Below are 72,089 nucleotides of genomic sequence, written 5' to 3' on the forward strand. Positions count from 1 at the left end.
TCTCCCGCTCTGTCTTCCTCTCCTCTTTCCATTTCTCTCTGAACTATCCAACAACGACAGTATCAACAACAACAATAATAACTGTAACAATAAAACAACAAGGGCAACAAAAGGGAATAAAGAAATAAAAATTTAAAAAACTCAAAAAATGGTTAAATAATTAAAAAAATATTTGTAAGTGAAATCCAGCAGGCTAGTTTGCCTGGATAATATGTATGCCCTCTTTACCATACACGTAATTCAAGACAGGCCTGGTCCCCCCTCTCCACCCCTGGAAGAAAGCTTTGCAGATGCTGTGTTGGTCTCTCTCCTCCTCTTTATATCTCTATGTCTGTTTTTTTCTATCTGAAGAAGTCATCCCAGAGCATTTAATCCTCAATGAAAACACAAACTGTATTTCTACATTAGAACTATTAGAATATCTCACTGTATTTGTAGGCATAACAAAAGGATCCAACATAATACATGCTTTAACAAAGAGACATTTACTTCAGAAATCATCAAAATAAAAGATGAGACATGTAAACCAGGCAGATATGAACCAAAAGCCAAATGGAATTTGAAAATGTCAAAATTGTGATAAACAGATTTTTTCAGGGTTTTTACCTAGGAAAAAAAAACGCACCCAGCTCCATCTCAGCTCCCTCCTTCCTCACAGGAGGAGATGAATGCCTTCCAGCACTGCTTACCATCAGTCCTCCCTTCTCTGCAGTGGGAAAGAAACATTTGCAGACACCTCCTTATCCCAGAGTCCTGGCACCCATGAGACTTTTCATTAATGATCCGTGCTTAATTTTCCTCATGAAAGGCCTTCAAACGATTCTGTTTTTCCCTTGAAAAATGAAATCATGCAGTGGAGTGCAAGACTTTGACATGCCTTCTGTGGGAAGAAGGGAAGAAAAAGATACCCTCTCTCCTTTTCTTTTCTAAATTTTATTTATAAAAAGGAAACTGACAAAAAAACATAGGATAAGAGGGATACAACTCCACACAATTCTCACCACCAGAACTCCATACCCATCCCCTCCCTTGACAGCTTCCTTATTCTTTATCCCTCTGGGAGCATGGACCCAGGGTCATTATAGGATGCAGAAGGTGGAAGGTCTGGCTTCTGGAATGGCTCTCCTGCTGAACACGGGTGTTGACAGGTCGATCCATACTCCCGGTCTGCCTCTCTCTCTCTTTCCCCCATGGGGCAGAGCTCCCAGGAAGCGGGGCTCCAGGACACATTGGTGGGGTCGTCTGCCCAGAGGAGTCTGATTGGCATCACGATAACATCTGGAACCTGATGGGTGAAAAAAGAGGTAACATATAAAGCCAAACAAATTGTTGACTAATTATGATCCTAAAGGCTAGAATATTGCAGATGAAGATTTGGGGGTCTCCTTTTTGTAGATAGTAGGCCTATTTTAGGCATAACTCTATACCTCTATACTAGGGTTTTTTGTTTTTTTTTTTTATCTGAGCCTGACATCTGATATGCAGATGGACCCAGGTTATTGTCTGAGGAGATGATGTCATGGCTGGAAAAAGGGCTAGAAAGCCAGATGAGGGAAGAGAGTAGCTCCCAAATATGGGAAAAGTGTATTAATATTGTTGACTTTAAGTCCCATCAATTGGATCTGTGGCCCATATTTAGCACAGGAGCCTAGGTAACCTCTACATCCTTGTATGTCCAAGCTTGCATTCTGTGGTAATGAGTAGGAATGCTGTAAGTTGCCCCTTTTGCCTTAGCTTGTGTCACCTGGTAATGCTGTAAAATTCAGCTGACAAATGGTGTTCCCTAAGGTAGTGACCACTGAGGAGTACAACATCTACAAGGATACACTAAGGGTCAGAGGAGATATATGTTTATTGTCTATGAATTGGTTAAAAAAAGTTGGTGCTTTGAAAGGATTTTTAGAATCTAGGTGAGATTGTCTCGTGAAGGGGGAGGAACAAAGAGAAGAAAATGGCAGGAGAAAAAGAGAGAGGGAGAGAGAGAGATAAACAGAGAGAGAGAGAGACAACTTAGTAGAAACATTTGATATGATTTCCCCTGAATACTGGAAACAAGAAGAGCATGTTCATATATATTCTGTCATCCTGATGTAGAATGTGGCTAGTGCTAAAGGGGAAGAAAACTGCCTAGGAAATCAGGAGTGCAGAAGAGAGTGTTTGACTTGTGGCAGGATATGCTGTCAGTAGGTAAGCAGTACATTCAGCAGTACTTAGACAGATTTCTAGTTTTAAAAAGGCATATTGTACCATCAGTCACTGAAGTAGTACATGATATAATGAACTATGCCCATTTATAAAATAAATAGTAACTAAAATATCGAAGCAGTACTTTAACAAGGAACCTATATGCCATCAGTGGATTCTATCTTGAAACTCAAGTAAAGTAAAAGGAAGATTAAAGAACTAATTTGAGAGCGAAATAACTTACTTTGTTTGGCTGAGCACTGCTTTTGAGGTGTGTAAGACGTAGATTTGAGCTCCACCCCCACTTCACTGAAGGAAACTGGAGTGGCAAAGCCCCAGTGATGAAAAAAAAGTAACATGGATGAGATAGCAAACTTGTGAATGGCACAAAATCTTCTAAAGTTATTACATCTACAAATGATATTATTCTCAAATTACCCAATTCAGTAAAATTCCAAATTGTTTTCATTAGAGTTTTTGAAGAACTTGAAATTATATGTAAATAGGATAAAATATGATAAAGCTGAATCTGTAATGAGAAAGAAGAGTAAGGAAAATGAGGTTGTTTTCGTAGTACTCACACGTGGTTCAAAGCTGCATTAGTAAAATCACTGAGATTTCTGGTATAAGAACCTATATGTAGGTTGATGGGAGAAGAGAATCCAGAAGCATATGTAAGATGCACAATATACATACTTACAATAACTATGGAAAGAGGCCAGGTGGCGGTGTACCTGGTTGAGCAAGCACAGTACAGTGTGCAAAGACCTGGGTTCAAACCCCCGGTCCCCACCTGCAGGGGGAAAACTTCACAATGATGAAGTAGTGCTGTAGGTGTCTGTCTGTTACCCTCACTACATCCCCTTTCCTCTCAGTTTCTGGCTGTCTCAATCCAAGAAATAAAGAGAATAAAATATATAAAAATAAGTATGGAAACATGAGTCAGTGGTGAAAAGCATATTATCTGATCAATGCAATGGGGGAAGTGACTCAGTAGTAGGGTATATAAGTGTGTGAGCATATCAGTGTAGAGTGCTTGCCATCTGTCCATTCCATCTACCCACCTTTGCAGTCAAGATCTACTCCTTACGTTTTACAGCATCTGGCTACCAATACCCACCCATTCCTCTTCAGTCTAACCTATCCATTTATGTGTTTTTCTGTCTATCTGAATGTCTCTGTTGATTTGTTGAACACACACTCACATACACATATGATTATACTCCTCACTTTAGAGTCCAAAGACTTCTCACACGTGCTAAAGGGCTGTATGTAGGGACAGAACTTTCACACGGTCTTGCTCACACCAATTAACTTGCACTCAGCCAACTCTTTCCATCTGAGTGCCAAGCAGTGAGTAGTGGTAGGTCCATGTTCCACAAATTCCAATGTAGTCCTTAAAATTTACAGAGACAGAAATAATAATGTGGGGACACAGGGAAAATGGGGTATCGTAAAAGTACTTTACTGAATATGAAAACTAAGAAAAAGAGAATAAAATTATTCATTAATTGTCAAAATGTACTCAGACACATGCAGCAAGGTAACACACATTGTGCAGATTACACCAAACTGAGACTTCCAGACATAGCAAATAAAAGTACAGGGTGCTGAGTTAAATTTGAATTTCAGATAGACTGTGAAGATTTTTTTGTATAAGTGTGTGCCAAACATTCAGGATAAGTATGCTCTACACAATATTTGAGCTGCGATGGTTCTGCAAAGATTTCATTGTTCTTCTGAAATCCACACCCAGCTGGTAGATCTCTGCCAAACACATAACAAGGGCACATCACACAAAGACTTCGGGGTGGTTGCCCTTTGAGGGTAGGGAGAAGGAATGAGGGCCGATAAACTACTACAGACCAACAGGTAAAGGTGAGTAGACTTAGACCAGTGATAATTAAAAGCCATGCTGTGAGTAAAATTAGCAAACTTCTTTTAAGAGTTAAGAGTGTTGTGAAAGACAGAGTAATTCTGGTAGAAAAAGGACTCTCCATCAGAATGGATGGGAGCAGAATTACTAAGGTATGGAGATGGTGCTGTGAAACTCATGTGGGTGAGAATCTCTAGTGAGTTAATGTCTTTGCTTTGGGGCTATTGATCATTATCTTCAGCTAAAAAATAAAAGTCTTCATTCTTTCTGAAATGTTTATCTTTAGTAAGTAAACGTGTTTCCTGTACATTCAGTACATTAAAATGGCAAGCTCAGGGTTGTCTTTTGGCAAAAACAGTTTTTAACAAACAAGGGTAAAACATATATACAAAAATTATTTGGGCAACAAGGTACAGGAGATCCTTACAGGGTTTAGACTCCTGCAGTTATGACCTTGAGAAGCTGCCCCCACCCATGATAAACAAAACTCCAGAATCCTAAAGCCTTTAACCCTCATAAACCTGTGTGTTTTAGCACTCATGCCACCCCTTTTATTGCACCTTTGCATATCTGAAACAGTGCAAATCACAATGTTGGGTTAATAAACTCTTAGCAGCAGCAAATCCAAACAAGTGAATTCAGTCCTGGGCTCTCCAGGTGAGCAAATTGCAGAATCCCCTGCTGAAGGCTGCTTCTGTAATTAAAACAGTTTCTCAGTGTGGAAATTCTCTGCTCATTTACGACCGCTCGAGATGTTGGCATCAGTTAGAAATGAAGAAAAAAAAAGTCCTAAACTTAAAATCCCAGTTCCAATAGCTTACTTTCTGTGGTTATTGGTTTTCCCTCCCTTTCCTGATTAATTGTCCTTCACTCCCATCTCTTCACCCACAGAAGTTAGATTATCCCAGGCTGCTCCTCTCTGCCTTCTTGGTAGGCTGTGGTTCCATGGGATGCTCAGGGCTTCTCTGTATCCCCAACTCCCTCGTCCCAGATACCTGTAGCTTGAATCTTTTCTTGTGTTTGATTCCTGAATATATCAAAGAGGAGCTTGGTTAAGCATTTGACGCAAACCAGCAATGTTTTTCTGAAAACATAGAACTATGAATCAACTTCATATTTTCACGACAATTAAAATAACCTTTAGGATTTGTCTTTCATCATTTACTTCTTAAATTTTTTAAAAATCATGTTTATTTATGGATAGAGACAGCCAGAAATCAAGAGGGAAGGGGTGATAGGGAGAGAGCCAGAGAGACACTGAAGCTCTACTTTGCCATTCCTGAAGTTCTTGAACTTTGTAACATATGCACTCAACCAGGTGCACCACCAGGCGACACCTCTCATTCACTTCTTAGAGATTTGTAAACTTGGCAGGGAACCTGAAATTAGGACACCAGATGATTTGAAAGCTAAATTCTGGTCACCAATGAAATTTATTAATAAGTTCTGGTCACCAGGAAGGGGCCTGGAATTAGGATACCAGGTGCTTTGGAATCTCAGTTGTAACTAGAGTAAATCAATTTATCTGTTGTTGTTTTTCTTTAAATGTACACCCTTTACCTCATAATTCAAAGAAAGGAAAGGTCATTTCCATGTCTTTGCTGACTGTCTTGTTAACATTCTGTAGAGAAAGTAGCAGAGAAGTAAACTCATTGCTAGCAAAAGAAAATATTTGAGGTGTCCTGGATTGGGCAGATTATCCCTATATGTCTGAATAGACACATTAATCTCTGCAACTCTGCCTATCTGCTTATGCTATATGAATACTTAAAATTAAACAAATGTTTCTATTTGTAATGTATCACATCAGTGAACTAGATGACTTCTTAGGGCTTCTAGAGTGGGGAGACAGGAAACAGTGAACGGTACCAGCATCAATACCACCAGTGGGTATAGTATGAGTCATGGCAGATAACACAGCTCTAATATCTGCATGTTGTGGTACAGCTCATGCCTTCAACTTGGATCAACAACAGTAGACAATGTCCCAGCCTCCGAAGGGACGATGGGGACAGCACACTCTATGCTCCACCTGAGGAAGATGCATCCTGATATTGGGGCAGCTTGGAACATTCCTACTCATGACCACAGAGTGTGAGCTCAGATCTACAGGGATGCAGAGGTCACACAGGCTTCTAAGCTGAATATGGGCCCCAGATCACATCAGATCATGGGGTTTACAGTCAGCAATATTTATACACTTTTCCTAATTTTGAGAGCTACTCTCTTCCCTGATCCAGCTTTCTGGTCCTTTTTCCAGCCATGACATCAGTTCTCCAGATAATAACTTGGATCCACGTGCATAGCAGATGTTAGGCTCAGGAAAAAAAAAATTGGACAGTCACAGGCCCTTTGGAATATAACTAAAACATACCTACTAGCTATCTACAAAACGGAGACACCCCCCCCCCCAACTCATCATCTGCAGTACTCCAGCCTTTAGGTTCATGATTAGTCAACAATTTGTTTGGTTTTATATGTTAACACTCTTTTCAGCTACCAGGTTCCAGATGCTAGCATGATGCCAACCAGACTTCCCTGGACAGACAACCCCACCAATGTGTCCTGGAGCCCTACTTCCCCAGAACCCTGCCTCACTAGGGAAAGAGAGAGGCAGGCTGGGAGTATGGATCCACCTTCAATGCCCATGTTCAGTGGGGAAGCAATTACAGAAGCCAGACCTTCCACCTTCTGCACCCCACAATGACCCTGGGTCCATACTCTCAGGGTTAAAGAAGAGGGAGGCTATCAAGGGATAGCATGGGATACAGAGTTCTGGTGGTGGGAATTGTGTGGAGTTGTAACCCTCTTATATGGTTTTGTCAATGTTTCCTTTTTATAAATAAAATAATAAGTGACAGAAAATAAATGTATCAGGGCCCATAGTTCATAAAGTCTCTGCCATAACTGCTCAGCTGTGCTGAAACAGCACCAAGCAACCACTCTAAGCAAATAAACATGTCCATTTACATTTTTTTTATTGTATTTTACTAGTGATTTAATAATGATCAACAAGATTGGGGGATAAGAGCAGTACAATTGTACACAGTTCCTACCACCAGAGTTCCATATCCCACCCTGTCATTAGAAGCTTACCTATTATTTATATCTCTGGGAGTATTGACCAAAGATTTTTATGGTGTTAAGAAGGTGGAAGGTCTGACTTCTGTAATTGCTTCTCTGCTGCCCATGGGTGTTGGCAGGCCGACCCGTATTCCTGGCCTGCTTCGATTTTTCCCAAGTGGGTTAGAGCTCTGGGGAGGTGCGGTTCCAGGACACATTGGTGAGACCATTGCCCAGGGAAGTCAGGATGTTGTCATGGTAGCATCTACTGAAAAGCATTAAGATACAAAGCAGAACAAATTGTTTAAAATCAGGAACCTAAAAGTAAGAGTATAGCAGATGAGATTTGGGCTTCTTCTTGTTGGAAGTAGCTAGGAAGTCTAGTTTAGGTATATTCCAAGGGGCCCAGGATTTTACTCATTTTACCATGGGCCCCACAGATAACATGCAGGTGGGCTAAAAATATAGTATGGGAAGAAAGTGTCTGAGTTGAGAATAGGACAAGAAATATGGATCAGGGCAGAGAGTAGCTCCCAAGTATGGGGAAATTATGTGACTACCATTAACTACCAGAGCACCCATCAGCCAAGGTCCTAGTCAGGGAATCCTGGGATTCCACACAGACATGATGAGCCTAGACCTTTAACATATCCCTCTCTCCACTGTCACTGCTCATCTCCATTGTTCTGACCTAGTGCCCATTCTGTTCATATTCAGCACTGGAACCTGTGTAACCTCTGCATCCTGGTGGGTCTGAGCTCGCTTTCCATGGTCACAGCTGGGAACATTGTAAGATGAACTCATTTCAGGGCCTGTCTTCCTCAAATGGCAGCGTATATTGACCCAGGCTCCCTCTGGAACTCGGGGTAGTTTCTACCACTGTGAGTCTACCTGAAGGGAAAGGTCCTGTAGAGGCCCACAAGATGGTTTGTGATGTTGTTCCTAATGGAGATGACTAGTCTTTGAAAATCCCATGGTTAGGATTTACTGTACCGTACAAGACCTTACCATGACTTTTGTCATTTAATGCTGTTTACAAATGATTGTATCTTATAGGCTGACAACCACTTAAAATATGGGGAGTGTTTTATAGTCAGCAGCCATACAAGACAGGTGTCAGGCTTGGCTTGACCCCTAACCTCCATGTTCTAGACCAGCTCCTTCCACTTTTGTATGTGCACAGATTACTTGAAAACTTGTTAAAATGCAGATTTAATTTAGGAGATCTGGAATGATCCCTCCTCGCTGGCTCACTGATCTTCTGTGGGGAAGAAATAGAAACATTTGTGAACATAGAGATTAAGTCTACAAAGAGGCAGAGTACAGTGTGACAGTGTGTCTCTTGAGGGAAATAATACAGTGGAGGTATTGACAAAACCTACACTAGTTTCTCTTTATTTCAAAGATACATTTGTTCTTTTTCATGTATAAGGAGAACCAGGGCATCACCCAGTCCTAGGGATTGAATTTGGGAATCCATGCCTGGAAGTCCAGTGCTGTAGCCACTGCATAGTCTCCCTGGTAGTAGTTAATTGTTCCTTTTAATTTCTACTATTCTTGATGTTTTGATACTTAAAATTTACTTTTTAGATCATTTTTAAGGAATTGTTCTGTTCAGACAAAAAAAAAAAGCATGGCAGAGTGATAGGATAGAATTATAGGTTCTATCAAATTTACACTTTCTGTATATCTGATATGAAAAATTTTTGCAATTTAATATTAGTAGGAAAAGGTTCAGAATGTGTACACACACACACACACACACACACACACACACACACACACACACACACACGTGCACACATACCTTCTAGCGAGAAACACCATACAGTATTGCCTGTGATCATATAGACAGTAGGCTAAAAGTGGTATTTTTTTTCTTTGTACTTTATCTAATTTGAAAATTTCCATGGTTAAAATATAATTTTAAAATCAGAAAATTGAGGCCATTTCCATAGAATATGAAGAAACAAAAGTACAATCACATTAAAAGTGTAAGAATTCTTTACTCTCATACTGGCAAATTTAAATTTTCATTTGGTCAGTAAATGTTCCTTAAGCACAGATAAATGCCCCGATGTGATGCCCACAAGAGACAAGTAGTCTTCAGATCTAGAAAGGTTCAGTCCATGTACTCCACATGCTGAAGTGGAAGGATGCTGGTTGCTGGATATATATATATTCTATGATTCTATAACTACCCAAAGAGAGGGCTGGCTTTTCTTCATGGAAAAAACAGAAATGCTGCCTATTTTTATTCTATCTGAAACAGAGACAAGGCACAATGTCTTTGTAAAGAAAGCCTTAACAAAGAAATCATAAAACTTTTGGGCAGAAGTCACTATATCCTTAGGTAGCCCAGACTTTGTCTTGACAACATTTGCTCTCTCAAAGTTGTTAGCTGGTGCTCATATCAGATCACCCTCTCCTGATGTTGTCTGCCTTTGGGACAAAACTGCAGTAGTGGACAGTGACGGACAGTGAGATGCTAGCATGCTTTCTGTGTGGGAAATCTTGATGATTTGATCTTGATCTTTAAAGTACTGTACTTTTGATCTTATACATCTCAAAACCTGAGCACCCTTTCTTTTCCCTCTCATTCTTTCTTCCTTTTCCCTCTCTTTTATCCATCCATCCATCCATCCATCTTTCCTCCCTCCCTCCCTCCCTCCCTTCCTTCCTTCCTTTCTTCCTTCCTTTCTTCCTTCCTTTCTTTCTCCCCATGCTATAGGGTCTGGTCAGAGTCTCTTACTCTGTGACTCAAGAGTGGTCTATAGACAAGACATGCATCACACAGAAGGTCAGATTTGCCAGAGACATTGAACCCTGATTTGGCCTGGTTCTCCTGTTAAGCTCCCTGTATATTTTGTAGATAAACACAGAGCCAGATGTCAGATAGCTAGATTTGTTTGGACATTTCACTTTGTTTCAAGTTTAAGTTTTCTGTAGTATTTTGGATCATACATCAAATCCAGTCTTAGTGAAGCAGTAACTGAAGTAAACCACTGGCACAGTTATCACTGATGTCATGTGTCAAAATACCACTTGGGACTGCGTATTTGAATAATCATTCCAGGATTTTTTGTAACAAAGAATAAATATATACATGCATTCCTGAGCACAATGCTTCCTGAATCTGCCAGTTGAGTTTTGTGATTTTTTTTGATTGCTCTGATTACTATTCTGAGCTTAGCTTTTGATCTTCTGAGATAAATGCTTTTTAAAAATGAAATTGCTGTTGAAGGTGCTACTGTATTTTAGCTTTGATATGTTACATTATTCATATATTTTTTTGCTTTCCTTTCTATATATTAATACGTCAGGATTTTTGAAAATCTACCTTTTCATTTGCAAAATTCCAATTAAAGATTTTTAATAACAAGGGGGTGTGGTCATACTTATTTGTTACTGTGAATTAGGTACAAATCCATTAGTAAATTATCTGATATTACTTCTTTCACAATGAGGAAAATTTATAAATCAAGAAACCTAAGGTTACCATAGCAATCCTTGGCATCTAAAAATTGGAAACAGTATACTATGTTCTACTTTCTGGAAAACACTTCATTAGAGGAAAGATGCATACTGCCTCTTCAGGGTAGAATGTAACATTAAAGGTAGCTCATCATTTAACAGAAAGACTTGGCACCCACTCCCCCCAGTGTGAGGCACTTTGGAATGCTGTTTTTTATCGATAATATGTAAAAGCTTCTTTCTTTGACATTGTTTGGTATTGATTCAGTAACAGAAATGGGGAGGATTGTGTACTTTGCCAACTAGCTTTATGGAAAATGTCCTAACTAGCAAAAATGTTATATGGAGAACTGGGGAAAAATGAGTTTGGACAAAGTAAGGTGTCTGTTTGAAAAGGAAGAAGGGAATCAAAATGGAGCAAAGTCAAACTAGACATAGACTTTTGCTAGGAATAAACACAAAGTGTGTGTGTGTGTGTGTGTGTGTGTGTATGTGTGTGTGTGTGTGTTTGCATGGTGTTTGGTCTTTGGCTCCTCACGCATATGCCAAGCAGACCTGCTGTAATGGACATCTGTTGTTTGTGCCTGCCCAGCATCCATTCCCCCCTTTTGGTAACAGCATTTCAATTTTTCCTTAGAAAAACTACACTGTGCCCAATAGCCATCATCTTTGTGTGATGCTCGTTCAAGGCATCTTGTTCTTTTCTGGCCAGAGGGCCGGCACCATCCCCATTGTGCCATCCAGCCTCTTCCCTGGGAGTGTGTGGCTCTGCCCTTGATGATCTGTGGGCAGGGTGTGGTTGGCCACTAGCCACCTTCTCCAGAGCACTGGGAAGAGCTCACCCTTTGCTTCTTGCACTTTCCATGCTCCAAGTCTCTCAGTTACCATCTTTGCAAAGACCTTACAGATCATGTTTTCCTTGTATTCAGATATTTGAATGGCTTTTGTTAAACAGGTTGAGTTGTTGTCACTTATAAGCAAAAAAGAGAAGGCAGTTCATGTGGTTCCATTGTATGCTTTAATCTTTCTTTTTCCCCACCCTTTTCCCTTTCTTCTTCTTCTTCTTCTTCCTCCTCCTCCTCCTCCTCCTCCCCCTCCTCCTCCTCCTCCTCCTCCTCCTCCTCCTCCTCCTCCTCCTCTTCTTCTTCTTCTTCTTCTTCTTCTTCTTCTTCTTCTTCTTCTTCTTCTTCTTCTTCTTCCTCCTCTTTCTCACCATCTTCCTCTTCCTCTTGTTTCTCCTCCTTATCTTATCCCTTCTCTTCCACTACCGCCACTGAACATTATTTTGGAAGCACAATAAATTGAAGTCTTTACTCTGGCAACAGCCAGAGTTCTAGCTTCCCTATTTGGGGTTAGGGATATATGGGAAAAGGAAAAGGCATTGTGGACAGTGTTGTAGTGTGTCCCCAGAAGGTGGTGGCCCGGATCAGGGTCTTGAACCCAGATTTTCATGCTTGATAATCATGTAACACACTATTCTGTGTGCTGCTGCCCCCCTCTCCCTAAGGTCTTTTTCTAAATAGATAAAAGCCTTTACCATTTATTCTCTTCCCCACATCCTGTCCCTAGTCTTATCCTCTTTCTCAATGGGGTGGAGTCAAGTGTGTGCACTCATGCTTTCTCACTGTTCAGTTAGGTGTCTGGAAGTAGGATTGCTAGATTACAGGGTATATCTAGCTTTGACTTCTTGTGGAAGCTCCACTGTTCTCCAAAATGCTGAGCAGTATGCTCTAGCAGTAGACTGACTCTCCAGAATGTGAAGAAGTCTAGATGAGGAGAAAAGCCACTCAGTCACCCTATTCCTCTTTACACACATGAACACTCACTAACAGTCATTCAAGCATAGAAATAAATTATTAGTCGTTTTGAAAGACATTAGGACAGGCATGGGCGTGTTATGATTCAGATGTACAATGACGTACCCTTAGACCTGAACTTACCCAGTTTCAGATTCCATTCCTGGGGATTCCTTTATGAACCAGGAAGACAAAATAATCCCAATTTTCGCTGAGAAACTTACATGTGCAAAAGAAACAGAGCTAGCCCATAGAAAAACTCAGTTAGTTGCCCTCACCAGTCTGAATGCCCATACTTTCTATAACTGAAAATAGATACCGAATTCCAGAATTTATGTAAATCACAAAACACCTCGATTGTATGGTGTTGTTTGTTTGACATTGAACATTAGAAAGGTTGTCAATTTCTCTCAGAACTACAGATGTTTTAAATCATCTGTGTTCCTCTGGAAAGAGCAATTAACAACAATTTGCATAATGTCAGTAATAGGGGTTAAACAGGACAAGTGTGGCCACAGATTCTAATTTTCCTAACACCTATAGTCCCATCCTCTAAGTGTGAACTTGAGTTTTACTTGGTGGGCTGTATCTTTAAAGGATGTTTCTAAACATTACCTGGAGTGACACACTCATTTCACAAAAACAAATATCATTAGCTCCCCCTTTAGTAACAGTGTATTATGGTCTCGTTCTCTCTCTCTCTCTCTCTCTCTCTCTCTCTCTCTCTGTACTAGTATTAATGCAAAGGAATTTTCTCCCATCCTATTCCCAGGTGTTTGGTCCTTATCCACATGGGCTGTCTTGAACCCCAAAGAGGGTCCTTGTGGAGCTTACCATGCTAGGGTAGCTGCTCCTACAGATCCGATGACACAGGCTAAAGTGTCATTTGTTTTAGTTACAAAGCTGTCTTCCTATATATATATTTTTAAATCACATACTTTCTCTCTGCACGATGTCTTGCTCTAAATCCAGAACTCAGATTATACCTTATTTTTTCCCCAGAGCCTCCTACAGTTCCCTCTGTATTGTCTGTGAACAAATGGCTTAACGGTGTTCTAATTTCAAATCCAAATGGACCTCCACCTCTCAAGTACATTTTTAAATACAGCTCTTTATAGAGATGCCCTCCCCTTCCCTTGATTTCAATTATTTACATCAGAATTACTTAATCATGTGGCAGATAATTAAGGGATACATTATTGATGCTAAATAAATTAACCCGACATCCCTTCTCTCCTCCTTCCCTTTGGCTGTGCAGCCTGGGTTTCTGGCATCTCACAGGAGTTCTGGCATCTTCCCGACTGGGTGGTGGCTCGTCTCAACTCATTGACAAGTTAAGTCGGGTTGGTTTTCCATCCTGGCAGCTGTGTAGTTCTGGATGCCTCTTAGCTTCTTAGAGCCTCCGTATCTCCACCATACTGACTTTACAGGGTTGTGACGCAGTTGCAATGAGGCGATGCCTTGAACCCCTTAGAAAACAAAATGCCTAGCGGGTGATAGAGCCTAATGCTCTGCAAAAGACTCCTGTGTCTGAGGAGCCAGGGTCTCAGGTTCAGGACCGAGCGCTGCTGTCAGCTAGATATGAGCAGTGCTCCGGTCTTTCTCTTTGTGTCTTTCTCTCCATACTTCTCTCTCATTAAAAAAACAAAATATTTGGGAGTCGGGTGGTGTTGTTTTCGCCGGGCTGGCTTCATGGGCGGGTGACAGACGACCAGGTACTCATGGTGGAGCTGTAGGCAGTATCTCTTTATTCACGCAGGACGCAGCACAATCTAAGCCGAGCTAAGCTAAACTCAAAGTACTGTAAAACTCACAATGCTGTCTTTATATATACTTGCCAAGTAGGGTGGAAACAGGATGTGACATAGAGAGGGTGGAGAGAAAAGTGACTGGTGACAATCAGAGTGTGACAAGGAGGGGCAGAGCAGGCGAGAATCCTATCACTGAACCACCAATGCCCTGGAGTGCTTTATGTAAATGTAAAAGTGATTTATGTAAATAGACCAAAGCTTTGAATGGGATTAAATCTATCCCTATATAGGCATATGGTTAAGCAGAAGCCAGGGGGAGCTGGCATAATATCCAACAGGGTGTAGCACCGTGGGTTAAGCGCACCTGGCACGAAGCGCAAGGACGGGTGTAAAGATCCTGGTTCGAGCCCCGGCTCCCCACCTGCAGGGGAGTCACTTCACAGGGGGTAAAGCAGGTCTGCAGGTGTCTGTCTTTCTCTCCCCCTCTCTGTCTTCCCCTCCTCTCTCCATTTCTCTCTGGCCTACCTAACAATGACAACATCAATTCCAACAACCATAATACTACAACACAATAAAAAACAACTAAAGCAACAAAAGGGAAAATAAGTGTTAAAAAATTTAAAATATTTTTTAAAAGAAGATGAAGTTGTTTAAAAAAGAAAAGAAATAGCCTGCTCCTCCAATGTTAAGTTCTAGGTTCTTTAGTGCAGTGATATGACATGTCTGGAGGAGGTAAGTATATCGATTAGCAATAAACCGGAATTACAGATCTATGGGATGTTAGAGCTGGAGGCATTTGCCCAGAGTAGTCTTTCCCAGTGCTCTTTCTGCAGATGAGAAAATAGGCTCAGAGTGCAGAAGTCTGTTCCCCAAGATTTACTCAACTATTAATAGTAATGATGAACATTTATTAATAACAACTGACAGCTAACGAGTCTTAGTTTGCACCAGACATTATGCTAAGAGCTTAACACACTGCATTGCTTTTAGTGGTACCAGTGCTACCTTGTGGGGCATGCTACCCTCCTCCCATCACTGAAGAGGACGCCGAGACTGAGGGTTTACCTACTGCACAAAGCATACAGAGGTGATACAGATTAGGACTCATAGTCCGGATTGTTCTTACATCAAAACCCCACATGAAAATCAGCTTAAAGGAAGACCTGTCTTAATTAATAAAAGATCCCTGTGTAGGCAGAGCTAGTGTATAGACAGCATCACTGTCACATGCAGCACCGGCTTTGAACTTGAGACCTCATGCTTCTTGCAAGTCCCTCATAGTACCCACTGTGCCCCTTCCCAGACTGTTTGCACACTAGTGGCAAGTCAGGAGGAGAGCCTAGAGCAGGCACTGGAGCCTCCTGCCTTCCTTCAGTGTGAGTGACTCTGTGATGCTGTCTCCCTGCTGAGCTCCAGGTTACAACAGGTCAGTTTAGGAATAATTTCCCTGCATTGTGGAAATGACCAGAGTGTCCCTAGTGACCTCTTCACATAGCGTAAGGATGGGCTGGGAGCGAAGGAGTCCTTTCATGCCTCTGAACAGCCTCTTCACAGCAGCCTTTTAAAACTGGCTTTTAAAAGAGTTTTAACCTCGGTAATAGCACCATTTTTACCGCCCACTGCTAATTGCTTTCTGAAATTCTGGTGGGATTTGATAGATCATACATTCAGTCAGTAAGTAGACAATGGCTACTTCCTGTCACCAGGTAGGCGCTTGTGTGTGTGGTGTATGACACTCGAGTTTCCTTTTCTTTCTTTCTTCCCTTCCTTTCTTTGACACTTGAGTTTTCTGTCCCAGCTTTCAGATTCAGAAGTAACTATTGCTTTAGGCTCAGCCATGATCTGCTTTCTCTCCAGTGTTTACATGGAAGCAGTTGGAGAAATCAGAGAATTGATGTAGCATGTCTCACGGAACTTTGCTTCATAGGAAGAAAGACCCTACACCCATAGTTCCTGTGTGGACCATGTGTCATGTTGGGCAGAAGGCAGTGCTTTCCCCAGAGAAGAGATCTTGTATCTCTTTGCTAGGGCAGCTGACTGACCACAAGGTCAAGGTTGCTTAGTGGTATCTTCCATCTGTTAAGTTGGCAAGTATTTGACTGGAGGGCATTAGTGTGCTTAGAATTTCTCCCTGGATCTGAGAATAAGGCTGAAAAGATGCTGTCACCACTGGTGACTGCAGAGCAGACTGGCACCAGCATTCCCCTCCAGACTTCCTGCCCAGAGTGACTTGGGCTGTTCTCAACTCCCCTTCCTTGGCCCTCCTCCTCAGCAAAGGACAAGGCAGTCCATCTTGCTACAGAGCTTACAAAGAAAAGCACAAAGTGGATCTCATCAGTGGAAGTATAATAAACAGTTTCAAGTCATTCCAAGAGGTCTTGATAGTTATAGCCTTTCACAAGTAAAGTAGCCAACTCTTCAATTTTGCTAGAAAACAATGAAATCTCAATACCTATTTGTATGTTTAGTTTTCATTTTCCCATTTGGTTGAAGAGCCAGTACTGAAACAGGATTTTGATTAAGCACGTAATATGCAAGCAGAGCTTTACCCATTGTTAAGCTCTCTGTGTGGGGAGAAGTGCTAGTTCTCCAGCTTTAGGGTTTGGTCAGGTCCCTTTCCTGGACCCTAGTCTGTGCAACATCCTCAACAAGGAAATGCCAGAGGTGAAGATGATAGGATAGGAACAGGAGGTGCAGGTGAGCCATCTTGGCTCCCAGGAAATCAGGGCTCAACATCATCAGGAAGCAGCAGTGCAGGCTGATGCCTCTTGATCAGCCGAGCCCTGCAGCTCTTCCTCCCAGACAGCAACAAAGAGGAAAGACAGCTGGGGAAGAAGTTCCTAAGACTGTATGTGAGCCAAGGAGAGGTTCCTGCTGTTCACACATGGTGTGCTTTAACAAAGAATAAAGTCACCCTGAGAGAGAGGAGGGCTTAATACGAAGACTGGCCTTGATGAAGTCTGTCATTTGGTAGCTGAGCAGAAGACCCGGTGCGAATTAGACATCCAGAAGTTATCCCCAAACCTCCAAATATATAATGATCTGTTCGTGTCTCTCTTTTATGATGATGGTCTCACCACGGTGCTGCCCCACACAGGCTTGTGGTGGTGCTGAGGATGAAACCTCTGAGATCTCAGAGCCTTGGACAGTTTTTGAAATCTCTATTCTATTTCCCCAGGTCCTCAAGATTTCATTCTGTCAAATCACGGCCAATGGCAGTCAAATAAATGATTAGACCTTAAAATCAGAAATCTGTCTTTTTCTTTACTAAGTGATAAAGACAGAGAGAAATTGTGAAAGGAGGGTAAGATAGGGAGAGAGGCAGAGAGACACCTGCAGCACTTGCTTCATGACTCATGAAATACCCCCCTGCTCGTAGAACCTTACAAATGACAATGTGTGCACTTTACCAGGTGTGCCAAAAACTGGCTCCCTAAACTCAGAGGCATCTCTACTATGAGATCAGCCCCAGATCCGAGGAGAGACTCTGAATTTCTCATCTCAGCAGGCTAAGGGGTTTGTGTATTCTAATGGGGTTTAGAATTGAGGGTAGTCTGAGTGTTGAAGGTTGTATTAACATCACCATGCTTTTGACTGACAGTGAGAACAGTAATCCCTCAGAGTACCATTTTCCCAGCGCTCCTCAAACTGTGGTGAGGTTCTTCTCTATAGCAGCCATTCACAGAATCACCTCTTTGTTTCATTGCTCCATCCAGAACACATGGCCATTAGTCACCCCAACACTCAGTTCTGTTAGTTAGTTAGTACTGTGACTGTGTCCATGCCCCAGGACAGATTTCAAAAGGACAAGGAAGGACTGCTGAGAGAGCTCTGTTGGCTAGTCAGCTAGGCAGCTGCTCCACCAGGTACAGGACCATGTCTGGATCCTGCTCCCACAACACTAAAGGAAGCTTTGGTACCACAGTATCCTTTAGTCTCTCTATCTCTTTGTATATATACAGAAATTAGAAAGAGAGACAGACAGAGAGAGAGAGAGAGGGAGAGACCAGCCCCATCAAATTTCAGCACACTCTTTAGTAACCTTAGCCTCACCAAATAGGAAAGACAGCATGTTCCTCCTTCTGACTTTTGCTTTCTGTGAATTCACATTTCTTTTTTTTATTATTATCTTTATGTATTTATTGGATAGAGACAGATACAAATTGAGAGGAAGAAGGAGGCAGGGAGGGAAAGAGACACAGAGACACCTGCATCACCACTTCACCACTCAAAAGTTTTCCCCCTGCAGGTGGGGACCAGGGGCTCGAACCTGGGTCCTTGTACATTGTAACATGTGCGCTCAACCAGGTGCGCCACCACCTGGACCCTGTGAATTCCCGTTTCTACTGCTCCTACTATCATGAGGTTGTTGGGAGGCTAGACTAGAAAGACAGTGAGATAATAGTGAAAGAAGGAAAATAGAACTTTTGTGTTCATTCTGAGCGTTCCTCTCTTCCACCCCAATAAGGGGGAGCCCTTCCTGTCTGTGCCTTCATGGCCACTCTGGGTCTCAGATGACATGGAAACAGGATTGAGAGAAACAGAAAGAATAAAAGTCATCAATGTTTAGTCAGTTCAGCAGCATGATTTCTTGTCCTCCTCTGCCTCTTACTAAGTATTGTTCGGAGTCCATGACAGTTACTTCATGCCCTCTGTCCAGATTTAATAGCTGGGCTGAGTAGATTTGCTCATCTAGTCTGGCACTGTGACTGCTTTGCTGAATTTTAATAATAGTAGCACGGCCTGTCTAACATAGAGGTTTTTGAGTACTTAACACATTTCTTAGAGTATTTAATGTTAGTGCCGTTAACACAGCTTTACTACTATGACAGAAATGAAAGGCGACAACTGTGTATGAGTGAACTTTAACATTAGTTTTTCTGGAAGGCACTCTATGGAGTGAGTAGCAGTCATGAGATTGTCTCTTCTTCAAGCCCACAAAGTGTCCTAAGTGAAACTTCTTTTTTTTTTTTTAATTATTTCTTTATTGGGGAATTAATGCTTTACATTCAACAGTAAATACAATAGTTTGTACATGCATAACATTCCCCAGATTCCCATTTAACAATACAACCCCCACTATGTCATTCATCATCTTTCATGGACCTGTATTCTCCCCACCCACCCACCCCAGAGTCTTTTACTTTGGTGCAATACGCCAACTCCAGTTCAGGTTCTAATTGTGTTTTCTTTTCTAATCTTGTTTTTCAACTTCGGCCTGAGAGTGAGATCATCCCATATTCAGCCTTCTGTTTCTGCAGTAGGTACCTCAGCCGGAAACTGCACTGTATGATTAGGTATATCGCTGTCTTGTGATCTGACGGGGGCTGCTTTTAAATAAAGCTGTGATATATGTACTACATTTAACAAGGGTAGGTAGGAGGATCCTGTTCAGCAAGATACCTATCCATGTGAAAAGATTGCAGCCTTTCTCTAAAAACTTCTCCATGATAATTGCATCCTTGCCCCATGAAGGTTAACACAATTTCCACTGGCACTGTAGCAGGGAATGCTGGCTACTTGAGGCCTCTGCGGGCTGTGGTATATTTGAATGGACATTTTAGGACAGATTTCAAGAAGAGAAATTCAAGATTTTAAGAACAGAAGACATAAAGGGCTTCAGGTCTCCAAGGTAGAAGGATGTGTTACTGGCAGGAAGGACGATACGGCTAGAAGTGTGTTCCCTTTTCTGCATGCCTTTCCTGGTGCTATCACTCTATTTTCTAGTTTTTGGTTTTGGTTTTTACTTTGTTTTGTTTATTTTTCTTCTTCCTTTATTTATTTATAATTCACTTTTAATTCATTGGGGGATTAATGGTTTAAGTTGACAGTAAAATGCCATAGTTTGTACATACATAACATTTCCACATAACAGTTCAACCCCCACTAGGTCCTCCTCTGCCATCATAATCCAGGACTTGAACCCCCCCCCCACACACACACACCAGAGTTTTTTTACTGTGGTGCAGTACACGAACTCCAGTCCAAGTTCTACTTAGTGTTTTCCCTTCTGATCTTGTTTTTCAATTTCTGCCTGTGAGTGAAATCATTCCATATTCATCCTTTTGTTTCTGACTTACCTCTCTTAATATTCAAGTTCCATCCAAGATATTTGTTGTTGTTTTTTTCTTCCTCCTCCAGGGTTATTGCTGGGCTCGGTGCCTGCACCATGAATCCACCGCTCCTGGAGGCCATTTTTCCCCCCTTTTGTTGCCCTTGTTGTAGCTTTGTTGTGGTTATTATTATTGCCCTTGTTGATGCAATTCTTTGTTGGATAGGACAGAGAGAAATGGAGAGAGGAGGGGAAGACAGAGAAGGGGAGAGAAAGACAGACACCTGCAGACCTGCTTCACCGCCTGTGAAGCGGCTCCCCTGCAGGTGGGGAGCCGGGGGCTCGAACCGGGATCCTTACACCGGTCCCTGCGCTTTGCACCACATGCGCTTAACCCACTGCGCCACCGCCCGACCCCCAAGATATTTGTTTTTATCAGAGCACTGATCAGCTCTGGCTTTATGCTGATGTGGGGGATTGAACCTAGAACATTGGGGCCTCAGGCATTAGAGTTGGTTTGCATAATCATTAGGCTATCTCCTCACCCTCTGCTTTACATTCTATATTTTTCCTTTTTTATGCAGTGCTAGGGAATGAACCCAGGGCTTATGCATGTGTATCTCCCTTGCCCAGTGTTCTTAGACCACAATTTTGTAGAAATCTTACTTTATAAGCCTGTTGTCATGGGTGGGCATATATGACCAAATTTCCATTCTGTATTTATTTTATTTTTATAATTTTTATTTAAATATTGACAAGACCATAGGATAAAAGGGGTACAATTCCACATAATTCCCACCACTAGAACCCCCTATCCTATCCCCTCCCCTCCCTTGATAGCTTTCCTATTCTGTATCCCTCTGGGAATATGGACCTAGAGTCATTATGAGGTGCAGAAGGTGGAAGGTCTGGCTTCAGTAATTGCTTTTCCGCTGAACATGGACCTTGGCAGGTGGATCCATACTCCCAGCCTGTCTCTCTCTTTCCCTAGTGGGGCAGAGGCCTAGGGAGGTGGAGCTCCAGGACACATTGGTGGGGTCGTCTGCCCAGGGAAGTCTGGTTGGCATTCTGGTAGCATCAGGAACCTGGTCTGTACTTTTAAGAGACAGAGAGAAATGGAGATGGTTGGAAGAGAAGGAGGCTGGAGATGGGACAGATGGAATAGGGGTGGGGAAGAGGAGAGACAGCCTGGCGGGTTCCTTCATCCACTCAGCCCCTTCTAGGCTGTCCATGGTGTTCCTGTGTGGGGCCAGAGCTTGAAACCTGAGCCCACACTTAGTGAGTTGTGTGAGGTAACAGTGGAGCCATTTCCCAGTCCCTCTTCCATCCTATTACTCTAATGGCATGTTTATTCACTTTTGACTGAAAGATCTCTTACATCTTTTATGAAGATAAAATGTTAAGGATGGGAAGGTTGAAAAAATGGAATCCAGTGGTAAAACTTGAGTGTTGACCAGGGAGGAACATTGCCAGTTGAGGGTCCCTCCATTGCTCTAAGGGTAGAGATCTGTGTTCATGTCTATGTGAAACATGCCTTCCACCCCACATCTTTTTATTGTCTCTGAAACACATTGCCTTTAGCGTTAACATTTATAGAGTCAGGAAAGGTGATGGAATATAGCACCATCAAATGAGAGCAGGCTTTAATTAAATTAATGTTTTTGTGAGGGCAGCATTGTCTTTAAGCGACTGTAAATGGTAACTGTGGGTGTTGCCTTTCCCCCCAGTGCTTGATAGTTTTTGTTCTGAGATGACAACATTCCACTTCCAAAGTGGTGACTCAGTCTGTAGAATTGTCATCTTCACTGCAGAATCAGGTTGTTAGCATTGAATGGAAGTTTGCAATCTCTCTGGAATTTTCTGCTGCTCATGAAGCAATGCTAGCACTAATAATGCATCGGCTGGTCAAACAACCATGCAGGGAGCTACTGCTTTGATCCACTTCTTTTCTTTTAGAAACTTGAAGGAACTTTATGAGGTTGATTCAGGGAGCACATGGCAGAGCTGGTCTGTACTGCAGGTGTATTTAACACCGAGGCCAGCATCACATCCATTCTGTTCTAAGTGGGCTCATAGCCCTTCACTTGATGTTTATTGTTGCTCTTCATCTCTGCCCATGTTTACAGCTTCAGTAGACCGCATTCACCCCCCACCTAAGCTCTTCTCTTATAGAATTGCCACAGCATTCTAGGGCACTTCATTCACCTTTCTGGTCTCCCAAAGCAAGTGTCCTCTCCGAAGCAGCACCTTATGCTGGCCTTGTAGGAGCCTGTCATCGTCTCCCAGAAGCTCTTCAGTGCCGTTGGACCTGTACTGCATCCAGAGCTCTGTGCTTGGGGAGACTGGAATTTGCTCCTGCCCTTCTCCTGTTGTGGTCTAATTATGTCAGCCATGAGCTGGAATCCTGGTTTTCCAACTCTTCACAATATCATCTCCTCCTCATCTTACACATCTCCTCCAAGAAGTTTTCCTGGCTCTTCTCATCTAAAAGACACCTGTGCTCCCACTCACTAATGACAATTGACAAATGGCAAGGAACCCACCTGACTCTGTACTCACAAGTGTACTGAAGTCCAGGAAAGCAGATACTCTCTTACTTCCGCTCACCAAGACAGTGCTCCTGTTGAACACTATGGCCAACTTGTAGCAGACAGGCTCTCAGTAAGCACTTGTCTGTTGGATGAAGGAACTGGGGCAGGAACCCCATACACTAGGTGTAGAATACTAGAATCAGCATATAAAGGTGATGCGTTGCCCTTGCAATGAGAAGATAATTCTAGAAGATATATTTACATTCATTACTTTTTGGATATAGAGAGTTTATATATGAATTAAACTGAAGCTTCCTTTGGGGAGAATAACAAATTTAAATGATACGATCCAGACAAAGACCTCTCTGTCCCTCTGTTTTTCCTGAAATTGAGCATTGCAGTTTGCTTATACTTTGTTAAGCAGATTTGCAGAAGACATAGTCAGGTTTTAGCTAATTAAAATGGGAAAACATGCTAAATGGATTTTCGGCAAAGAAATTGTAGGTCAGTGGAGATAAAATACTAATAATAGAAGCAGAAGGAAACTATTGGAAATGTGAGAGCTGACACTTGTAGGGTAAGAATAGGATTTTCAATAGCCTTATTTTTTTAACCAGATAATTATTATCTAGTCTGATTTGACTGATTGAAAAGTTAGTGTCCAAAAACCTAATTTATCAAGAAGATTTGACGTAAGAATTTGTATGTTTTTTTTTTCCAGAATCAAATTGCAGTGTGCGCTATGCCTTGAGATATTAGCTAATGTTTATAGAAGGAAGCCATAACAATTAGGAAGACTATTAAAAGCTAACCATGCAAAACTTGAAGGCAAGCCCTCGAGTTTCTTTAAGGCAAATTCTAGAGTTATCTCTGGGATTCTAAAAGCCATATATTGCTCACACCAGTACTTAGAAAAATTTTATTACACTTAATGATTAATGCTCAGAAGCCCATTTTGAGGTCTCTTAATACAAGAAATAAAAAGCCACACTACTTGTTCTTCCTGATACTGTTAAAGATAACTGAAATGACACACTAAGCAGTTCAGCATATAAATTAAAATCTGTTTGTCAATAGATATGGCAAGTGCTGCATAGGCAGTAACAATAAATATCTGAGGCAATGACTATTATTTTTAATAATGAAGTGTGGAGCTTTTCTACATAGCTTTATAAGTGCACATACAGTATACTTTCTCCCGAAGTCTGGTGTTTGCTTCTTGATTCAAGGATGTGTTACAGGGCTATTTTTGGAGTCACACATTAAAGAGGTTATGAAGAAGTTATCCTTTCACAGTCGCAGTCCTTCTCCAGTACACACTGTTTTATGGAAAATTGTGAGTGGAATTATTAGTGACATAGGTTCACTGACTCGAATAACAAAAGATTACAGGCTTCCTCTTGTGAAGAGACGCTCACCCAGTAGTAAACTAGAAATGTACACATTCATACAGTCAGCAACTCTGTGGGTAATTTTAAAAGCAAGACTTGGAATGTAGATGAGTATCTACTACATAATGCAATGGAGATGGCTCACGACATTCCCGGGTTAACTGGGGGAAACATCTTTAAAATGCTGTTGAATTCAAAGATGAGTTATGTACTAGCCCTGACCGTTATTTTTTATTATTATCTTTATTTATTTATTGGACAGAGAAAGCCAGAAATCAAGAGGAAGGGGGAGATAGAGATACAGAGAGATAGATACCTGCATCACTGCTTCACCACTCACAGAGCTTCCTCCTTGCAGGTGGGGACTGGGGTCTTGAACCCAGGTCCTTGTGCACTGTAATGTGTGCACTTAACCAGGTGCATGCCCCCAGCCCCTAAGACAGCTATTTGTAAAAGGCGCACTGCTACAGTCTCTGTGGTGATGGTTCACCATGGGTGTGGAAATTACTCATATTCTTAAAAACATATGACATGGAAATGCATTTTGAAAGCATGTTTGGAAAGTTTCTCACTAAAAAGGATATTTGTGTGTGTGTGTGTGTGTGTGTGTGTGTGTGTGTGTGCTGAAAGGAATGTTCCACATTTAAAACACTCATTCTGAGAACTTAAATATTTAGACATAGTATTTCGTATCATTTTTTTTATCAATTTACTGTAAATTTTAGGAGTAGATTTTTACATGTATATAAGAATCATTGTTGGGTTGGAGAGACAGCATAATGGTTATGCAAAAGTATTTCATTCCCGAGGTTCTGTAGTCCCAGTTTCAATCCCTAAAGCCATCATAAATCAGAGCTGAAGAGAATTTTGGTTTTATAAGAAATTAAAATAGGAAATATAGATAAAACAGTGCCTTTGTAAACACAGTTAAGACTCCTTGCACCCACTACGAAAATCCCGGTGACATCAAAATGGCATTTCTACCTAGCCCTGTCTCCCAGCCTTCTTTCTGGTAAGCACTAGATTTCATGGTGCCTAGGAATTCTAGAAATTCTATTTTCAAACTCATTTTAAAACCTTTTATGTTTCCTTAAAAATGGATTTTGAGCTAATCTTTTACAAATATAATAACACTTTATGAATAATTTGTAAGAATAGCTGGATGACATTAAGGAATATTGGAATTTATAAACTACATTAAGCAAAAAATCCTTTACATAATTGGTGGGTGCAACTGAAAAATAAGCATCAGGATTTAGCATCACTCATAGAAGTGAAACTTCTTTCTTACCAGTGACAATGGCAGAGAGCACACGCTAAAAAATAAATACATTGGACTCAGAACTAGATTTGTGAAAAACTGTGATACAAAGTGAATATTCAATCACTATTCTGTCATTAAAAATGTATTACTGGGGGAGTCCTGTGGTAGTGCAACGTGTTAAGCGCACGTGGCATGAAGCGCAAGGACTGACATAAGGATCAAGGACTGATGTAAGGATCCGGGTTCGAGCCCGTGACTCTGCAGGGGAGTCGCTTCACAGGTGGTGAAGCCGGACAGCAGGTGTCTTTCCCCTCTCTGTCTTTCCCTCCTCTCTCAATTTCTCTCTGTCCTGTTTAACAACATCAGTAACCATAATAACTACAACAATAAAAACAAGGGCAACAAAAGGGAATAAATATCTTAGAAAATATCAAAAAAAGTATTATTGGTTGATTATAATGCAAAATGATCAATTATAATGATGCTATTCTTATACTTCTATACTGAAACGAAGGAAGGAAAAGCAACTAAATAGATATTGAATGAATCCACATTATATACCTTTGTTTTCCCAGTACTCCAGTATATACAAATATATTAATTTCCTAGTTATTTTCCTTGGGGGAAGGCGGCCTCATGAAGGTGAATCTTGTGCTATATTTGTGAGCTGCAGCCTCAGCTCTAATCTTCTCTTCCTCCTCTTCGTCTTCCTCCTTCTCTTCTTCCTTTTCTATTTCTCCTTCCCTTCCTCCTCTCCTTATCATTTTATTGGGAGATTAATGGTTTATAGCACACTTGTTGACACAGGAATACAATCCCACATCTCACCATGGCAGGTGTCTGCGAAACTCTCTCACCCTGAGCTTCTTCGGTCCTTGGTCCTTTGTTGCCAGGATGTGCCAGGACCAGATTCCTCCCTCCCCCACACTCTTTCCTACTCTTCTTCCCCAGACTCATTTGCACTAGTGCAATACATCATACCAGTCCAAGTTTTACTCGGTGTTTCCCCCTTTCTGTTTTTGTTTCTTAATTTCTGTCTAGGAGAGAGATCACCCCATATTCATCTATCTCTTTCAGGCTTATGTCATGTAACGTGATTCCTTTAAACTTCATCCAATGCCATAGAACAGAAAGAATAGTAGCAACAAATGCTGGAGAGTTTGTGGGGGCAAATGGAACCCTCCTGCACTGCTGGTGGGAATGTAAATTGCTTCAATCCCCATAGAGAACAGTTTGAAACTCTCAGAAAGCTAAAAATGTACCTCCCTTATGATTTGGCAATTCCTCTCCTGGGCATATATCCTAGAGAAACAAACACAGCCATCCAAAGAGATCTGTGTATACCTATGTTCACAGAAGCACAATTTGTAATAGACTAAACTTTGAAGCAACCTAGGTGTCTAACAACAGATGAGTGACTATTCACCTATTAGGATTGACAAGTTCACCTTCTTCACCTCATCTTGGATGGAGCTTGAAGGAGCCATGTGAAGTGAGATAGGCCTCCTGGTCTTAAGACATTGCCACCATGGTTATTGCTGTCGTTCATTGCCTGCACAAGGAATCCACTGCTCCCAGCAGTGGAGTAAAGTGTGCACTCTACAGGCATGCCTGACCCTTCTCCAACTTTTATTTAAACACAAAAATATATTCTTATCCTACTTCCAAGCCACAATAGTATTGTCTGTGACATGAATAATACTCTTAATAAATATTTTCTTGATAGAGAGTGCTATTTTAGACATTGAGTTAAATAGTGTAAAGCCACAGCATGTGCTCCCCATATATTTTTAACTTTCCATTTTGCATGTGTTTCTTAATGGGTGTGAATCAAGAAAATGTAGATGTACTTCATCTGATTCTGAATCTGAATTTGTCACCTGAGCTGTGCTCACTCATTCTTTCCATTCTTTGAACCCCTGTTTCTTTTCTTTGAGATGGAATTAAAACTACCCACTTCAAGTCACTGAAATAAATGGAAGTGGATATAACCTAATTGTGGTGCTCTTGACTTCCTGAGACTATGAGGTCTCAGGACCAGTCCTTGCTACTACCAGAATCCAGAGCTGGAAAGTGCTCTGTAGAAAAAAAAAGCAGTGCCAGTTAGTGTATGAATCATTTAGATACGTCTGTATGTATGTATTCCATTGTTATTATTGTAGAGAAAGAGAGTGTAAAAGAGACCTTGGCATCAAAGCTTATTTCACTGTAGTAGGGACTAGACTTGAACCTGGGTCCTGCCAAAACACTACACTATCCAAGTGAGGTTATATATATATATATATATATATATATATATATATATATATATATTTTTTTTTTTAATAAAAAGGAAACACTGACAAAACCATAGGATAAGAGGGGTACAGTGCCACACAGTTCCCACCACCAGAACCCCATATCCCATCCCCTCCCCTCATAGTTTTCCTATTCTTTAACCCTCTGGGAATATGAACCCAGGGCCATTATGGGTGCAGAAAGTGGGAGGTCTGGCTTCTGTAATTGCTTCCCCACTGAACATGGGCATTGACAGGTCGATCTATACTCCCAGCCTGTCTCTCTGTTTCCCTAGTGGGGCAGGGTTCTGGGGAATCAGAGCTCCAGGACACATTGGTGGGGTTGTCTGTCCAGGGAAGTCTGGTTGGCATGATACTAACATCTGGAACCTGGTGGCTGAAAAGAGAGTTAACGTACAAAGCCAAACATGTTGCTGACTAATAATTAACCTAAAGGCTGGAGTAGTGCAGATGAAGAGTTGGGGGGTGTGTGTCTCCATTCTGCAGACAGCTAGTAGGCCTATTTTAGTTCTATTCCAAAGGGCCTGTGTCTATACTAGTTTTTTTTTGTCCTGAGCCTGAAATCTGATATGCAGGTGGATACTAGTTATTATCTGGGGAGATGATGTCATGGCTGGAAAAAGATGATCCATGGTTATGTATATATTTTATGTATTTACTAATTATTTTAATATAATTTTTATTTATAAAAAGGAAACACTGACAAAAAACATAGGATAAGAGGGGTACAACTCCACACGGCTTGCACCACCAGAACTCCCTATCCCATCCCCTCCCTTGATAGCTTTCCTATTCTTTATCTCCCTGGGGAGCATGGACCAAGGGACATTAGAGGGTGCAGAAGGTGGAAGGTCTGGCTTCTGTAATTGTTTCCTCGCTGAACATGGGCATTAACAGGTCAATCCAATCCATACTCCCACAGCCTGCCTCACTTTTTCCCTGGTGGGGCAGGGCTCTGGGGAAGCAGGGCTCCAGGACACATTGGTGGGGTCGTCTGCCAAGGGAAGTCCACTTGTCATCACAGTAGCATCTGGAACCTGGTAGCTGAAAGAAGAGTTAACATATCAAGCCAAACAAATTGTTGACTAATCATGAACATAAAGGTTGGAGTAGTGCAGATGAATATGGGGGGGGGTCTCCGTTTTGTAGATAGTTAGTAGACCTATTTTAGTTATATTCCAAAGGGCCCATGGCTATATTAGAGTTTTATTTATTTATTTATTTATTTATTTTTAATGAAAGATCAGTTAGGGAGGTGACTTAGCTGCTATAATGTAGGGCTTGTGAGCTTGGAATCCTGGGTTTGCATGTGCCAGAGAAAATCAATATTCAGTTCTTTTCTCTTTGATAAAATAGATAAAATGAAAGGAGTAACATTAATAGAGAAATAATTGAATGACCAATGCTTCGAAATCAATGTCTAGGAAGGAGGGAAGAGAGGAAAGTAGAGGAAGGAATATTATTTTGAATAAAGGTAATTTCTTGCCTTTCCCTATCAAAAGGCATATGGAGCAAATGAATCAGAACCAAAACCACGTGTGTGTGTGGGGTGTACATCTGGTTCAGGTATTTGTATATCACCCCACCTCTGGCATAAGGACATGCACGTAGCATCCCAATATCCAGGTCACTTTCCTGTGTGAAGTCAGAGCAAGACAAGACAAGGCATTATTTCTGCCTCCACCCCTCTTTTTTTATTTTAATAAGAAATGGTATCATCCTAGGCAGGCAGTCTGGTGTCAGATTTTTCCATGATATTTTCACAGTGCACACTAGGGTGCTAGTTCCCTGCAGCTCCCTGACATGCAGTCCCCCGTCCCCAGTCCCCCGTCCCCAGTCCCCCAGAGCCTCAGAAACAAGCTCCGTGGCACTGGGCACAAAGACCCTCAACATATCTCCCATCCTTTTCATTTCTGCCTCTGTTGCTTAAGAAAGAAAAGGCACAACTGTGAATGGTGGCTGTTAAATAGCAACCATTTCAGAACTGATTTCTCCTCACTAGGTCTTTGTGGGCCAAAAACTTTCTCACCTCCAGCCTCCCTGCTTGATCCCCAGAGAGCATCTGGGATCCTCAGAAGGAGAGAGCCTTGGGGAAACTTGCTGAGCAGACCTCAGCCTCCCCACTGATCAGTCCATCTGGACCTGGGAGAATGGCTGTGGCTCTGCTTGGCACCTTCGAGTACCCCCTCCGGCGCCTGCCCCAAGGCTGCTGTCCCCCCTGCTTGGCAATCAAAGGGAGGGGCTTGCAGACATACATACCTGGCAGAATGCAGGCCACTGACTTAGCATCCCAGCCATGGAGCCAGGTTGCTAGGGAGCATCCCTTGATCTATTTTTAAATTTCCATGCTTATTTTCTCTCTGAAAGGAAGCAAAGAATAATACCGCTTGGCTTTCTCCACTCTCAAGAAGCAGAGCAACCAACAAGGCTAGGACCTGTGGTGAAGTTAAAAAGCATTTGCTGATGCAGCTTCAGCATGTTATGGTATTTGTGCCCATCTCCTTTCTGCTTAATTAATTTCCAGATAAGACAGCATTTCAGAAGAAGAGGTGGAAGACGTGAATGTCTGTACTGAGTGTAGGTGATGTTCGCTGGTTCCTTTAAAAAATCCATTATGAGGCCCTTGAACCACTATTCTCACAAGCATTTAACAATAGTCCATTGTGTGGTGCCTAGAATCCCCCACCATGGGGAATAAATAAGAAATTTGGAAGGCTATTGAACAGGGAGTTTTCACAGCTGATACACAGAAAAGTATTTAGCACAGGTGTTCCAGTAACTGTGAAATACCAAGGAAATTCAGTCTTCTGTGACACTTAGATTCACTGTCTTGTGTGGGATGGAATCTTATGGAACTTGCAAAATATCTGTAATATAAATAAGAGAGGAAGGAGCACAAAATTAGCTTTTCATAAAACTCCAGAGATTGTTCCTTGTATGGAAAAGTCTTCCTTTTTGGCCACTGGTAACTAGCAGTTTTCTTGATATTTTATTCCAAGCTAAAATGAATCCAATTTCAAATGTTGTTAGTGAATTTTTTAAAAGATGTGTTATATATGAGTGCAGGTGTGGAGAAATCTGGTGGAATAACAAGTGTGCCCGTCTCCATGTGTCAAGACGGTTTTCTTTTTCAGTTAAGAAATGATCCCCACCCTCTTCTCTAAGGCCACCTTCAACCCTCAAGAGGAACAGGCCTGCAAGACTGGGAGCTGCTCTGTCTTCAAGTTACAAAAGCGACACTTTCTTAGTCTGTAGGAATATTACAGTGCCACAAGCTTGAAAGTCACAAGCTTGGCTATTATGATTTCTTTGTCAAGGAGGGATTAAGTAAGAGAGATTCATTTTGAAGGGAATCTCAGTTACCATAAAGCTCCCGGCTTCTCTTTCATCATCTCCAGTCCACTGTATTTTACCAGATGAGATATTGTTAAAAACCATGGTTCTGTAAAGGGTTTGTATAGAAAGCATTAATATCACAATGGATTCTCTGTATTTTAAATCTTCAGTTTAATTTCTAGTATCTGTTGACAACTTTCTGGTGTGGGAGTGGGGTGTTCTGTCTTTGTCCAAAATTCATTGCCTTTAATATTCATAAAACCATGTAAGGGGATTATGAGGTATTTTTGTTGTTCCAGTTTCAGAGACTAAAGAAACTCTAGCTGGCTGCAAGAAAGTGAATTTGCTCTGAGTCATTCAAACTCAGGGATGTCAGGGCACAGAGCATCTGCACTCAGCTACTGTCCTTGATTTCACATCTGTAGATACCTGCTGATGTTTCCGCTACTGACTTGTAGTTTGAAGATTTTTTTTCCTTCACATAGCTAATTTTAGCCATTTATGAATAGATACTCCTTAAAACTCAAGTCTTTAAGAATTACTTTGAAAACATTTTGAAGGCAGATTGGAAGCAGGAGAAGCAGACTGGCCTCTGAGATCAAGGCGATGTGGCAACACAACTTAGTTTACCCACCTGTAAAGTAGGAATATCATCCCACTCACAGGGCACCTCAGAGGATGAAATGAGACCCTTGGCAGATGGTAGCACTCTATAGTCATTAGAATGAATATTTCTACTGTCTCTTAAGTGTTATTTGGAAACTGCTATCACAGGCTTATTTAGGATTTAAGAGCTCAATCTTACTCTTGCCAGACCAGGGCCACCTACTTAGTGCTAAGCTCTGAGCATCATATTCTCCATGGCATCTTCTATGTTTTCTGCAGCATTTGGGATTGAGGAGTGTAGCTCCATCTCATCAAGAAAAGCCAAGGGGCCAGGCAGGAGCACATCTGGCTAAGTGCCATTGTTGTTAGTGGATTTCCAAAGCTAATTAGTAGCATGATAACCAAGTTCCTTTGTAAATAATATAGCTAGTAGGTGGTATATCATCTAAGTACTCCAAGGAGTGAAGGTTGATCTGGAAGTCAGCGACATCATGAGCTAACAGAGTTCAGAGGCTTATTTAGTAAGACTTCTCCAGAATTGGGAAGTTTTCACAATTCTTTCTTATTCAATTAGCAACTTAGCTTGTCATTATTTCATGGACTCAAGAGACTCTCGGCTCAGAAAACTGAATGTTAGACTCAGGAAAAATCATAGTAGTTATCAGAGGGAATAGCAAGGGAGAATAGTGAAAAAGGTAGAGAACTTTGATTTTCAATGGGTAAAATGAGGATTTGAACCTTCCTAACTTTTGCCTGGAGAGATATAATGTCTTTATTACATAGGTAGAAAATAGAGCCTCCCTTTGCCCCAGAAAAATCAGAGTTTATGTTTTCTGTTGTGTCTTTCTATACAAACAACCATGAAAACTAGTCTGGAAAAAAAAACTGATAATACACTATGCACAAACGGAACAGGCTCTCAAGTATGTAGACAAAAATTGGTGTCATTATTTTTGTGGGGAAGCACTTAGATAAGAGCACTTAGAAAAAGTGAAATCGATTCAAACAAAGAGCTCATAGATAGGCATAGTCAACAGTGTTCATTCACCAAGAATCCCTCCCACTCTTTCTTTAAGGTACTGGCAGAAGAGAATAGGACTCTCTTAGATAAATCCAGCAAAGTCGCAGCTCCCCCAGAACACAAGCTGCTCAGAAACCCATAGGAATAGCTTTATAGTGCTTGCATACAATCATTCTTAAGCTTTATCTCCAGAAAGTGAAGAGAGAGAAATGAAATGTGTATCATGTGATGGAGATAAGGTCTAGAAAAAGAAACCCTAAGACAGCAGGAACCTCACATCTTCACTATAGAGCCCCTACTTCCCCCAGTCCTGGCACCCTTGGATAGGGCCCACTTTCCCGTATGCATCTCCCAATCCAAACCAAATAATATTGCATCCGCCGATCACAACCTAACCAAAGCAACGATTGCCATCTCAACATGCTTCACCTCAGACTGTATCCAGAGACTTCACGTGTGGAATGACAACCCTTCAGCTTCATTACTCGGGTGAGACCTTTCCTTTAATAGTACACTCTAATTTCATCTCAGGTAGTTCACTTTCTAACAAAGTCCCATAACCTAGATATACACCAGTTTCTGTGAGAGAGAGCTTATGTGCACATGTATCCATAAACTACTGCAAAATATATACCGGAAAGCAGGATTACACTAGAGTTTGCAGTGAGTACCTCCCTAACACTTCCTCTCCACTATTCCAAGCTTGGGATCCATGATTGCTCAACAAATTGTTTGGCTTCATATGTTAACTCTCTTTTCAATCACCAGGTTCCAGATGCCACCAGGATGCTGGCTAGGCTTCCCTGGATTGAAGACCCCACCAATGTGTCCTGGAGCTCAGCTTCCCCAGAGACCCACCCTACTAGGGAAAGAGAGAGGCAGACTGGGGGTATGGACCGACCAGACAACGCCCATGTTCAGCGGGGAAGCAATTACAGAAGCCAGACCTTCCACCCTCTGCAACCCACAGTGACCCTGGGTCCATGCTCCCAGAGGGATAGAGAATGGGAAAGCTACCATGGGAGGGGGTGGGTTATGGGGATTGAGTGGTGGGAATTGTGTGGAGTTGTACCCCTCCTACCCTATGCTTTTGTTCACTAATCCTTTCTTAAATAAAAAATTTAAAAAAAAAAGAAAAAGAAACAGAAACTCGCTGTAGATCAGCAGGAAGGAAGGAGTGGGCCTTTATGGAAAGAAACAGAGATTCAAGCTCTGAATTCCTTTTCCTCACAAAGGGGGGGGGGGGCAAGGGGAGAACAAACAGCATTATTCCAGCATATGCTGTGTCAAGGATTGAACTTGGGACCTGACTCATGTAAGTTCAGTACTCTAATTTTGTATCACTTTCTGATTCCACCCAGATATATATTTTAATGAGTTCTTGGCCTTTTAGAAATACAAATTTCTGTTAGTGTAGTTTTTCTTCTTTATTTTTTTTAATTTAAGATGATCTAAGGGATTCCTGATTGGGAAGGGGGTGAGAATCAGATGGTGACACAGTGGGCTAAGCTCACCTGATGCAGTGAAGCATGTCTGCATCTTTCTCCCTCTTCATGTCCACTCTTCTCCCAATTTCCCTCTGTCCTATCCAATAAAGTGGGAAAAAAATGGCCACCAGAAGCAGTGGATTCGTAGTGCTGACACTAAGCCCTAGCAATAACCCTGGAGGCAAGATAATAATGATAATAATAATAATAATATAAAATAATAAAATGACTTCCTGTTTTAGAAAATCTTCCCAGGTGACTAACTGGTTCTTCTTGGATATATATATTTTTTAAATATTTGGTTTCACACAGAAAATAAGTGATTTGTAAATAACTAAATAACAGTGACAGTAGCTTATAATTTGTGAATTATCTTTTTTTAAATTATTTATTTTAAAAAGATATTAACAAAACCGTAGGATAAAAGGGGTACAACTCCACACAATTCCCACCACCAGAACTCCATATCCCATCCCCTCCCCTGATAGCTTTCCTATTCTTTATCCCTCTGGGAGTATGGACCCAAGGTCATTATGGGATACAGAAGGTGGAAGGTCTGGCTTCTGTAGTTGCTTCCCACTGAACATGGGCATTGTCAGGTCTGTCCATACTCACAGCCTGTCTTTCTCTTTCCCTAGGGCTCCAGGACATACTGGTGGGGTTGTCTGCCCAGAGAAGTCTGGTTGGCATCATGGTAGCATCTGGAACCTGGTGGCTAAAAAAAAGAGTTAACATATAAATACAAACAAATTGTTGACTAATTATGAACCTATAGGTTGGAATATTGCAGATAAAGATTTGGGAATCTCCATTTTGTAGATAGCTAGTAGGCATATTTTAGTTATATTTCAAAGGGCCTGTAGCTATACTAGTTTTCTTTTTCTTTTTTTTTCCACTGAGCCTGAAATCTGATATCCAAGTTATTGTCTCCCAAGGTGATGTCATTACTAGAAAAAGGACAGAAATCTGCATCAGGGAAGAAAGTAGCTCCCTGATATGAGGAAGGGGTATAAATATTGTTGACTATAAACCCCATTGATTTGATTTGGTTTGAGCCCCATATTCAGCTTAGGAGCTTATGTGACCTCTGCATCCCTGTAGGTCTGAGCTCACATTCTGTGGTCATGAGTAGGAACATTCCAAGCTTCCCTAATATTGACCCATCTTCCTCAGGTGTAAAATAGAGAATGTTGTCCAGCCTCCTTTTGGAGGATGGAACATTCTTTACCGTTGTTGATCCAAGTTGAGGGCAAGGTCACATGGGGCACCCACAAAGGGGTCTTTTTTGTTGTTCCTGATAGAGATGACCTGTAACAATGGAGAGAGGGATTTATTTGAGGTCTAGGCCCATTATGTCTGTTTGGAATCTCAGGACTCCTGAATTAGGGCCCCAGATGATGGGGTGGTCTGATAGTGACTAAGGAGTCATCATTAAAGTGTGTCAGTCTCTTGCCCTTATTCGGCTTTTGCAGTCCTTGTTTTTGCTAAGGTTAGCTTTGGAGTGAGTGAGAGAACTGTAATAGGAAGTAGGTGAGGAGGGTATCTAAGTCTAATTAGATACTATTTCATTAAGAACATTATACTGACTCACTGCAGACCATTGTGTACTTTTGCTTTCAGGTATATATTTTGCCCTAGTTTATGGATACATGTGAACATACTCTCTATCTCATGGGACCTGGTCTATATCTGGGTTTTGGGACTTTGTTAGGAAGTAAACTGCCTGGAATGGAATTAGAGAATACTATGAAAGGAAAGGTCTCACCCGAGTAATGAAGCTGAAGGGTTGTCATTCCACACCTGAAGTCTCTGGACACAGTCTGAAGTGAAGCATGCTGGGGTGGTACTGGTTGCATTGATTAGGTTGGGATCGGCGTATGCAATATTACTTGGTATGAACTGAGAGAAGCATGCAGGAAAGTGGGCCCCACCGTAGGGCTCCAGGACTGGGGGAAAAATAGGCTCTATAGTGGAAATGTGAGGTTCCTGCTGTCTTAGGGTTCAAGAAGACAATAGATAGTTTGTTATAATCACATTATTAGGCAATTGGGTTGTCTTTGAAAAATCCCTTGTGATTTATATGACTACAGATTAATAGGACTGTACATAGACACCATTCCCACCACCAGAAGACTGTGTCCCATCCCATCCACCCCCTACCACCCCCACTGCCCTGGGAAGCCGAATATCCAAGCTCACCCCAGGGTTTTTACTTTGGTGCCCTACTCCAGATTTAGTCAGATCCTGCTTTTAGTTTCCCTTTCTGTTCTTTCTCAACTTCTGTTGATGAGTAGGATCATTCCATACTCATCTTTATCTTTCTGACTTAGCTCACTTAAAATAATTCCTTCTAGCTCTGTCCATGATGGGTCAGAGAAGGTGGGTTCATTGGTCTTAATAGCTGTATAGTATTCCATTGTGTATATATACCACAGCTTTCTCAGCCACTCCTCTGTTGTTGGGCACCTGGGTTCCTTCCAGGTTTTAGCTATTAGGAATTGTGCTGCTATGAACATAGGTGTACAGATATCTTTTTGGTTGCATGTTATGGAGTCCTTGTGGTATATCCCCAAGAGAAGAATTTACTGGGTCATATGGAAGGTCAATGCCTAGCCTTATACGAGTTCTCCAGATTCTCCACAGAGATTGGACCAATTTACATTCCCACCATCAGTGCAGAAGGGTTCCTCTGTCCACACACCCTCTCCAGCATTTGTTGCTGCTGTCCTTTTTGATGTACGCCATTCTCACAGGGGTGAGGTGATATCTTAATATTGTCTTTATTTGCATTTCTCTGACAATCAGCAACCTGGAGCAATTTTTCATGTGTTTGTTAGCCTTTGGATCTCTTCTGTAGTGAATGTTCTGTTCATATCCTTTGCCTGTTTTTGGATGGGGTCATTTGGTTTTTTTGTTGCTAAGTTTGCTGAGCTCTTTGTATATTTTGGTGATTAGTCTCTTGTCTGATGTATGGCATATGAAGACCCTCTCCCATTCTGTGAGAGGTCTCCTTGTTTGTATGACAGTTTATTTGGCTGTGCAGAGGCTTTTCAATTTGATGTAGTCCCATTGATTTGTTTCTGGTTTAGTCTTCCTTACAGTTGGGTTTGTATTATCAAAGATGCCCTTGAAATTTAGGTGGCAAAGTGTTCCACCACTGTTTTCCTCTAAGTATTTGATAGTTTCTGGCCTAACATCCATGTCCTTGATCCATTTGGAGTTGATTTTTGTTTCTGGTAAGATAAGGTGGTTCAGCTTCATTCTTCTGCATGTTTCAAACCAGTTTTCCCAGCAGCATTTATTGAAGAGAGCCTCCTTTACCCATTTAATACTTTGGGTCCCCTTATTAAAGATTAGATATCTATATGTGTAGGGGTTTTGTTCTGGGCTTTCAATTCTGTTCCACTGTTCTGTGTGCCTATTTTTGTTCCAGTACCAGGCTGTTTTGATAATGATGGTCTTATAATATATTTTGAGATCTGGGAGTGTGATGCCTCCATTTCTGTTTCTTTTCCTCAAGATTGTTTTGGCAATTCTGAGTGTTTTCTGGTTCCAGATAAATAATTGCAGTTTATGTTAAAAAAAAAAAAACTTTATTTTATGTCATGTTAAAGAAGTTTGGTGGAACTTTGATGGGTATTATGTTAAATTTGTATATGGCTCTGGGGAGAATATGCATTTTGATGATATTAATTCTTCCAATCCATGAGCATGGGCTGTCTTTCCATTTCTTGGTATCAGTTTTTGTTTTCTTGAATAGTGACTCATAGTTTTCAGTATACAAGTCTTTCACTTCTTTGGTCAGGTTTATTCCTTGGTATTTTATTGATTTTGCTGCAACAGTGAATGGAAGTGATTTATGGATATCTTCTTCAGATTTAGTGTTTGCATAAAGAAATGTCACTGATTTTGTACACTGATTTTGTGGCCTGACACCTTGCTATATTGCCTAATAACTTCCAGTAGTTTTCTGCTGGATTCTTTAGGTTTTTCTATGTATAGTATCATGTCATCTGCAAATTGTGAGAACTTGACTTCTTCCCTTCCGATCTGTATTACTTTGATTTCTTTCTCTTGCCTGATTGCTATAGCAAGAACTTCCAATACTACGTTGAAGAGTAATGATGATAATGGACAGCCCGGTCTAGTCCCTGATCTGAGGGGGAATGCTTTCAGCTTTTGTCCATTGAGTATGATGTTGGCTATAGGTTTGCTATATATGGACTCCACTATCTTGAGGAATTTCCCATCTATTCCCATTTTTTGTAGTTTTTTGAGCATGAATGTGTGTTGTATTTTGTCAAAGGCTTTCTTTGTATCTATTGAGTTAATCATATGGTGTTTGATTTTGCTTTTATTGATGTGGTGATTGACATTGATTGACTTACTTATGTTGAACCAGCCTTGCATTCCTGGGATAAATGCCACTTGGTCTTAATGAACAATCTTTCTGATATACTGATGTATCCGGTTGGCCAGCATCTTGTTTAATATTTCGGCATCTATGGTCATCAGAGATATTGGTTTCTAGTTTTCTTTTTTTGTGTCCCCTATCTGCTTTTGGTATCACGGTGATGTTGGCTTCATAGAAGGTGGGAGTGTTCCTGTTTCTTAGATCTTGTGGAAGAGCTTTAGAAGTATAGATATTAGCTGTTTCCTGAAAGTTTTGTAGAATTCGTTTGTGAAACCATCTGGTCCAGGACTTTTGTTGTTGGGGAGACTCTTAATAATGGTTTGATTTCTTTGTCTGTGATTGGTGTATTTAGGTTTTGTAGTTCTTCTTGGTTCAGTTTTGGAAGGGCATATTTTTCTAGAAATTCTCCCATTTCTTTCAGATTCTCTAGCTTGGTGGCATATAGTTCTTTATAGAAGTTTCACATGATTTTCTGGATTTCTGTGGTGTCAGTAGTGATATCTCCTCTATCGTTTATAATTCTATTTATTTGGATCTTCTCTCTCTTGTTGTTGTTGTTGTTTTGTTTTTAGTGAGTCTGGCTAGGTGTTTGTGAATCTTGTTTATTTTTTCAAAGAACCAACATTTGGCTTCATTGATCTTTTGTATGCTTCTCTTATTTTTTATGTTGTTTATTTCTGCTCTAATTTTAGTGATTTCCATCCTTCTGGTTGTTTTGGGGTTCCTTTGTTCTTCTTCCTCTAAGTCCTTAAGGTGTGCAGTAAGGTAATTTATTTGAGCTTTTTCTTATTCTCTAAAATGTTATTGTATGGGCATGAGTTTCCCTCTCAATACTCCTTTAGCTGTGTCCCAAATATTTTGATAACTTGTGTCTTTGTTTTCATTTATTTCCAGGAAGATTTGAATTTCTTGCTTGAGTGTCTCTCTGACCCAGAGGTTCTTAAGCAGTATGTTGTTGACTTTCCAAATTTTGTGACTTTTAGTAATTTTCTGTTTGTTGTTGTTTGTTAGCTTTACTCCACTGAGATCTGAGAAGATACTTGGGATGATTTCAATGCTCTTGAGTTTGTTGATACTGTCTTTGTGGCCTAATATGTGGTCTATCCTTGAAGATATGCTGTATGGATTTTAAAAGAATATGTATTCCAGTTTTTTTGGGTGAAGGACTCTGAAAATGTCCAGGAGGTCTAGTCTGTCCACCCCTTCATTTAATTATCTTGTTTCTTTGTTGATTCTCTGCTTTGTTGATCTGTCTGGGTGTGAGAGTGGGGTGTTGAAGTCTCCCACTATTATTGTATTACTATTGATGTATTCTTGTAGTTTTTTCAGTAGGTGTTTTATGTATTTAGATGGGCCCTCACTGGATGCATAGGTGTTAATAATTGTTAAATCTTCTTGGTTGATTGCTCTTCTAATCATTAGGTAATGGCCTTGCCTATCTTTTATTACTTTATTTAATTTAAAGTCTATGGTGTCAGAGATGAGAATGGCTGTTCCTGCCTTTTTATTTTGTGGTCCATTAGTGTGCACGATAGTTTTCTATCCTTTCACTTTAAGTCTGTTTTTGTCTTGTAGGGTCAAGTGGGATTCTTGCAAGTAGCATGCAGCTGGGTTGTGTTTTCTGATCCATCCTCCCATTCTGTGCCTTTTACTGGGTGAATTTAATCCATTGAAATTTATTGATAGCTTATAATTTATGAATTACTTTTTTAAAAAAGAGTTTTTCCAAGCAAAGAGAATTAAGTAGTAATCTCTTCAATCTTGTCTTGCATTGATATTAAATCAAGTTGGTTTGTTAAATATCTACTCCTGGAATCACTGTTATCTTTTATAAAACAGTAGGTTATCATAGAAAAGATGTTATGTTCTACAGTATAGTTCAGGGACCTTGTCCCCGTTGGCTCTGAAAAAAAATCAGACCTCCCAAAATATGCTCCAGAAGGGAAATTGCATTAGCTCTGCTCATTTGCTGTGCCATGCTAATGCACAACTTCCTAATTCATCTCGAGTCTGTCAATTCCACCATCCAATCTCTAATCAAAAATAGGTGCTTGGTGTCTCGGGCTGATTGTCAGCATAATCATGAGCTAATAGGAATTTCTGTTTTTCCTGACATCTTCCTACAGTGTCAAGACTCTCTCTCTCCTCTCTCCTCTCTGCTCTCTCCTTTGCTTTCTGCCAAAGGGTGAGGGAGTCATGAGCAGGCTTCATGCTTGCCATACTTGCTCATCAAGTGCAGCTGTGGTGCTTCCACAACAGCCAACTTGGCTGAGGTGCCGCAGGATTTTTGTGAGAAATATGGAGGAGCTCTTCATTCCTCCCCAAATGTGGCTATGAGTATTCGGCAGACAGCAGGACCGCATGTGGTCCCAGGGCTCTGGATCATATTTCATGATCTCTGTCATGGTTAAACTAGTATTATTTATTAACTGTGGTGTAGGCAATTTCTGTTTCATGTGCGGAATTGTTTTGATAATGTTAGTGCTTGTTGTTCTTACTGGGATTTCTGAACACAGAAACGAGTAGAAACTAGTAGAACTAGTGGTATTCTACTTGCAGGTGGAAGTGAGACTGACTGTTGTTGTTGCTGAAGGAACACACCTACTGTGTGTTATATGGGAATGGCATTTCACTCAGCAAGTAGTAATCGAATGCTTCTTTGGATACTGCTGTAATCAACACAAAGAAATAGATAAAGTAGTAATCCCATCTTTTGAAATATAGTTTTTAGTTTAAATAATTTGTGGGTGTTTATTTCACAAATATGGACAAAGTTTTACACTTTTCTTGCAGGGGATTATATAATGTGAGGGGTGGGGCTAAAGGAATGTCCCCTTGTAAATGACTAGAAGCCACTTATCTTGGGGACACAGAACTTTGGTGGTGGGTGGGTACAATGTGGAACTATTATTTCATGAATCCTTATTAAACCAGTAATAAAACTAAGAAATTTAACATAAACTTTTAGTAGTCAGATTATGTAAAATAAGGTACAACTATAAAAAATTATTCAGATAGTTCACAAAGTCCCAAATAATTTATGGTAGACATAGCTTTTCTTTATTTTTTCATGATTCTAACTCACACACACACAGTTTCACTGACCTGGGCTATTTACTTCAGCAAACATAGAGGGCAAGACCCAAGCTTCGTGGAGAGCTGTAGCTTCAGCCTGGACTGTGCACATGGCAAGGCAGACAGTCTATCCAGTGTGCTGTCTCTTCACCAGAAATAGCTTTTGTTTCAGTATGATGCAATTCAGTTTGAAAAGACTGAGTTCAGCTACAACAGAAGTTGTAACAATGGGATCACTGGCAGGAAATCAACTCCTCTGTAACAGCAACTGTAAAGGCTAAAGGAATGGGAAGTGGATGTTGAGGGAGTTGGGTAGGGCAGTGGGTTAAGCGCAAAGCACAAGGACCGGCATCAGGATCCCGGTTCGAGCCCCCGGCTCCCCACCTGTAGGTGAGTCGCTTCACAGGCGGTGAAGCAGGAAGTGGATGTGATCCCATGGCAGGTTCAGTGTCTGGAGCTCCTGTCAGCACCCAAAGAGAACAAGACTTAGCACAGAAGAGTGGGGGCGTCGCGGGGGGTGCAGCCTGAGTGCTCTGCAAAAGGCTTTCCTGCCTGAGCCTTGGAGCTCCCAGCTTCAGTGCTCTAACCCTAGTAAGCCAGAGCTGAGAAGTGCTCTGGTCTCTCCCTGTATATTTGTATCTCTCTCATTAACATAAAATATTAAAAGGGGGGGTAGTTAGCATAAAGGTTATAAAAGAGACTCTCGGGAGTCCGACTGTAGTGCAGCAGGTTAAGCGCAGATGGCGCAAAGCACAAGGACCGGCATGAGGATCCCAGTTCGAACCCCGGCTCCCCACCTGCAGGGGAGTCGCTTCACAGGCGGTGAAGCAGGTCTGCAGGTGTCTGTCTTTCTCTCCTCCTCTCAGTCTTCCCCTCCTCTCTCCATTTCTCTCTGTCCCATCCAACAACGACGACAACAACAATAATAACTACAAAATAAAACAACAAGGGCAACAAAAGGGAATAAATAAATAAAATAAAAAATATTAAAAAAGAGACTCTCATGCCTCAGGCTCTGCAGTTCCAGGTTCAGCCCTTAGCACCACCATAAGCTAGAGCTGAGCAGTTAAAAAATATATCTAGATATCTAGATATGATGAAAAAATATTTAAAAAGTAAACCAGAAGAACTGGGTTTTCTAAAGATGACTAAGCACTCAGGGCTTTTCCAAGTGGACACCATGAAGTTTGACTAGGCTTTCACAGACAACCACAAATGCTCATCAAGCACCTGTCAGAGAAAATGATTCCTGAAATAGAGGGAATGCTCTGAGTCTCCTGAGGTCAGCTGCTGCTGTGTAGAAAACCACCCAGAAGAGGTATGGCTCAAGCAGGACTTATGTAGGTGCTGACTTGGGAATTCTGTGCTCCTATGGCTGCAAAGTGTTGACCTCCAGTCATCTCAAGGCCTGGATGCTGGTGGATTTGCTTCCAGAATCTGCTCACTGCCCAAGTGGGGGATGCTGGAGAAGCTTGTTATTTGTCATGTGAGCCTCTCCACAGGGCTTTTAACATCTAGGAAATTAATTCCCTCCAAGAGAGTGACAGGTAGGAATTGAGAGGGAGAAAGAGAAGCTGAGAGGATAAGGAGGAACGAGAGAGACTGAAAGCAAAGAGATGTGGATGAGAAGCACCCAGGGTGAGATCACATCCTTGTAGCTTAACCTTAGAAGTGTCTCACTGTTATCTTAGTCTACTGCTTAGAACTGAATAAATGGATCCAGCCAGTTCTCATAGGGAATGAAAGAGCAGGCTTTCACAGGAGGTGGGATCAGTGGGGTGACTTAGGCAGGCATCTGCGAAGTACAGAAATGATCTAGTTTGGGGTCAGGCAATGATGCACTTTGTAGAGGACATGCATTATAATGCACAAGTATCGTATTGGGACTCAAGTTGCCAGTCCCCATCTGCAGGGGAGAAGCTTCAGGAGCTGTGGAACAGTGCTACAGATGCCACTGTTTCCTCTCTGTCTCTCCCTCTCTCCTTCTTTGTCTTCCCCTCCCCTCTTAATTTCTCCCTGTCTCTATTTTAAATACTATGATGATGACTACTACTACTACTAAACATGTTTTTTAAAAAATGAAAGAATCTAATCCAACAACATATTTGCACAGAGTAGTTAGTTGCCTGTGTGGTCAAGTTACAAGAGTCTGGAAATTACAAACTCTGCTATCCCAAATTATGTTAAGAGAAATGAAGAATGAGCAAGAGACGGACTGCAGAAATAATCTTCTACTCTATTGTTTTTCAAATCCACTCATAAAGTAAACTGGGTGGACATGAGGTCCTTCCTTATCCTTTAGCTGGATGAACTATATATTATGATTAGTTTTGAATATTGGCATTTCTTGTAAAATGCCTTTGAATGAAATGGCTCTGCTGGTCAAAAGATAATTTGATGATAATTGTTCTTCATGAGTTTTAGTTGATAATTTTTTCCAGATTTAATCCTGGAGCTGAAAAGATCATCTGATAACATTTATGCATTTTCTGACCCCTAAATCATTTAATCTAGAAATGATTTTTACTACTTAAGTTAGATAAAGGTTTTTAATAATTGTTTTTGTAGGATTCTGTTTGAAAAAAGTTAGTTTTAATCCTTTTATCAATTATTAAATTCACTCACAAGATACCACTTTAATGATAGTTTTATCCTGTCAGATATATTAAATAAAATGTGGAGATTTCTGGAGACTAGTCCTGTAAACTGTTGTCATCTCTGAGAAAATGACAGGTGCGTACCTGGCATGACAGGTGCATACCTGGCCTCACTACCTACTGCATCTTGCTAAGCCGTTCATATGTCTGTGTCCAGACCACTCTATATCCTGTTGTGCACACATTGTAAATTAACAATTCTCTGACAGAAATGCATGAAAAGAGACTGCTTCATGGGAGGGGTGATTGCCTTTTACTTGAATTCTGAGACATTGGCTTAAAGAACTGGACTTTGTAATGCATCATCTCATCGTAACATGCTTTATTTTTTCCACTTAAAGGCTGTATAGACCTCACCTTATTGATCTAAAAGCACACTTGACTTCACTTTAGTATCTCACTGTCATGAAGAGTTCTTCCAAGTTTAAAAATGTACCATGAGCATTACAATGAAGACTATCCCTCTATATCTCCTCTAAATATCTCCTTCAAATAATTCTGTGGAAATGGAAGTTAAGAGTGAGAGGGTGTGTAAAGAGATTCTGTGGGGAAAAAACTCCAAATTTCCCATGAGAAACTCGACATTCCCAGGAGCAGGTTAGGAGAAGAGAGATATCTAAATATAGGCCTCTATATAACAACCTTTGTGACAGCCCTTTAGTCTAGCTTAGTTTAGCTTTGCTTCCTCTCTCTCTCCCCCTCCCCCCTCTTTCTCTCTCTCTCCCTCTCCCCCTCCCCTCCCTCGCTCCCTCCCTCTTCTGGAAAGAAAGCAGCCACCATTTCCTGAGAGGAGGGAGACATGGATAGTAGGGAAGGGTGCATTTTGGTATGCTTTTAATGCCCAAAGGGGTAGGTGGGCCCCGCCCTTGTCCAGACACACTCTCGCATCCCAGATCACCTGCCTTTTAGCAGGAAAAAGAGTTCTCTCTTATGCTCACTGTCTCTCATGTCCTTTCTTACACCATGCCACTTTACAGAGTATTAAAACCATATATCACAAACATTTAGAGAGAAGCAGGGGGATTCATTGATTTTCTGAAAGCAATTTGTTAATTAACATCAAAGGAATGAGATCTGACTTGCAGAGCCTAGTGAATGGCATTTTTCCATAGTCCTGGTTGCTATGGTGATGAAGGAAGCTCGTTTGTTCTGGGTCACTCCTAAATTTGTGCATGAAAGCATAGGAGATTATTCCTGTCTAATCAAGTTATATGGAAAAGTTGAAGGGGAGATGCTGTGTTTTACAGCCACCAGCCCTCTACAGACTGGAACACAATAGCTGAAAAAAAGGGATTATATCTTCCTTTTAAAAACAGAGCAGAGCATTTTTTGCTGACCCCAAAGCCTTTTCCAGCAGAATATCTTTTTTTCCCCTGCACTAATATGAAGAATGTCGAATCACGTTTCTTAAAGGGAATTAGAGTGCATATTGAAAAACTATACAACCCGACTTTGCATAATGAATAAGCAGAAGGGTGTGCATTCATTAAGCAATTTTACTTTTGAACTTAAATTCTGCAGTATGTCAAATGCCTCACTGGCTTGACATTGCAGGGAAGCTAGGCTCTGATACAATTAAAATGACTGCAGAAGCTGGACTGGAGAAGCAATGGCTCCCTTCTTTTTCAGCAGATGTCCTGGCCTCCAGAGTAGAGATAGAACATCCATCTGCCTGCCCAGTACCTCAGCACTCCATTTGCAGACAACAGTCTTAAATGTGATTATTGGACATTCTCAAGCAGACCAAACATTGAAAGAAATGTGACCTTATTATATCTTGATTTAAAACATATTTCTGTTGAGTAGAGGAGACTGCATAATGGTTATGCAAGTAGACTCTCATGCCGGAGGCTCTGAGGCCCCAGGTTTAGTTCCCTGCCCCACTATAAGTAGCGTTCTGTTTTTTGTTTGTTTGTTTTGTTTTTAAGTATGTATTATGTAGGTTGTTGTTTCTGGGTCTTCTCCATTCTGGACTAATCTTTCAAAGACAGAAAGTGAGAGACCACAGCCCCAAAGCTTCCCCAGGGGCCAGGAGGCCTGGGGCTAGGTCATGTGCATGGCAAAGCAGGCACCTTTTTGCTGACCTTCTGTCTTTATTCTTCTTTATACGATTCATTTTGTTCTCTTTTCTGAAATATGCTGATAGGATTTCTTATGCTAAGTAGTCATGTAAGAGGGAAATCCCCATTTTTATATTTGGCCTATCTGAAGAATTTGTATAATAAAACTTATAAAAACCTGCATAGGTCTTTATTTCACTATGTCCCTTATGATTGCTATCTTCTGCAGAGTAGCAAGTTAAACCCAATACATAGCAACTGATATCAACAAGTACATGTTATTCCCCACACATTCTGAATGTGGGCCTCATGGTGCTTATCTGGCTGATGGTAGGTTATGGTCTCCAGGCAGTTAGTGCCTGGCAGACAGCTACACCCATAATGCAATTATCTGTGACACAATCAATACTGACATCTTGTTTCTGAACTCAACAACTTCTGTGGTTGTTGGCCTAAGACAGCTGTTACTTGTCATGTGACCCTTTCCAGAGTAGCTGGGATTTGCCCATAATGAGTGACCCAAAAATGTAAAAAATGGCGACTAATTCCTAGCACTGCAAAAATGGTATCATCTGTTTTCCATCTACACCATGCCTCGGCCTCGCGTGAGCTTAATGTGCAGCTTGGCGATACAAGAATCCGGCATGAAGCCCAGCCAGTCTATCTTGGCGTTACTCTCGATTGCACTCTGTCACTTCACAAACATCTCATAAAAACTGCAGCAAAGGTGGGCGCGAGGAATAACATCATTGCAAGACTGGCCAGCTCCTCATGGGGCGCGAGCGCTTCCACACCACGATCGTCATCTCTGGCATTATGCTATTCCACTGCAGAATACTGTGCCCCAATATGGTTCCGTAGCCCCCATGTCCACTTGGTCGATTCCAAATTATATTCCTCCATGAGGATCATTTCTGGAACCATCCGTTCCACCCCAGTTCCATGGCTGCCAGTTCTTAGCAACATTGCCCCGCCAGATATTCGTCGGGATGCGGCATCATCTAAGTTCATTTCCCATGTCTACGCTCGACCGGACCTGCCAATCTACGCGGATATCTTCGCCCACCCTGTTCAACACTTGACGTCTCGTCACCCAATCTGGTCCCCTACGCCTACACTGAACTTCTCTGTTCCAGTCTCTTGGAAACAGAGCTGGCAGTCATCTGAGGTAAAGAACAAACACCTCATCACAGACCCCTGCAGGCGTCAACCCGGCTTTGACCTAGCACGTTATGATTGGGCCCTCCTCAATCGCTATCGAAAAGGCCATGGCCAGTGCACCGCTATGTTCCATCGCTGGGGAGCCAGAGACGACCCGAAATGCCCCTGCAGCTACAGACAGAGTATGACCCACATAGTCAATGACTGCCACCTCTCCAGATTCAAAGGAGGTCTCAAAACTTTACATCAGGCTCAACCTGATGCTGTTGACTGGCTATGGAAGAAGGGCAAACGCTAGAAGAAGAAGTGACCCAAGAAGGAAAGAATTAAGAGTTCAAGAACAAGGAAAGGTCTGCAACACAGAAGCCCCACAGCCTTTTCACAATCTAATCTTAGAGTGATAGTTTATTGCTCTTGCTATATTCTGTTTATTCAAAATAAACTACTGACATGCACAAATACGAGACACCTGTAGTCATGAAGGGTCAACTCTTCTTTTTTTTAAGAAATGAAACTTGAAGAATGAGTGGATATATTTGTGATGTTACCAAGCCTCCCTTTTCCCACAGTTTACATTCCTCTCACAAGTAGAAGAGGATACACTCCCTCTCAAGGTATCAAAAGCCTTATTCTGTACTCAGGCTTCAGGATCCGGTGTGGATAAGACTCTTAGGATTCAGTTCCTTAAGAACAATCCCTTGAACATAGTCTCTCATAGCTGTGAAACTACAGGCATGTGTTATCTACTTCAAACACACACACACACACACACACACACACACACACACACACACACACACATACACACACACACACACCACCTTTTTATGACTGAGAACTTAGGATAACTCTCTGGATATTTCTGACCAAAATGGCCCAAAGAAGTAGACATATAATATGCCACCGATTCATAGCTATTATGAAATCCAGCTGGGCAGCTGTTGGGTAGCCCTTGGGAAGACCTGGAAGTAATTTTCATGGGCTCACTTCCACAAATGTGCCTCTTCCATCTGGACTTTCATTCTCTCTCCTTCCTTTCCCAAGGTAGAACATGTTTCAAACTGAGCAGTTTTCTCTGTTATCCTCTGATAGTCAGGTGTTAGAAATCTAAAGGATTCTTTCCACTTTGAATTGTCTCTGTCTTGGTTCAGATTTCAGTATTTCCACATGTGTAATTCTTCTGAAAATCATATTAGTTTGAACTATATTGAACATCACTCTATTTGACAAAAGCTACAACCCCAGTTTTCTTGAGGTAAGTCCTTGTCTACTGTAGGAATCTGCTGAGTCTACTGAAAGCAGTGGTTTTAAGAGTCCAGAATTCCCTGTTGTTGGTTTCAGGGGATATCTTTAGACACATATTTTGGTATCTTCTGTGTGTCTTTAGTATGAGCAAAAGGAATCTAAAGCCCACGGTAACTCTCTGTGAGTTATTATGAACTAATGTTGTAGCTATATCCTTGAATTTAATTTTCATCTTCCCAGCAATTTTCTTTGCTAAGAAGTCATTTCTTAATTTAAAAATTACTTGCTATGGAATACCTGAAATACCAATACCCTGTTTGTGCAAATTAAAATCCCATTTTACAGATATCTATTTTCTTCTCACCTCATACTTTATTGCATCAAGAGGATTCCAGTAGTAGTTAAAAGAGCTTTCTTTGAAAGTGTGAGGTTGTGGTCCTGACTAGTCATCTGACTACCTGAATGGGTCTGGTCATTCATATCATAGTTGCCCAGCTTACCTACCTCACTGCTCTTGGCTGGGTGCCTCTTGTGTTCACCATGTGTGCGTCCCTATGGCAGCTGGTTTCTCCTGGAGCCACTGATCTAAGAGGGTCAGACCTAGAGTAATAGAACATGGCCATCGGACCAGTGTATTTCTGACCTGATTGTGGTTATTCCACCATTCCAGCTGTATTTTACTTAGCATAAGCAAGTGATAAATGCAGCCTACTCTCAACAAAAAGGAAGAATGTTGCAGAATGTGGGGGGGCATTTGTATAACCACTCTTATGGATTAAAGTGTGTCTTCCCAAACTCCTGTGTTTTGGACCTCTGACCCTCAGTGTAACTTTTTTTTTGCAGGTAAGGTCTTTAAGAAAGTAAAAGAGTTCAGTGATATAAGGATGTGGTCCTAATTCTATAGAAGTGGTGTCACACGTCTAGCAGCAACAATACCAACCTTTCCCTCCACCTGTGCACAAAGAGAAGGCTGTGCTGGGACACACTGAGCAAACAAGGACAGAGTCACGGCAGACATATTTCCTGCTGGTGCCTTAGTCGTGGACTGCCATCCTTAGGACTCTGAGAAATACAACTTTCTGTTGTGTAAACTACACAATCTGAAGTGTTTTGTTATGAAGCCTGAGCAGATGAATGCATTCAATACATTCACCAAGCACTACCTATCAAAGAAGAAGGAACTCAAACTTCTGAAGGTCAGAAAAAGCTATTCTCAAATCCACCTGCATGTGAAAAATTTATTTGCAGTTTTCTATTTGTAAAGTTCATGAAAATATACATTATGTAAGATCCAGCAGAATTGATGTTCTGGCACAAGGTGCTTTGGTTATACTACACTGGTTTTGAGTAAAAGGTCTATTACATGTTTAGGTGTGCAATCAGTAGTCATTTTTATTAAAGACAGAAGCCTATATCTGGTAATTCTCATCTGCATAGAACCCCCTCAAGAAATGGCAGTGTCCTTACATTACATCAGAAAACAGGTATCTCACAAGTCAGTCAGTCTCATATTGGTACTCTTAATAATCAGCAGAATTGCACAAATGATATCAGAGCTCTGTTCATTCCAGGACATAAAACTGCTATTTCTTTTTTAAAAATTTTAATATTTATTTATTTATTTTCCCTTTTGTTGCCCTTGTTGTTTTATTGTTATAGTTATTATTGTTGTTACTGATGCCATCGTTGTTGGATAGGACAAGAGAAATGGAGAGAGGAGGGGAAGACAGAAAAGGGGAGAGAAAGACAGACACCTGCAGACCTGCTTCACCGCTTGTGAAGGGACTCCCCTGCAGGTGGGGAGCCGGTTCTCTAACCGGAATCCTTATGCTGGTCCTTGAGCTTAACCCACTGCGCTACCACTCCCAAAACTGCTATTTTCAAGAGGTTACTCTAGCATTTTTGAAATAATCAATTTCTTGCAATATTGACAATTTAAAGAGGAAAACTTCAGGATCTTGTGGTGACAAATACCACAAGCAGAGAGCTTGTTCCCCATAATACTGTCTTACAGAATTTTTCATTCCACAAGATTCTTGTATCTGCACTGTAAAGGCACCAAACCTTGCATAGCAAGCAGTACATGTGGAAGATTAAAAAAAAAAGGTTTACTTTTTCTTTCTCCCACTAACTATTTGTATACTTGCATCCTGCAAGCCTGTAACACATTGTTTTTAGTAGTGTTTGGAAATACACAGACAGATCTCCAGGTTCTGGGAACCACTGGGGTATATAAACTGATGGGAATGAGGGTTCAGTACAGAGAGACATCGGTAGTGTGTCAGTTACTGTTGCCAGAGTGAAGCTGGAGAATAGTGGTCCCAAAGCCAGCCACCTCCAGCACAGGGATCTCTTCCGCCCTCCTGCTCTGTGGGTTGCCGAGGCAGATGTTGTCTAGCCTAGCATGCTCTTTCCTTGGCTTGGCACAAGTTGATGGATTGCATCAAAGCTTGCTCCAAGAGCCCCAGCCTTCCTGACACTGCTAACCAAAGCGTGCGTCTCAGAGTGATGCCTGGGACTGAAATATCTGGGGCCTCTGAAAGAGACTCGTCACACTGTGCACAGTTCATTGGCAGAAGAAGCCACACAGTCAAGCTCCCCATCAAGAGGCTGAGAAGATAGACTACTTTGAATGAAGGCGTTTCACAGTCACACAGAGGAAAATATGTGTGGAGAAGGGCGATACAATGATACCTGTGGGGAAAGAGCTCAGTCAGTAGAGCACAGGATGTAAATGCCGGAGGCCCCGAGCTTGAGCTTGAACCTGCCTCCACCTAGCCCAGTGGTGCTCTCCCCCATCTCTACACACACGGACACACTGTCTTCTGCACGACTCTCACATGGAACACACCTTTGGGCCAGTGGAATACCTCGATTGGATCGACGTGCATGACTCAGTCTTGAACTCAGCCACTGTCACACTGGAGGAAGCTCCAGAGCTATGGTGCTCCCCCACCCCCTCCCAACCCCTCCCTCACCTCTCCTTACCCTCCCCCTTACTCTCTGTCCATCTGAAAAGTTAGAACAAAGTGACAAAGCCACACAGATATAAATGAGAATATTGATACAGCTTACCACAACACGTGGCAGAATAAGATCGCTCTTTTCAAGACAACTAAGAAGGAGAATCATGGGCAATGGTCAGAATCCTGAGCTGCATATTAAGCCCTTCTTGTTCTCTTACTAAATACAAATTATTTGTTGAACTGCCTTCTACCTGGCTTCCTCATCTTAAAATAATTATCAAAATTAAAACTTCTCACATTGGGGCTGGAAGGTGTCAGCAGGAGAGTGCCCACCTTTCATACATGAGAGGGCAACAAAAACTCCAGAGATGGTGAAGTGATGCAGTGATTTCTCTTTTTTCTGTCTGTCTCTTTCTCCCTCTCTCTCTTTCTCTCTTTCTCTCTCTGTCACACACACACACACACACACACACACACACACACACACACTCACACTAAAACGAGGAGGAAGAGGAAAAGGAGAAGGGGGAAGATGAGGAAGAAGAGGAGAAGGAAGAGGCAGAGAAAAGGGAAGATGAGGAAGTAGAGAAAGAAGAGGAGGAGGAGGAAGAGGGGGGAGAGGGAAGAGATTAACTAGCACTGAGTAAGCAGTTCAGTGGAAGTATGGATATGTGAAACCCTACGTTCACTTTCAGCCACTGCATTAAACCAAAGACTGGTTCAATTCAGGAAAGTGAGTGCTAGTGCCCGGCACATACAGTGATTCAGTAAGAGAAGGAAATATGAGAGCAGACCAGTAAAAGTCCATGTTCTACTGAAGGAAGCAAGGTGTCCACTTGTGAAACAAGTAAAGGATAATTATAGTCAACATCTACGTAAGGGTAAATTGCAAATAAAATTTGATTCACATAAAGAGGGCTCAGGGAAGTCTTCTTTGTCCATGTAGAATGGAGCTCACCAAATGAATAGCTTCAGTTCTCACTCCTCTGTGTCTTCACAATTAATTTCAGGAAAGGATGCATGAATTCTCATTCATCTTCACTGTTTATAAGGTATTCTGGCAGCAGAATGACATGGTTGTCATGGAAGCAATCAAGAATCAGGACTCAGAGCTCAGGAGATGATAGGTAGCTGACCACGTTCATTTCTACAATATAAAATATATTTTTTCTTTACAGTAAGTCACCAGTGAAATAACATAGCAATCAAAACTCTTATTTCATGATCCCAAGTAAGCTCCCCAGGGATAGTCCCCATGTGTGTGTCTATGCGGCTATAATCTGTACCTGCATTTCTTTCTTTTTTTTTAAATTTTTATTTAAGAAAGGATAAATTAACAAAACCATAGGGTGGGAGGGATACAACTCCACACAATTCCCACCACCCAATCTCCATATATCCCACCCCCCTCCCCTGATAGCTTTCCCATTCTCTATCCCTCTGGGAGCATGGACCCAGGGTCGTTGTGGGTTGCAGAAGGTGGAAGGTCTGGCTTCTGTAATTGCTTCCCCGCTGAACATGGATGTTGACTGGTTGGTCCATACTCCCAGTCTGCCTCTCTCTTTCCCTATTAGGGTGGGTTTCTGGGGACGCGGAGCTCCAGGACACATTGGTGGGCTCTTCAGTCCAGGGAAGCCTGGCCAGCATCCTGATGACATCTAGAACCTGGTGACTGAAAAGAGAATTAACTGTACCTGCATTTCTATACACGTCTCTATGCGGCTATAATCTGTACTTGCATTTCTATATGTGTGTCTCTATGCGGCTGTAATCTGTACTTGCATTTCTATATGCATGTCTCTATATGGCTATAATCTGTACCTACATTTCTATGTGTATGTCTCTATGCAGCTGTACTCTGTACCTGCATTTCTATATGTGTGTCTCTATGCGGCTGTAATCTGTACCTGCATTTCTATATGCATGTTTCTATGCAGCTATAATCTGTACCCACGTTTCTATACATGCGTCTCTATGCTGCTATAATCTGTACCGGCGTTTCTATATGGTGTCTCTCTGCGGCTGTAATCTGTACCCGCGTTTCTATATGTGTGTCTCTCTGCGGCTGTACTCTGTACCCGCGTTTCTATATGTGTGTCTCTCTGCGGCTGTACTCTGTACCCGCGTTTCTATATGTGTGTCTCTCTGCGGCTGTACTCTGTACCCGCGTTTCTATATGTGTGTCTCTCTGCGGCTGTACTCTGTACCCGCGTTTCTATATGTGTGTCTCTCTGCGGCTGTACTCTGTACCCGCGTTTCTATATGTGTGTCTCTCTGCGGCTGTACTCTGTACCCGCGTTTCTATATGTGTGTCTCTCTGCGGCTGTACTCTGTACCCGCGTTTCTATATGTGTGTCTCTATGCGGCTGTAATCTGTACCTGTGTTTCTATATGTGTGAAACCCCTGTGCATCTTGTACACATCTGTGTGTCTCAGGTGTTCATTCTCATTCCCTCAGCATCTGGGAGAAGTTTAGAATTGTCTCATTCTTCTTGGATGTTGAGATTAAAATCACACTCAAGTATTTTCTACTCAACAAGAAGTTAGAGTTTTTGTTTATTCCAGATGATGAATATATTCAAAAGAAAACTGACAAAGACATAATCACACTCTCAGTTTCCCCATTTCCGTCTCTGCTGTCCTATGCTTCCTGGCTGCTCCTCCTTCATGGTTTTAAATCTCAGAATGTGAGCTTGCTATTTTCAGAGGTGACCCATTCATCCCTCATAGCACAAATCTTTATTTCAGCAAATTTTGCAGTAGTCAAGAATGTTCTGAGGGGCTGGCAGGGTAGTGGTGCACCTGGTTGAGTGCACATGTTACAGTGTGCAAGGACCTGGGTTCCAGTCCCTGGTCCCCAGCTGCAGGGGGAAAGCTTTGCAAGTGGCAAAGCAGTGTTGCAGGTGTCTCTCTCCCTACCAACCCCTTCCCATTCTATTTCCGGCTGTTTATCCAATAAATAAATAAAGATATCAAAAAGAATTGTAAAAGAATACTCTGAGGGCTGTGGACTGTGTTTTTTGGAGGTGGAAATGATTAGAACATTTATATTTTCTTACAGAGATCTTCATACAGAGAAAATTTAGATTAAGGAAAAAAAAATAAATGTTGTTTTTTTGTCTTCCAAGAATGATGGAAATCTCTTTCTTTTGTTCCAAATGTAGAGAATTCACAAAGGAGGTGATGTGTAGTCTTGACGTATGTAGTGACTAGGTTGTCATTATAGAGACAGAAAATGGAGGCAGACTACTCTAGAAATAAAAATATGGAGATATAATGCAAGCCTTTGAAACTCTGAATCATATACGTAATCACATCCATGTTCAGCAGGGAAGCAGTTACAGAAGCCAGACCTTCCACCTTCTGCAACCCACAATGACCCTGGGTCCATACTCCCAGAGGGATGGAGAATGGGAAAGCTGTCAGGGGAGGGGATGGGATATGGAGATTGGGTGGTAGGAATTGTGTGGAGTTGTACCCCTTCTACCCTATGGTTTTGTTAATTTATCCTTTCTTAAATAAAAAATAAATTTAAAAAAAGAAATTCAGAAGTAAGAAAAGAAAATGTGACTAAGAGAAGTATAAGAACACCAGCGTCTTTGTCTTTGCCACCAGTTATCACTAGGTCTTCCTGTCTGGACTAGGTATCTACCACTCCCAGTGACTTTTTTCCCTTACTATTCTGTTTTGATGGAACAGAGAGAAGTTGAAAGGTGAGGGGGAGATAGAGAGGGAGAGAGAAATATAGACACATGCAGACTTGCTTCACAGGCTGTGAAGTGTCCCTGTGTCCCCTGCAGGTGGGTAGTAGGGGCTTGAACCCAGCTCCTCACGCATGGTGATATTTGCCCTGTGCAATATTACGTGGGTGTGCCACCACTCAGCACTCAGAATGAAAATGTCTTATGAGCCTATATGCATTGACAGGCTTTGAAAAAGGAGCAAAATTTTGAAGAATCATCAAAAATTGACAAAAGCAACAATAAGTGATCACAGTGGACAATAAAGGGAGTGCTTTATGTGTCATGGAAAATGAGAGCTTATAAATTTCAGATCAAAAATCAATTGTAGAATAATGAGGGTTATGGGGAGGAAGTGAGTGAAACTTTATTATCTTTCCAGAGAGAGGTTTATTCTTACCAGTCATGTGAAAAATAAGAGCGAATGAACAAGTAGAAGGCCAAGAATGGAAGGAAAGTGGACGCTGTCCTCAGAAAAGGATCTTAGTGTTATAAAATGTTTGTGTCACCTAGAAGTCACTGCTTATGAAATGAGTTTATTATTCTGTTTAGGAATTACTTTTTAACAAGAGAGAGAGTACAGAGTGTGTCACTCTGGTGTATGTAGTATTGGGCTTCAAACTTGGGACCTCCACTTGCAAGTCTTTTAGTCTTCTTTCGCATTACCTCCTATCTGTCAAGGTTGCTCTTTTTTAATTTTTGTTAATTTATATTTAATTATTGATTTATTGTTGTATAGAGGCAGAGAGAAATTGAGTGGGGGGAAATAGAGAGGAAAAGTGATGGAGAGACACCTGCAGTGTCTCATGGAGCTTTCTTCTTGCAGGTGGGAACCGGGGGCTTGAACCTGGGTTTCTGAGCTCATCCAGGTGAGCTGCTGCCTGGCCCTTCACGGCTACTCTTACTCTTTATTATTTTTTGTTTCCATATCTTAAACTAGATCAAGTTTCATCTCTAGGTGAAATCTCAACCAGTTACCAGTTATGCTGGCCTCTTTGATTCCCAACATCTACTTTACTTTTGTTAATCGAATGTCCCAACCGATGAAATATTCAGTCTCCAATAAATAAGTAAAATGTCTTAATTTTTCCATCTTCGGCTTGGTCTGCAAGTAGATTGGATGCAAAGCCTTGCTCTTCTCTCTCCCTCATTCACCTTTTCCCTACTCACAATGTGTTTCCTTTCCCAGGATCTAGTTATATAGAGGATAAGCTCAGAGAGAGAATTACTCAGTTTATATGCCTGTGATAGTTGTCTTCTGTCGTCCATATCCTCTAGAGATAGATGTACAATTTCAGCTTCTGTGCTTCTTGAGGTTCTCAGAAGAGAATCTTTTGTTGAATTTCTCAAAGATAATTCAACTGGGAACTTCTAGTCACAGCTGCAGTCATCCAAGCAAGGCCTCGCATCAAACTGACTGCTTACAATTTCATCGTTGTCCTCTGTCCTTCTGGCTGCCCACCTCTCTGCTGCCCAGTTTCTCTCCCCATGCAGTTCATAAGGTGATCCATGCTGAAACTCTAGCGTGAAGGCCACTTTTATTGGGTGCCGTTTTCAGATGTTAGTGGGCTAAGTCCTTCTCCTGATATAGCTCTTCTCTTCGCAAAACAGCAGAAGCTCAGGATTTTGCTTTTGCCTGCCTCGAATCTTAGCTTCTCACTTCTCAGGACTTACATTAAAGCCATATTAATATCCTTTTGTAAAGTTTTCATTTGCTATAAGTTGAAAAGTGAGTACAGGATATAGTTGTCCCTCGAGTGTCTTTCCTTTACTAGTGAAACTCCCTCCTGTCTTCTTAGATAACTGTGTCTTAGCCATTCAAAGCATAGTGGTGGTTCTGTGCTGGGGGAGTTGGTTTTAATCCATTTTCTTCCAGAGCCTCTGTAGATGGTTTAGCAACTTGCTTTAGAGTGAGGGAGTATTTGGCAGCCATTGTGTTCTTCTCAGCCAAAAGTCTCTGCAGAAAATTCAAGACAGCAGGAAGAGTTGAGTTCAACATCCTGATACATTAGTAAAATGGGAGGTTAGGTCACTTACTGAGACTGGATGAAGGCATTTAGGGATTTTTGTGGTTAATTAAGAGAGTTAGGAGCTCCAATAAGTGGAGTAGAAGTCAATTATCAATGAGGAATTGCTATGCTGAATAATAATTGGGAAGATTGATAATATTAATATGAATTACAAGCTGTCAGTGCAGTTAAAGGAAACTTGCTGCTAAAGGTCATTAATACAGAGACTGAAATGCAAAAGGTGTGTGTGTGTGAGAGTGTGTGTGTATGTGTCTGTGTGTGTGTGTCTGTGTGTGTGTTTTCCTACGTGATTTGACTGACAAAACATTTGTAACCATAAGATGTTAGGAGTTAGTGGTCACAGTGTATTAATATATGAGAACCTAAACCAGGTAGAAAGAGATTTCCTGCAATGCACTTGACCATTCATTAAGCACTTTCTGTATACCCAAGAATTGTTCATATATACCATGGAATTTTATCCTCAACTCATATAAAATGAAAGGAATTATTAGATAAGTAACTTTCTCTCTCTCTCTCTCTCTCTCTCTCTCTCTCACACACACACACACACACACACACACACATATATACATTCCCCAATGAAAAAAAGGCGTCTAGAGCCAGATCCCCATTATCTAGAGGTGAATCAAAAGAGTACAGGTAAGTCTGAAGGTGAATAATCACAGATCACAGTGAATGAAAGAGTTTGGTCCATGCAAAATGGGGTGGTAGGAGCCTGTAACCCAAATGTGGAAGTTTAGCATTACAACCACGGGGCAGTGAAGTCTGAGTGGGAGATGCAGATGGATTACCCATGAGTGGCAGAGCTGAAGGTCACTGCAGTAGAAGTAAATCAAAGGACTGTTGTGCTGAGATGTTTTCTTTATCCTCGTGAATAATGCTTCCACCTAAGCTAAAGGATAAGGTTCAAAATAAAGAGTCTGTGCTTTAGGAATAACACATGCCAAAATATGTAAGGGAAACATGGGAATCAGGTGAAATTTGATGAGCAGATACATGGACTTGAAAGGCATGGCCTTGATAAATAGCTGAATTGTTGAATTAAGAAGATGACAAAACCATCTGAAAGAATCAGTGGCAAATGAACAGAATCGCAACACTGCTTCCTAATTCCCAATTTATAAGGAGAATAGTTAGGTCTAGGAGGCACTGAGCAGAATGTGTGTTTTTCAGGTACTGGAAGAATGAACTCTCTTTCCTCTCTGTGAACACCAAAGAGGAGACGTGGTTGATATTGATCCAGAAAGGCCTGAACTCGATGGAGAGAATGTTCAGTGAAATATACAATACACATGCCTAGGTAAGTCGCACCTTTATTTGCGATTAGAAGAGTCCTGAATGATGTGGGTAGAAAGCCCCAAGGTATCAAGTTGTAGGATCACATTCATCATGGGAAGATAATGTGAGTATAGCCCTCAGACTCAGAATCCCAAAGGACTATTTGGAGCCTTAGCAAACTCCTGTTTCTCACCGCCTGAGACTTTTACCAGACTTCTATCGTCTGCGATTGCTAAGAACGCTTGAGAAGGGCTCTGAATATGACTCCTTCTTGTTGCCATCCCTCTTATGCTTGTCTTATGTTTATCATAGAAGGGTCACAAACCAATTCTTTGATCTGCACTGAGTAAAAACAAATTTTCAGGTAAACATAGTGCTAAACTGAGGTTTTTCCATATATATATTACAGTTAGGGAAGACTGAAGGAGAAAAGAGCCCCCGCACTCTGACATATTGCCTACATGGGTCTTAAAATGTAGAGGAGAAAGCGTGAGCTCTTTTGGGGACAGGCAGGGGAATAGGAGACTGGAGCCAAGCAGAAAGGCCAGTAAAACTGAAGATTTTTCCATCTATAACTGGAATTTGTATTTAATTTATAGGGTAATTGCCAGTCTATACCAAATTTTCTTAGGGCTTTACACTGCATTTCACCAAAAAACTATGTCAGGTTGTCCGACCGGGATAGCTCAGAATCCTTTTATTTTAAGGCGGTGAGGGAGGCAGTTTGATCAATCTGCTCAACTCCTTGGCATCTGGGACTTTCTAAGAGCGTCTGTTCTTAGATGATAGTTTGAAAATATCAAGTCAGAGGAGCAAGGTCCTGGAGTTTGTATTTGAAACTTATTTAGACCTGAACTAAGCGAGGAGAAGAAAATCACCCAAATGCTTAAAAAAATCAATTCTCTTAATTCTGACCAAACAGTTTGGAATGGTTGTTTATCCTAATACATTAGGGCTCATTAGATAAAACACAAGAATTGTCAGAGAGGATTAGTGGGCCTTCTGTTTGTTTGTTTGTTTGTATCTCCTTCCTGGGATTTATAAATTCAACCAGGGAGAGAAGGAGGGTACAGCAGTGACTGACCTGAGAAGAAATTAATTAAAACATTGGAAAACGAGGGATTTGGTAAATGATCCAGATTAAAACTTTGAACAAACACAGGAGGAATTCAGAGAGCAGACATGAAAGTTAAAGCCATGGTGAGGTAAGAAGTTTGATATTTCTGGTCTCCTTGTGAGAGCCAGGAAAGTAACCCTAAAATAAGGAAAGTAGCCCTGTGAGTGCAAGGCAAGCCCACCAGGCTGTGACACCAGAGTGTAGAACATAGTGGCTCAGCGTGCTGTGCCCCTTAGGGCGCTTAGTTTAGAACCCAGCCAGCCCCATTCTTAGCAGGTCACTTTCCTTCCTGAGTTGTGTTTTCTCACCTTCAGAATGACAATAATGCAGTCCTCATATATGTATCATGGATGTCAAAGAAGAACATGCTTAGGAAAGTGGCTGGCCCTCTAAAACACTATTCAGTACTTGCACATTTCATTCTTGGTACCTATGACAGTGCCCTACAGTTGGTCTACTCACTAAGATTATTTGATGCCTGACAGCACATAGCCCACAGGAACCGTCCCTCCTCCAGTTCCTGCACTGGAAGTCTACACACGGATAAGAGTTTAGCCACAAACAGTGTCCACTTGGATCAGTAAAGATATAGAAATGAGCAAAGCACATAGTCTGACAGAAGTGGCACATCAGTCCTCTGTGTTCTCAATTTGAACAGATACCTGTGCTCTGAGATACTGTTACGCATATTCAAAATAGAACCTCCAGCACTGATTCATTTCAGGGGTCTACTCACTCCTCTCTTTCCAGAGTACAGCAGGGAGTGTTGGGGAGTGTAAACCCTGGAGACCCCAATACATACCCTAGTAGGTATGTATGTGTGGCAGCCTCATTGTCAGCCGGTTATCTCATGCAACAAGGTCATCCTAGGGTTACTAATACTTGGATTTCTCAACAGATACAGGGCATGTAAAAAAGAATTAAAATTTGTTTCAGTTGATTTTAATTTGTTTTTAGTTTCTATAGCCATTGTTTGCATTTGAAATACCTGACAGGCTGACTGTTCCCTGACTTCACATTGCAGATTCAGAGCAATGGGCTCTGGGTGGAAGAAGGACCTTAAAATGCAGATCCCTGCAGCTGGGGCTGGCTGGTGTTGCACATTGCAGTGCAGCACACAAGGAACCAGGTTCAGACCCCCAGCTCCCAGATGCAGGGGGGGGAAGCTTCAGAGTAATGAAGCAGAATTGCAGGCATCTCTTTCTCTCCCTCTCTCTCCCCAACCCCTTTCTCAATTTCTCTCTGATTCTATCCAAAGCTAATGAATAAAAAGAAAAGAAAAATGCAAGCCCCCAGGAAGCAGCGGGGGTTGGATGAGGATTATAGGTGAAAGGAGAGATGGAACCAGCCAGCGTCACACCTACATACCCCCACCACCACCATTTTAACTCCAGACAATCAGAACAAGATGCCCAGAGGAGATCATGAGGCTGATTTAGAATGACCATGAAGGGAGAGTTAAGAAAAAATTTAGAGTTCTTGGGAAAAATGAGTAAATTGAACATTAAATATATATATTTCTCCTAGTCAACGTAAGAAATGTGCAGAGGTTAGTTTTCAAACCACCCTCTTAGTAATCCAGCTGTCTTCCATGTGTCTCTCCCTGTCTTGCGTTTTTTTCTGAGAGACCCAAACATCTTAGTGCTTTTAATCTGTAAGAGGTTTCAGGCTCCAGTTGCACCACTGCTGAGCACATTTTTATTCCATTGAAGCTTGTTGTTCTGTCACTGATAATGGCCTTGGCATATATTTGCAGAATGTCTGCCTTTGATTTTGGTCATGAACTCTACTTTTGAAATGCATCCAACCACTCCCATCACTGCAGAAGCTGATCACGCCCCCACCTCCTGGCACTGATTCCCAGCACAGGCCATATCCCTCATTTGGGATCCCTTACATTCAATGCCCCATCCAAGGAAAGTTGGGGGATAAAACAGAAATAGGAGATCAAAGTATGACCTTTTAATAAGGACCTTTGAGAAGAAAAAACATTAAACAATAATAGTGTAAAATAAGATACTCCTTATAATGTCACAGCAGCTTACAAATAGAAAAATCAGGAATTTAATTTTTAAAAATCCAACACTTGGAAAGAGGACCGACCCCACCATGTGTCATGGAGTCCCACCTCCCAAGATCCCTACCCCCCTAGGGAAAGAGAGAGACAAGCTGGGAGTATGGATCGACCTGTCAATGCCCGTGTTCAATGGGGAAACAGTGACAGAAGCCAGACCTCCCACCTTCTGCACCCCATAATGATCCTAGGTCCATACTCCCAGAGGGATAAGGAATAGGAAAGCTATCAAGGGGCAGGGCATATTCTATACGGAATTCTGGTTGTGTGAATTGTGTGGAATTGTACCCCTTGATTGTATCATATGGTCTTGTCAATAATTCCATTTATAATTCAATTTAAAAAATAAATAAAAATCCAGCACTTGGACCTTATTCTGCCACTAGCCAGATAGTTGACTTTAGTCCTGTAAAGTTGAAATAATGATACCTATGTCCATGGTGATGGAGGATGGAGAAAAAAAAGTTACTTGAGTGATAATTAGTGAATAGCACTCCATAAAGGCACATATGTGAAGTTTTACTTGCCTTCAGATAGTTTATAATCTCCTTCCAGACAAAAGATATACTATGTAGAAATTTAAATAGCAAATCGTGACTACCTACTTCTTGAATGCGGATTTTCCTGGTGAAACTTCTCAAGTCAGTAGTTAAAGTGCTATGCCTCAAGGCTGTGAATGAGTTAATAGAGCCTGATCAACTATATCTGCTTCAGCCTACTGAAGCCTGTTGTACTCAAAGTGCATGAAACTTCAGTGTGCAACTCAGTGCGTACACACATGCAGCCACCACCCATCAAGAACTAAAGCATCTCGTTGCACTAAAAATGCCTTTTTTCCCCCATAAAATTTTTTGATCCATACTCCCAGAGAAGGGGGGATATTAGGAGAAAATGACCAGAGGGCTCTGAATTCTAATTCCATCAATACCTAGAGAGGAAAGAGAAATAGGAAGGATGTTTGGAAGTAATAAGAGATGTAGGTGTGATTTAGAAAGGAAGATAAGGAAGGACCATGGTGGGGGGGGGCAAATCTATAGAAATAGATCGTTACAGAAATCATAGCCCTCCCCCCCCATATCTGTGACCTTGGGAAAACTACTGCAGTTTCCAATGGAGGGGTTGAGGACACAGAACTCTAGTGGTGGGAATAGTGTGGAATTATACCCATTATCTTGTAATTTTGTAAATTAATATCAAATCTCTAATAAAATTTAAAAGAGAATAAGCAATAATGTTTGGTGGGGAAGTTGTATGCAGTACATGTAACAGTAATAATAAAATGCCTTGCTTTCTCTCTTTGTCTCCTCTGCAATTCTGTCATTACTCTACTGACAGGATGGCTTAGCATACTCATGACGTTGTAAATATGAACTTGCTTCGCTGATGCTCTTCTGCTTTGACTTTTCTCACTCAACATGTTTCCCTTTGATACTCTTCCACAAGCAGTGTATCAAGAGTCCCATTTCATGACCCAGAGCCGCTGAAGAAACAACTTCAGATTAGCAGCCTGGCATATGGCCAGCAGGTTGTCTGCAATCTGTGAAGATTCTGCTCAGTGGGGTTAGGATTGGCTATAACCAAGGAAAGAGATCTTTGAGAAGTCCGTGAGCTTCATTTGCACCCAAACATGCAGGACTGTCCTACTCATTGAAAATGGAATTTCTTAGTTAAAATTAATATTGAATTATTTTAAGATTAATATTTTCCACATAAAGGTATGCATGGCGTTTAAAAGAAACCAAATGATATAACAGAATTTTGAGAAAGCAAAAAAAAAAAGACCTGAAAACCAGCCACTCTTCATCAAACACCTTTACTTTCAACATCTTTGTAGGACTAGGTATTTATAAAATTTTACATAATTAAGATCATACCTCATTGGCTGGTGTGACCACCTGATTTTGTCATTTAAAGATGTTTCATGGCTTCTTTTTTAATAAAATGTTTATTAATGTTTTAATATAGATAAAATTATAAGACCACAGGGGTATAATTCCACACTGCTCCCAACACTAGAGTTCTGTGTCCCCATTCCCTCCATTGGAAACTACTTTAGTTCTCCCAAGATCAAAGCTATATCTCTGCCCATTTTCCCTCTGGTCCTGCCTTATCTTCCTTTCTCAGTCACACCTACATCTCTTTCTACTTTCCAAGTCCTTCCTATTTTCTTCTTCTCCTTCTGGGTCCTGATGGAGTTGAATTTCGGAACCCTTTAGTCATCTTCCTCCAACACTTACCTCTCTGGAGTATGGACCGAACTTCTTTATGGAGTTCAGAATGTGGAAGGTCTGGCCTCTGTAATTGCTTCTCCACTGGACATGAGCATTGGCAGGTGAATCCACACCCTCAACCTGTGTCTATCTTTCCGCAGTGGAGCAGGTCTCTAGAAAGGTAAGGTTTCAGGACACGTTGCTGAGGTCATCTGCCCAGGGAAATCAGGGTGGCCTTACGGTAGTATCTGCTACCTGGTGGCTAAAATACAGTAAGATATAAAGCAGGAAAAATGTTTAATGAACAGGAACCACCAAGTAGGGATTTTAGGGTGATAAGCTAAGAAGTCTATTTTAGGTGTGGTCCAAGGGGCACATGACTGTGGTAATTTCTGCTGGATTTTGATAGCTAACCTGCAGGTGGACTAAAAATATTGTCTGGGAAGATGGTGTGAGAGTTGAGAATGGAACTAAAAAGCTGTATCAGGGCAGAGAGTAAGTAACTCCGAAATGTGAAGAAAATATATAAATACAATTAGCTATTTACTGTCATGGCTTCTTTTGATCTCAACACATTTAGGTCTATGCCACTATTTTTAATGTATGTGTCCACTGTGTGGATAAATCACCTGATTTTCAAAGACATCCTTCTTTGGAGGACCTTGAATTATCTTCAAACTTTTGAAATTACAAGTGGGCTTTTATGAATATCCATGCACAGTGGTGCTGTGCTCTTAGAATCTGGAGATACTCTTAAAATGGCAACTTGTGGATAAGACATAGAATTTTCTCCAGAGAAGCCAAACTCTCTTGAATTTCAGTCATTGCACATAAAACCTTTATGAACTTTCCCTTTCACCTTCAAAGCTTTTGCAGGACAATCTTTACTTCAGAACTTCTAAGTTGGTAAGAATGAAAGGACATGCACTGCTGTTTGTGTTTTCATGTTTAACTTGCTGTAGATAATTACTTCAGAACAGGAATGGTAGGATAGCCTTTATTTTTCAGGAAAATACAAAATGGCTATGGGATGTGTGATGTTTGCCTGCATATTAAAAAGAGAAAATATAGTAACACATATTAGAGAGAGAAAAATGAGAAGAATAGGCAAAGTAGTTGGAATGTGCTTTGTATGTGGGGAGAAAAAGAAGGAAGTAATGTTTAAGATGTCTTGGAGTCATGATCTCTCCAGACAAACCCCCCTTTTCTCCTTGATCCCTGTCTCTTGCAGGCAGTCTCTTTCAGTTGCTCCGATAGGGCAAACACTGTCGTATCTTGCTAATATCACTTCCTCTGCTGTGAAAAATACGTTCATTTTTCTGTAAGTGTTTCCAGAATACCTCCTCCTACCTTCTCTCCCCAGGATAATGCCACCTTCACTAGACCAAGAAGTAACAACTTAGGTGCTTCTTGTGTGCTCAGTTTTAGTGGTTAATGAGTTGCCAGCCATGCTGCCACTAACATTGTGTTCATTTAATTGCATTTAAATACCTCATTTAAATGACCTCTTCCTCCTCACTCAAACATGATATTCATGAAATCTAGAAGCTTTGTCGATCATCACTCTTATTGTTAGATCTAATGCAGAGCTTTAAAAAGTGTGGACACTGATGAACATTTTTAGTGCACTTAAGGATAGTGACCACAGATAGAACATTCTTGCTGGAATTGAACTCAGACCAAAAAAAAAAAAAAAAAGTAATTGGGTGTGAGGTAGTCAGAGCCATTGCTAGTGAGGGACATGTGACACACGGAAGGTTGTTCAAATTTATATAACATTGAAAACTTCATTTATAGGTTACTCTGAAATTTCAGAATCTAAAACAAAAAATGCCAGAGTTTTTCAAACACCAATTAAATAATGTAATTAACAGTACTTTGGTGCAAAATCAAATAGTGACCAGCTGTAGATTTACTCAGTGAGTAAAATAAAGAGAAAACTCTAGGTTAAATACATAATTCTTTCTCAGACATGGTTAACTTAGACAAGCCTTTTCCAGAGTGGTATTTTGTAGAAAACAACTTCAGATGATAATAATAGATATGCACAATGACATTTAACTTTGGGGAACATTTCCTGCAAAATCTACTTCTTGTATATTCATCACATAAATTAGCATATTAGATGCATTGAGAACTCCTATAAGAAAATAGAAAATGTTGCTTCATTTCGTTAAACCTCCCTTTTTCCAAACTGAATATGACATTTGTTTCAAGCATACTTGTGCAGATGTTGTCAATAAGCAATTTGATATACAAAGTCCTAAGAAGTCAGGTGGATTTCTGGGACTCTCACAGATTAGTACAGTTGATACTACTTGCAACTGTATTTCACTGGATTTATCAGGTCTTGTGCACTCTGATTATAATTAAATTACATATTTTTTAATATTATATTTATTATTGGATAGAGACAGAGAAAAAGTGAGAAGGGATTAAGAGGCAGAGAGACAGAGAACACCTACAGCTCTGGTTCGCCACTTGTAAAGCTTTCCTTCTGCAGGTGGGGACCAGGGGTTGAACATGCATCCTTGTGCACTGTAATGTGTGCGCTCAACCAGGTACCCCACCGCCTGGTGCCCAAATTACCTATTTTTAAATTATTGAAAATGCATCCCAGATTCACCACTTTAAAACAGATCTATGGAGACAAAAGGTCTGAGCTCAAGTAGACAAGTGGGGAATTACGTGATTATCATTCTTGGGCACACATGAGACCCAAATGCACTGAGAAACACAGGTGCTACCAGACTCCTTTCAGTAATGATGTAGAAGTCATTTGAGAACGCCACACTGTTTATAAACAGCTACAAGATTTATGCTTTTTTTTTTTTAAGTTTCCCAAATGTGTTTTCCTAAGGAGGATAAATATCCCCACTGAACTCCTACTTATCCTTCTAATTTGTTCTTCTCTAAAATTCTATAAGTCAATGAATTTCAAATTGGCAGAGTTTGAATTAATGTGATTTAGATCATAGATCAAAGGCTTAGCATTTTAAATGAAAATGCATTTTTTTATTGTGCTTCCATGGCAGAGTTTTGTGAAGTGTACAAAGCACCCTTCAGAGGAGTAAACAACCTAAGAATTATCTATTCCATTCATTTTCTGAAATTTTTTGAGAAAAAAAACTACTATGAGAAGGTTTTTCATGTGTAAAGAATCTCATTAAATAAGGGTTGCTGAAAGTAGAGTGTTTTGTTTAATGTGGGAGATCATCGATGTTAAACAATGACTACAATGTGGGCTACAAAAAATATATAAGATCTGACATGCATTAGTCTTAAAGGTGAAGAGGCCTCTGTATTCTTGGAGGGTACATGACTATGACCGTGAATGTGTAATTGAGTTCAAACTGAGCCTTCCTCCTTACTAATTCTGTAAAACTAAACAGATTTTTCACCTAGAAAACTAGGAAATCAATACATGTGCTTCCTCTTTGTTTTTGTGGTGGTAGTTAAATGAGTTAATAAAAACAAGTTTTCTATCAGTGCCAGACACACAGGAACCTTTACTGAACGTCATTGTTGTTATTTTTATTGCTATTATAGTTATGGTATATGTTAACATAAGCTACTGGAAAATTTCGTTTCTTTAGAAGTTAGAGGGTGGGATAGATATCCTAATGGTTATGCAAGGAGACTCTCCTGCCTGAGGCTTTATCATTCAATCTACTGGACATCACCATAAGCCAGAGCTAATAAGTGCTCTGCGAGAAAAAAATAAAGACATTAGAAACTTCTGATTGTTTCCTTTCTTTTTTGCTGTTTTCAACTCTTTCCTAAGACTGATCAATTCACACTAGAGTTTTAATGTTCAGTCACACTTATTGTATCTTGTGGTCATCCAGTATTGATTTACTGTTTTAATTTTTGCCATCACCTGGACTTTACCACTCCAAGCTGACTTTTTTCTTTTTCTTTTCTTTGTTCTCCTCTCCTCTTAGTCCTTCCTTCTTCCCTCCCTTATTTTCTTTTCTTGTCTTTTTTTTTCTTTTCTTTCTTTCTCTCTTTCTTTCTTAGTGTCTTCATTTCTAGCTCTCTATACCTGAGCACTGCTCTGCTAGTGCTTATGGTGGTGCCAGTGATTGAATCTGGAATTTCAGAGCCTCAAACAAGAAAATCTTCTGCAGAATCATTATGCTCTATCCTGCAACTTGACTTTCTTCTGATAGAGAAGGAAAGGATGACACCACACCACTGAAGCTTCCTGCCTTGTAGTTAGAGCAGGGTCAGGGGTGTGCTGTGTGCATGACAAAGCAGGCCCATTATCCAAATGATCTGACTTACTGGCTCTGATATGCTCTCTGTATGTAAATCCACTTGCTAGTGTTTATTTTTTTTTAGCTTAGAATCATTTCCTTACTGGCATTCAGTAACATACATCCCTAACATCCAGTTTTTATATGTTTTATCAAGTGCTCATTTTCCCAGTGTTGAGGTGAAAGTCTTATGACAGACTCTTAATCTGTCTCTCTAGCCATCATATGCTTTCATCCCAAATATCAGAGTTAGAGATGTTTTCTTAATAATCAAGTTCTCTGTGGACAGTGCTTCTTTCTGTTCCCTAGCTACAATCTCTAGTTAGAATCTAGCTGTCATTTCTGCTTGAACAGGAGGAAGGTTAGTTTTTTTCCCCTTATATATCAACTTGTGTCTGACCTGTATTCTACTTCTGGCTCTCTCAATCTGGACAGGTACTTTACCAGAGGAGCCTCAGCTTCCACATGTGGACAATGATGTTCTTCTGACTTTACAGAATAACCTCAGCTTGGGATGTTTGTCTGGTACAGAGAGAACCCAGAAATGTTGACTGTTCGTTCTTGTCTTCCTGCTTCTACAGCATCTACCATTGTTAGCAAGTCAAAAGGCACAATTCATTTCAATATTTAATTTTCAGCAAAACAGGAGTATGCTTACTCATCATGTCTAGTTTGAAGTTGGCAGGGGCTAACTTCAGAAACTTCTTGCATTTCAGCTGATGCAGCATTGCCCAAATGCTTTCTGCAGATCCAAGGGATAGGGCATTAACTCTGCATGTGAAAGGATCCCAGATCCCATGCTGAAGGTCCCAGTCACTAATCACCTCATTGGCTACTAGTTCAGGTGAAGACATTCTGGGGAATCTAAGGAGCACAAGACTCTCTGGTAATACATTCCTTTCATATCGGCTTCCAACTAGAATCACACTTAAGATGTGATACAGTGTTTCTCAGTAGACACAAATCTTGTATTTGAAGGTCACATATCACTTCTCTCTAAAGGGAGTTGGAATTTCTGCCAAAGCCAGAACTAAAGAAACCAGATTTGAACAAACAAGGGATTCATATAATAAGAATCATTTAGTCAGAGGCTTGTTCCAAAGTGTCCCTGCTAGAGTGGGAGGACTTGAATTCACGGTTACCCCCTGCATTGAAACCATCGGTGCCAACACACATTGGCTTGGCAAGCGTGGGCAACTTGCTAACCTCTTTGGCCATTGCCTTATTTCTAGTTTCATTTTATAACACTTCTGTAAGATAGCTATGAAAAGCAAGGAAGAGAGTGTGCTGGCCTTGTAGGTATGACTGGAACTATTATTTTGGACGCTAGCATGCATTCGTGAAGAACACCCCCCCCCACCTCCCACAACACACAACACACACACAACTGGAAGGGTATTGAGGAAGGCAGTGGTGAGCCAGTAGAACACATACATTGTCATGCACAAAGACACAGGGTCCAGTCCCCAGTCCCCATATGCAGGAGTGAATCTTCATGAGCTATGGAACAGCATCTCTCCTCTCTTCCCCCCAGGCCCCCGGATCTCACCATCTGTCAAACAGGAAACTTAATAAAATAGCTTCTGGGAATAATAGTGCAGTACAAGTACTAAGTTTTAACAACAACACTGATGGAAAAATAGATAAACAATAAAATAAGTAAACAAGAAAATCACTGCGCATGGTGACCGAGAAAGAAACAATCCTTGTTCTGTTAGAGATTCCTGTGTAACTGCAGTCGGACCATGGACCAAAACAGGTGTTCCATTTGGAAGTGACCATGATGTGCTGATTTAAACATACTGACCTTAATCATTCAACATTCAATTGGACATTGATCTGCCTGGCCAATCTCTAGGCCAGCCACCTCTGAGGGCTGCAAGTTTAGCCTTTTGCCACCCCTCTGAGCTTCAGTTCCTTCCTCCCTTTCTTTCTCTTTTCTTCTTTGGGGTTATTGCTGGGGCTCAGTGCTGGCACTAAAAATCCACTGCTCCTAGCGGTAATGGTTTTCCATTTTTTCCCTTCTATTTTACTTGAAAGGACAGAGAGAAATTGAGAGGGAAGAAGATACAGAGGGGGAGAGAGAAAGAGAGACACCTGCAGACCTGCCTCACCACTCATGAAGTGTTAGATTGGGAGTGGGCCTTGAACCTTGCTCAGGTCCTTCTTCAGTGCACTGGGTGCTTATCCAGGTGCACCACCCACCACCCAGCCCCTTCAGTTTCTCAAGTATAAACAGAACTAAGCTGGATACTACAGAAGCACATACAGTCCACATTCCTAATATTTCTTCAGTAAGACAGTAAATATTCTGGAGTCTTAAAGGAAAAAAAAAGATTATCTTCATTTCCAGATATCCCAAAAGAGCTCACAAGGAAGTTAAAGAAACACAGAAAAGAATGATCTTTATTACACTCTATATTTTTTCAAACAAAGAAAAGGATCTCACTGAGCAAAATCTTGGAGATCCCTGAAGTTATTCTTGGTATTAGTTGCCTCAGGAGAAAGAAAAAAACTAAGGGTTTCTTAATGTTTCGCTCCTGTAGCACACCACTGCTCTGTTTCTCTGTTGAGAACATTTTCTTGATGCCACTATTACCATCCTTGTGTCAGAGCCTCCTTTGTTATGGTATCTACAGAACACAGACACATTCCAATATTTCACTATAATTAGTGTCATCCTAAAAGGTGTGCTGTGATCAATATGGACCCTGCCTTCAGGTTTCCAGTTCTGATTCTAGGAGGCAGAAATCTCATCAGTTAACATCTGTGAAGGAATGGGAAGTGTCCTATACACCAGGCTTTTAGGTTAGGGAACATGCTTATTTGGAATTGGGAATCCTGCTACTGTTTCTTTGTGTTTTCTCAATGTTAGCTGCTGCTTCTTCTAGCGTTTGCCCTGAATGTTAGCTGAAACCACTAAACTCTAAGGAAGGACAGGGCACTGTCAGAGATCTGTCAGAGACCCCTGGCTCCCCAGGTCTCCGATACACTACATCTGAAGTGGGTCTCTGTTGGCCTGTCTCCCTGCTTGTTAGCCACAGGAAAAAGACTGGAGGGTCACAGGGGAACCAGTCAGAACTTTTCAGCTTCATTTGTTCGGATTTGGGGGCTCTTTGTCCTCAGGCAATGTCCCGGATTCCTCTCTCTGAGCTGACAAGGATCACAGTCTTGTCTCCTCTCTCCCCTAAGGCCAGACCTTTACCAGGTCCCCGGGCTGATTGCTGGGACATTTTTCTGCCTCCAACAGCCCCCATGCCACACAGTCCACCTGACAGGTCTCCCCTGAACATGCCTCTCAGAATGCCTCCTTCTTAGAAGGAGCCTGGATTCTCCGGGTTGCTCTTACCTGGTCTAGTTTATAGGAAGTAAACATAAGACTCCAAACACTACTTGTGAAGCAAAATGGTGAAGGTAATACTTGGAGAAAGGGGAAGCCCAAGTCCCCCCACACACTGCCTGACAGGTAGACCAGACTCGTGGATCTCTCAGCGAGGCAGCTGAGCAGGTGTTGGGTTTCAGAGGCTAAGCATCCTGCTGGAAGTTCTTGTTTCTTTTTATCTTTGATGCCCTGGTTCCATCCTCCTTCACAGTTTGGCTCCATTTGCAGACAGATTTTCTGCTGTGGCCATCCACTGAGAAAAGGTTACTAGCTTCTCTGGGCATATCTG

Source organism: Erinaceus europaeus, chromosome 9 (genome assembly GCF_950295315.1).
Source record: "Erinaceus europaeus chromosome 9, mEriEur2.1, whole genome shotgun sequence".
NCBI classification, from domain to species: Eukaryota; Metazoa; Chordata; class Mammalia; order Eulipotyphla; family Erinaceidae; genus Erinaceus; species Erinaceus europaeus.